The 72,089-nt window shown below is 34.9% G+C and overlaps 1 protein-coding gene across 1 annotated transcript; it reads left to right on the forward strand.

The window, feature by feature from the left end:
* The first annotated feature begins 25,695 nt into the window (after nucleotides 1-25,695).
* LOC131845173 (nucleolar protein 58) lies at nucleotides 25,696-34,313 on the forward strand. The gene is made up of 5 exons (XM_059194208.1): nucleotides 25,696-25,859; nucleotides 27,908-27,984; nucleotides 28,480-29,628; nucleotides 31,995-32,121; nucleotides 32,756-34,313. The coding sequence occupies exons 1-5, from the start codon at nucleotides 25,815-25,817 to the stop codon at nucleotides 33,002-33,004; spliced, it is 1,647 nt and encodes a 548-aa protein (XP_059050191.1). The 5' UTR covers nucleotides 25,696-25,814; the 3' UTR covers nucleotides 33,005-34,313.
* The last annotated feature ends 37,776 nt before the right edge of the window (nucleotides 34,314-72,089 follow it).

Genomic DNA, 72,089 nt, shown 5'->3' on the forward strand with positions numbered 1-72,089 from the left:
AATATATGTATTTATAATTCATAAAAAATGCTAGTGATCGCCCTGAGTGCAATATTCATTGATTAACACATTCTCTATTTACAAGTTGGATTACATTTTAACATAAATTGTAACAGGCAAGACAGACTATTACAATTTCCCTGCAAAGATAGAACAACAGAATTTAACTCGCAAACAGCACTTTATCCATTTAGCTCCCTAAACTGAGTTTGCTCGCTTTTAGTAATATTTTTGTGCGTCGATTTTCCAAAGTCGCGAGAGAGGGGGGGTGCCATAATTTAGTTAGCGGGAACAAGTTGGCACGTATGCTATAGCTTCGAAAGAATGCCGGCATCCTCCTGGCTGTTTTATTAAGGAAAAGTTTAATGACGCCCCCTCCCCTCCAACCCTGCGTCCTCGCCGCGTGCCGCGTGTCGCCCGCCCCCAAACTTGAGGAATTCCCGAATTAACTCGTGAATTTAATGAGACAGCGGTGGGTGCTCTGCCTCGACGCACCTTAATTCAAACGCTGTTCAAGTGATTATTCCCGATTGTTAATTCCATCATTGTACATTTACAATTTCGTTTAAGAATTCGCTTGACTCCGTCTGGACGGCGCGGAAGTCGTTTGCTTGTGACAATTTGTAGTTACGGACGCCTAGGTTTCCTGTATCATTATCCGAGTGGGGATCTACTATTTTTTATTTATTTATTTATTTATTTGAGCGACCAACAAGACATACACTATGAGGTTACAATTATTATAACTTGCAAAGAGTTCAGGTATATAGTGTTGACTTAATTACTGGTTGCCATGGCATGCGATATTGTTTACAGAAGTTTATATATATATATATACAATTTTTTTTTATTTTATTTTATTTTTTATTCTTTTTTTTTTCATTTTTATTCTTTACTTTTTGACCGCGGCTTCGCTCACGTTAATTTAACCCCTTAGGGGTGAAATTTATCAGAATCCTTTCTTGAGGATGCCTACGTCATAGTACCTTAATGCATGCAAAGTCTCAGCCCGATTGGTTTAAAATTGACAAAGTTTCATACAAACTTTCATCCCCTATTTTATCCCCTTGGGGATAGAATTAATCAAAATCCTTTCTTAGCGAATGTCTATCTACGTCATAACATCTACCTGCATGCCAAATTTCAGCACGATCCGTCCAGTGGTTTGGGCTGTGCGTTGATAGATCACTACGTCAGTCACCTTTGACTTATATATATTTAGATAGATTGCACCATAATAACAACATATATATATATATGTATATACAAAAGAAAATAATATTTATAATATGGATACAAAAGACAGTCTAATCGCTTATGCGATCTCTTCCAGACAACCCTTGGGTAGAAGAAAGGACAGAAAGGTGGATGGCGCATGATGGAGTAGAAAATACATTAATAATATTAATATATAAAATTCATATACATATTATATACTGTTTTAAATTTGACGCGGTCATTATTTATATGTATAATTAGTAAAAATCGAGATCTTACCACGTTTTATATTTATTTGCTGAGTTCCCGATATTTCGGCAGTGTTTCAACCACCATGATCACGGGTGAACTGAAGAGCAGCGGGTAGATGGAAAATGAAATCTTTTTATGGACAGACATATGCGTCTACCTTCACACGTCTTCGTTTGTTGCTACTACTGGAATATAAAACGTGGTAAGATCCCGTGATTTTTATTAATTATACGTATACATAATATATAAATAAATAACATACTATAATAATAATATATATCTTCTTTTATAAGTCAAAAATTCGTATATTTAAACATTGTTACTTTTTAATTACCTTTATATATCACTAGCTGTCCCGGCTCACGTTGTATTGCCTTAAAATAAAAAAAATTTAGGTGTGGATTACCCCTAACATTTAGGGGGATGTAAATAGATGTTGGCCGATTCTCAGACCTACTCAATACGCTCACAAAATTTCATGAGAATCGGTCAGGCCGTTTCGGAGGAGTATGGGAACGAAAACTGTGACACGAGAATTTTATATATAAGATTATCATTACATAGTATAAAACAAAGTCGCTATCTGTCCGTCCCTGTGTATGTATGCTTAAATCTTTAAAACTACGCAACGGATTTTGAAGCGGTTTTTTTTAATAGATAGAGTGATTCAAGAGGAAGGTTTATATATATAATACACACGTGCGAAGTCGGGGCGAGTAGCAAGTATTATAATATAAGAAATAGAGTTATTTCTTTTCATAAAAATGTACGTAAAATGAAAGAAGTAATAATATATTTAAATTGCAACTACAAATAATGTATAAGTCTATTGTAGGGTGTAATATAAAGTAGAAAAATAATATTAATTGTATTTATAACATCTCAAATAAATCTAGCGTGTCAAAGCCGAGTTCAAGTAAGAGAACTGGCGAGCAGCACCGTGTGTACGTGCACCGTTACACGAACCATTTGGAGCCACTTTTGACCCCCTCATAACTCAAAAACTCTTTCACATAAACCTGTCAAATTTGGTTCATATATTGAGACTTGCGAGATAAATACGTGTTCCAAATTTCATAAACATATCTCAAACGGTTATTTAGATATTATACATGTTTACAGGAAGATTTATATATATATAATACATGTACACCCATGCGAAGCCTGGGTGAGAAGCTAGTGAAATATAAACGTAAATTAAATCATCTTAAAATGCTAAAAGAAGCAGATTGTAACGTTATACTCAGCAATTATTCATCCATACTAAACCGCGTTCACTTAGGTTGTGGAATGAACTTCCTGCCGAGGTTTTCTCACGAGACTACAGCATGGGGTTTTTCAAGAAGGGTATATTAAGGTTTCTTAAGGGTCGGCAACGCGCACGTGACACCCCTGGTGTTTCAGGCGTCCATAGGCTACGGTAACTATTTACCATCAGATGGGCCGTATGCCAGTTTGCCACCTTAGTAGTATAAAAAAAATTAAAACAAAGTTGAGTGTGTATAATTAATAGATAGTTGTGTTGTATAATTGTAATTGATAGTGTAATTTGGGCGCGCGGCGGGAGCATGCGATAATCTACCGAACAGATGTTTTGTCCAATTTATGGCGTTGGAGGACCCCAGGGAGTCGCCGCGCCGTCTGCACCCGACCCTCGCAGAGTTATGTGTTTGTATTGAGGTCTTAAGAGGGTCCGGCCTATGCTTTTAATGCTAAGAAACTCGGCAGATACTCATAGACGGCTGACGGGTTTAATGACAGCTGAACAGACATTTCTCAAACATATCTCTATATTAATTGGTTGCCTCTTCATCATTGCGACAGATAAAGCCATCTCTATTTTTTAATCTATACTTGTATATAAAATTTGGAGTGTCTGTTTGTAATATTGAAATAACCGTTTTTTACTACATGCATATGAATATAAAAATACGGTATATACACCTAAATAACATTTTTGACGATTTTTGTCCGTCTCTGTCTGTTTGTTTCTGCTAATCTCTGAAATTCCTGGACCGATTTTGACGCGCCATTTTTTAGCAGGTAGCTGATGTAATAAGAAGTAACTTAAGCTACTGTTATCTTAGAAAATAAAATTTATTATAGGAAAATAAAGTTAAATCCCACCCTGACGAAGTCGTGGCAACAGCTAGATTTACTCTCAGAGTTTAGCAAGAACAAACAGACAGACAAAAATTTACAAACATATTTTATTAAGGTAACTGTATTTCCATATGCATTTAGTGAAAACCAGTTAATTTGAATTATAAACAGACACTTCAATTATATTTATTTGTATAGACATAAAATTTGTAACAGTAGGTAGTCAGAACAACACAGTGTTTTGTATAAAACAAAACATGCGACGCAATGTAGCCGCCCTCGACATCGACGTGCGAGTATTTACGAGTACAGTCTGTTCCAGATCGTGTACCTTTTAGCAGTACAGGATTATTCATCTGTTATTTTACCAAACGAGAGTAGGCAGGGACCGGTCAAAAAGTTTTCCACTGCCGTCATCTAGATGAACAGTAATGGAGAGTATAACTTACCTACTTGTTATAATGGAGTCGAATGGGAAAAGTGGCGCGTTTGCAGAGTTTCGAAGGATTTCAAAGTTGGCGATAGTGGTAATCTCGGCAGGGGTAGGGGGTGGGGGTGGCCACCGCCCCCGAGTTAACACGCGGCGATTATTAGTCTGCTCTCAACAAGTTTACAACATTTTTGTGAGAATTAAATGCGCAAATGAAGATTGCAGTTGTGTGAACAAGTTTAATTATATGTTTTTGAAGAGGGATGGATTTGAATTATAAATTTGTGAAAAGGGATGGATATATGTATGGATGTTTGTTGCTCTTTCACGCTAAAACTATTCAACGGATTCTGATGAAACTTTACAGTAATATAGCACATACATCAGAATAGAATAGAAAATCATTTATTCAAATAAACTTACATTGAAGCACTTTGGAATAGTCATCGCATTTTTTTAATCTACCGCTCGTTCGGAAAGCTGTCTCATCACAAGAAGAACGAGCAAGAAACTTGGGTGTTGCCTTTTTAAATAATTTTATTATTACTTTACATTTTTAAGTATAAGTGTGTGAATACAAACCACCAATTAGCACTAATTCAATTAAATACTCAAATAGAAAAAAATATTAACAGAATAACATCTTATATATAAAATTCTCGTGTCACAATGTTAGTTACCATACTCCGAAACAGCTTGACCGATTTTTATGAGATTGTATGCATTCAATAGATCTGAGAATCGGCTACTATCTATTCTTCATACCCCTAAGTGATAAGGACTGTCCACCCCTAACATTTTTTCACGGAGATTTTTTTTATTATATATTTATAATGTGGCATTTTGTAATGGAGGAATTTTGCAAATGGAGTAGAAAAATAACAGAGTGGTATCCTAGACGGAAAGAGAAAGAAGTGAAGGCAGATGATGAAATGGGAAGATGAGTTGAAGTCAACTGTGGGCACAAAATGGAGAAGAGTTGCACAGGATAGGAGTCAATGGAAGTCGCTGGAGGAGGCCTATGACAAAATGCACACTGAAATTAGAGATATATTATATAAAAAAAAAATAGTATATTATAGTTAAAAATATTTGTAAATTTCAGAATAAATGGCTTTATTATTATTATTATAATGTGGCATTAATAATACATACAATCCTAAATTATCACCCTTCTATCTCGAACCTCTACTATTTAGTAGTAATTTATATGGCAAAACGTTTGCCGGGTCAGCTAGATCCGGCAAACGTTGTTTAGCGATAAATATTGCGTTGTATAGACTACTAGCTTTTGCCCGTGGCTTCCCTAGCGTTAATTTAGGGATGAAATTTAGCAAAATCCTTTCTTATGAGATGCCTAGGTCATAGTAGCTTTATGCATGCAAAGTCTCAGCCCTGGATACCACAAAATTTACTTTGTCACTGTTGTGGCGTTTTTACTTTAACGTTTATTCCACAAATGTCAACAATTCTATTTCAGCTGTCGCTCGTAACAACGGGAGAAGCGTCCCCTAAGAATCTGCCATTTTGTACCCACATACGTTTTGCTCTACAAGATACTTTGTCGTGTATCTAAATATATATAACTCAAAGGTGACTGACATAGTGATCTATCAACACACAGCCCAAACCACTGGACGGATCGGGCTGAAATTTGCCATGCAGGTAGATGTTATGACGTAGGCATCCGCTAGGAAAGAATTTTGATTAATTCTACCCCCAAGGGGATAAAATAGGGGATGAAAGTTTGTATGAAACTTTGTCAATTTTAAACCGATCGGGCTGAGACTTTGCATGCATAAAGCTACTATGACGTAGGCATCCTCTAAGAAAGGATTTTGATAAATTCCACTCCTAACGGTATAAATTAACGCGAGCGAAGCCGCGTGCAAAAGCTAGTTGTAACATAACTCTCAATAAACGCTGCAGCAATCGCACGGGATCGCACGGGATCGCACGGGATCGCACGGGACTGCACGAAATCAGGATTGAATGGGCCACGGTATTACTGACGAGTGTGCACGCAACGTCACGAATGCGAGTCGTGTACGACGCGGGGACGTAATAAGGTTTAGTCCGCAAATTGCGGAAACTCGACTTTTGGTTTTATTTGACGGCCTCGGTGTCAAGCGGTTAGCACGCCGCCTTACTTCCGATGGTCGCGGGTTCGATTCCTCGCACGGCGCAAACATTTGTATTCATGAGTATGATTGTTTGTTTCGGTCGTGTTTTCTATGTATGTGTTTATGAAAAACATAAATTACTATGTATTTTCTATCAGTTGTCTAGTACCCATAACACAAGTTTTAACTAGCTTAACTTGGGTCTAGATGTCGCTGTGTGAATTGTCCTGAGATTATTATTATTATTACTAGCTGTCCCGGCAAACGTTGTGTTACCATATAAATTAATAACGCTATAAAAAATAAGGGTTGGAGATAGAAGGGTGAAAATTTAGGGTTGTATGTATTTTTAATGACACAAAATAAAAAATATAAAAAAAAATTTTGCCCATAAAATAAAAAGATAATATTAGGGGTGGACAATCCTTAACACTTAGGGGTACGAAAAATAGATAGTAACCGATTCTCAGACCTAATATGCATATAAAATTTCATAAACATCGATCAAGCCGTCTTACTGAAGTATGGTAACTAACATTTTGACACGAGAATTTTATATATAAGACCATCTGATACCGCGAACTGCGTATCGCCTTACAAATAATTAAAATGTCCAACGTTTTTGGAAGTTGGACGTATGAATAGTTTGTATCGCAAAAATTGTTATATTTATTATTATCTTTTCCAGGAAATTTCTTTATAACACTAACAATCGTCATATTATAGGTATACTAGCTGTACCCGCGACTTCGTCCGCGTGGAATTCAACTTGTATTTTTGTAAAATAAAAGTAGCCTATGTTACTCCTTATTACATGAGCTACCTGCCAAAAAAGTCCCAAAAGTCCAGCCAATTCAGAGATTAGTCGGAACAAGAGAGACAGAAAGGGAGACCAAAATTGGGGAAAAAATAATTTTGGTGTACGTACTGTATTTATATTTTATATGCATGTAGTTAAGAACGGTTATTTCAATATTACAAACAAACACTCCAATTTTATTTATATATATATATGTATATATATATAGGTTGTAGTAGTATTATATTACTATACATATTATTATATAACTAGTATTTACATAACCTAATTGTACAACTAAGAACTAAAATAAAAAGCTTAAAAAAAAAAAAATAGAATATGATAACTAAAATATATTATTAAAAGTGGTCCCTTTAGGCAACGTTCCGAAGATACTGGCAGCGTTCCCTCTTTGAATAGCTAGACTAATTCTTTGTCCAAGGTACAAATGTAACACAATAAATAATTATCACTTTTAAAAACATTTTAGTTTATTGCAGGCCAGTACTGAGTCCTGATTATTTATGGTTGTAGTTGTATAATTAAGTTATGTAAATGATATAATTAGTTAATTTATAAATTAAATTGACATTACAGTTATAAATATATGGATAATACGTATCGACTAGGGACTGATATATTGTGATTTGCTAAAATATTTATATATTTGTAATAATTTCACGTATAAAAATCTATTAGGTAAATCCAATAGAATTAATGGTAGTTTAATGGATACTAGATATATATAAACAATTTAATTTGTGCGATGTCTGGGTACCGATGCGTGTGACCTGCAGATAACAAACAAGAAATTCGCAACGAACAAAAAACCTTTTCTAAACTTCTCCCATTCCGTACATGCGCGGAACAAAGAAACGTACGTAATGAAACTACCAACTTTTAACGGCTATTTTAATTTAAGGGGAACTTTCCAACTTCCTCAAGCCATATTGAGAAACTAACGCATAATGATGTATACTAGTCTGGTACAACTTCCACTGTGGCGAGCGAATTTCAGTGTAGAATCAATATTTTTAATATTCTTTTGAAAAATGTATTTTATACGTTTTAAGTTTTCATTCTTCCTCTTTTAACTAAAAAAATTTACTGTTTTAAATTTGACGCGGTCATCTATTCATCTATAGATATATAAATAAAATTGGAGTGTCTGTTTGTAATATTGAAATAACCATTTTTTACTACATGCATATGAATAAAACGGTAGTATGTACCAAAATATATTTTTTTACAATTTTTGTCTGTCTGTCTGTCTGTTTGTTCCGGCTGATTAGCCGGAACAAACAGACAGACAGACATCTGAAATGGCTGGGTCGATTTTGACGCGACTTTTTTTTAGCAAGTAGCTAGTTTTAATCAAGTTTCAGTATCATTTATCAGTTTTACCTATCAGAATCTTTATAGTTTCAATACAACCCGAATAACCGCAATCACAGTTTACTCGTGATCATGGCGCTTGTAATAAATATAAAACATGGTAAGATCCCGTGATTTTACTAATAAAAAATACCCAAAAAAAGACTTCTTTGGGGTGGTCCACCCTTATCACTTAGGGGTATAAAAATAGAAAACATCCTATTCTTAGACCTAATGGAATACATATAAAATTTCATCAAATTCAGTTAGGTCGCTTCGGAGTAGCGCCAGACTTCTAACTAACTCTATGACATGAGAATTTGAGGTATATATATATATGGACTAACTACTCGCCCCGGCTTCGCACGGGTGTACATGTACTATACATATAAATTTTCTTGAATCACACATTCTATTAAAAACAGCTTATATAGGGATGGATGAGTTTATACTATGTAATGATGATACATTTAGATAACCAAAACAAAAATTACGATATACAGGAAACAATGACTTAATATGTGGTAAGAAAACCTTAAATCATATAAATTCATGGCCCCATTATTCTGCCCGAGGGTGGAAGTTTAAGTTGCTGGTGGACCAAACACAAGTCAGTTTATTAACTAAATAAAGGTATGCAAACATTAACTCGGGCTTTGAGCGGCGGTGGCCGTCCCTCCAAGTAATGGCGTGAACATCACCCCCGACATGAAGCGATTATAACGTCCTGAGACAACTTGGTCGAACTTACTTAAGGGGATGACTTAATTGACGATTATTTTCAACATAGTTGGCAATAATAATAACCCAGGACAATTTACAGCACCATCTAGTTAAGGTAAGCAGAGATTGTGTTATGGGTACTAGACAACTGATATACAATAAATACTTAAACATATTTTTTTTTTTGTAAATACATATCTATATATATAACTTACACTTTTAAGTCTTATTCTTTAAGTCTTTCAGAGGTATTTGGAGTGCTTTCTCCTTTTATTCGAAAAAAAAAACAAAATATTACTATCTAAATATATGCAAGTCAAAGGTGACTGACGTAGTGATCTATCAATGCACAGCCCAAACCACTAAACGGATCGGGCTGAAATTTGGCATGCAGGTAGATGCTATGACGTAGGCATCCGCTAAGAAAGGATTTTTAATTATTCTACCCCCAAGGGGATAAAATAGGGGATGAAAGTTTGTATGAAAGTTTGTCAATTTTAAACCAATCGGGCTGATAGCTTTATGCATGCAAAGTGCATGCAGCTACTATGACGTAGGCATCCCCTAAGTAAGGATTTTGATAAATTCCACCCTTAAGGGGATAAATTAACGCGAGCGAAGCCGCGGGCAAAAGCTAGTATAATATACATTGAACACACTCAGACAGTTAAAACAATCATACTAATGAATACAAATGTTTGTACCCTGCGGAGAATCAAACCTTCGACTATCGGAATAAAAGACGTGAGCCAAACCGCTATACCACCGAGGCCGTCAATAATGTGATAGATATAGCAGATTACTATTAATTAATTAAGGTAGATAACTTAATAAAACTTAATAGAACTGAATTTAAAGTCGACACGCAGTATTCCTCGCACGGGACAAACATTTATATTCGTGAGTATGACTGTTTGTATCTGTCTGGGTGTTTTCTATGTATAATACGTATGTATTTACCACAAAAAAATATATCTATCTACATATATCAGTTATCTAGCACCCATAACACAAGTTTTAACTAGCTTAACTAGATGGCGCTGTATGCATTGCCCTGAGATTATTATTATTATGATATATAAAATTCTCGTGTCACAATGTTAGTAGCCATACTCCTCTGAAACGGCTTGACCGATTTTTATGAAATATCTTTTCAAAACTTTATTTTTCATACCCCTAAGTGATAAGAGTTTTTTTATTTTTACATAATTTTTTTATTTATTGGGCAATTTTTTTCAAAAAAACCTAAAATTTTCACCCTTCTATCACCAACCCCTATTTTTTTATAGCGTTATTAATTTATATGGCAAAACAACGTTTGCCGGGACAGCCAGTAGATAGTTATAAATGTGACATTCTGTACAAATGAAAACCGGCAACGAGACTGAAACAAACGTGAAATATTGACAAAAGTGTCAGTTTGTTCATGAAATTGTTCTATTTAGTAAATTACCAGTTGGTGACGCGCTAGAATGTCCTGTACGTATTGTTGTTGTCATGTCACTATATTAAATTCAAAGGCATTTGTTACTGTAGCACTTGAGTTACTTATAAGAGTATTTTCTTTATATATTTTTCAATTTATCAACTTAAATTGGCAGCATCAGTACAGATGAACTAGTTAGAAACTATTATTATAGTTATGAACTTCATTTGTATGTAGTTACGAGTATGTCTGATGTTCTATTGAAATCCGTACATGAACCTATATCTGTATACTATAGCTGTTTCACTCAATGAAACACTAATATGTATATATAAATAAAATTGGATTGTCTGTTTGTAATATTGAAATAACCGTTTTATACATGCATATGAATATAAATACGGAACATACACTAAAATATATTTTTTTAAATTCTTGTCTTTCTGTCAGTCAGTCAGTCACTTTGTCATACTGGCTGCCATCTGTATGTCAGTCTAGCTGTCATTTTGTCAGTCAGTCTGTCTGTCTGTCACTCTGCTTGTCTGTATGTCAATCTATCAGTCTGGCAGTCTATCGGTCAGTGTGTCAGTCTGTCAGTCTGTCGGTCTATCTGTGAGCCTGTAAATCTGTCAGTATATCTATCTGTCAGTCTGTTAGGCTGTCAGTCTGTTAGGCTGTCAGTCTGTCAGTCGGTCTGGCTGTCAGTCTGTCTGTTCTGGTTAATCTCTGAAATGGCTGGGCCGATTTTGCAGGACTTTTTTTGGCAGGAAGCTGATGTAATAAACAGTAACTTAGGCTTCTTTTATTTTAGAAAAATAAAGTTAAATTCCGCGGGTACAGCTAGCCTAAAATAAGATTGTTATAGGTTCGGTCTTCAAACATTAGCATATGTGTATGTATAAATTTAATATTTAAACTCAAGATTATTTGACGTAAAAATTGAAAAGTAAATCCTAAAATATGTATAACTAGAAGCATCTCTTCGAAGCCGGTCTGCCCGTTAACAAACTGAAGGGTAAAAGTAAACAGAGGGTCGAGTCCCGGAGACCATGTAGTCGGGAGTACATGAACTCTCGGCGAGTTATGTATTTGTACCTCTGCTCGGGCCGCTTTATTGCTCGCCGGCCACCGCCACAGATGGATGTTCAGAACTCCTATTAAAATAGTTGCCATATTAAAATTACCGGGCCCTTACACTGTTATTACCCCACTCACGCCTCTCTCCAGTTAGTCCTGACTTATTATATTTATAACTAGCTGTACCCGCGACTTCGTCCGCGTGGAATTTAACAAAAAAAATTCTAAAATAAAACTAGCCTAAGTTACTCCTTATTACATCTGCTATCTGCCAATAAAAGTCTCATCAAAATCGGTCCAGCCATTTCGGAGATTAGCGGATTGATTTGGTGTATGTTCCGTATTTATATTCATATGCATGTAGTAAAAAACGGTTATTTCAATATTACAAACAGACATACCAATTTTATTTGTATGTATAGATTGATATGGTACCTGATAGTAATTGATTACCGCCGCCCATAAGCATCTGCAACACCATGCGTTGCCGGCCTTTTAAGAAAGAATAAGCTCGGGCGATGGCTTCTGAGCACCGACAAACTCACACTTTGTGATTTAGACTGTTAGGTCGTTACTCTGCTGGTTTAGCTATAAATTATAATATTTCAAAGTTCATAGTGTTCTGTTTGATTTCAATTGGTCGTTAATTATTTCAGTTTGTAATTAGTTTTCTTGGTTAATTTATTTTGCAATATAAAAGAAGCGTTGTAAGATGTTATCATTTTTTATTTTATTTATTTTTATTTAACTTTAATGCACACAATATAATATATAGTATAGTACATTTGGCGGACTTAACACCATGCGTGCATTTTCTACCAGTCAATTGCAGAGAATAATTGTTTGCAAAATTATAAACATAAACAAAATGCAACAAAATATAAATATATATATATATACTTAAGAGATACAATAATATATAACATAAATATATACAAATATGATACCTATATACACATAAATACATACATATATGTGCAATAAACTTAAATATATACCAAATAGACATTTTGATTCGTATTATTTAAATTTAGTTGTATTGTTAAACGGTTACAATTAAATTATTTATTTTTGAGTTTAATTTCCTTAGGTAGCTGTATTTATTTTTTAAATCACTTTCTTCTTACTTCTCTTTGTCCAACCCATGTTCCCAGTTTATCTGGTCTGTCCTGGGTTGTCTTTATAGTAATGTTGTCCTGGTCCATCTGCTTCTTAATATTGTACCACCAAGTGGCGCGTGGCCCCTACCTCTAGTCGAGTTTGATATCTTGAGCACTTTTTTAACCACGTAGTTATCTTCGCGTCTTTGAATATGGCCATACCAGCGTAAGCGACTTTCTCTTACTTTCTCCACGATAGGAACTACTCTGAAGGAACCTCTAATGATATATTTAAATCACTTTATGGTCTTATTTTCATGAATATATTTCTATTCACTCGATCAGGTGAACCGAGGCCTGTTTTGCACTGTCAGAAGCATAAACGAACATTGTGATGATAGTAATACGTGTTCAATATATGGAGAAACTTACACCAATAAAATAAGAGAAGTTACTTTATTACATTTCATCGAAAACTGTTTGTGTCCGCCGAAAGTTTCCGCGTTAGGAAATTCGCGACAGATAGGAAAATCTCATTACAGCATCCAGCACTTTGTGAACGTGCTTTATTCTGCTCTGTATGGATCGGAGGAAGACGTGAATGGTTTAATACATAGACTTATGTGAAATAGAAATAATCTTTATTCAAATAAACTTAATATAAGTAAATTTACATTTAATATAAATTTATTTAATTATTAACTAATTATATCATTTACATAACTTAATTGTACAACTACAACCTAAAATTAAAAAGCTTAAAAAATATAATATAATAACTAAAATATATTATTAAAAGGGGTCCCTTTAGGCAAAGTTCCGAAGATACTGGCAGCGTTCCCTCTTTGAATGGCTAGACTAATTCTTTGTCCCAAGTAGCTGTCAGCTCTTCGGTCTTCTGTGATGTCGACTAACCTTTTCGTTATTTCTTTGAAAAGTCTTATAGCGCTAGGACCCCACGGATCAAGGGTCTCGACACCGAATGGGACAAAATCATATTCGGAGCCTAGACCCCTGTATTTATATACTTTGACTTTTTCAGCCGCTTCACATGCCGCACCAGCTCTGTTGTTGGTTCCATGTAAATGGGATGGGGCCAGCGTGTCTGAACAGGTTGTATTGGTGCTTAATATAAGCACTTTTGAATAGTCACATTTTTTTCATTCTACCACTCATTCGGAACGCAGACTGATCTAAGAAGAATGAGCAAGAACCTTATGTGTTACTCTTCTAAATTAGTATTGTTTTTATTATATTTACATTAAAGTTTATGAGTATGGATGGATGTTTGTTACTATTTCACGCTAAAACTACTGAACGGATTTTGATGAAACCTTACAGTAATATAGCTTATGCATCAGAATAACATATAGGCTATGCCTACACTTGTAATATTTCTGTCGACACTTGAGACCCTTCCATTACGTTTGCTCTAACATAGATTTAAGTTAAGCGTAAAATCAGTCTACGTCCCGACTCCGCGTCGACTGGACGCTTTATTAACCATGTAGCAATTACCAATAAACTTAATAATGTCTAATAAATAGTACAATAATTTTACTAGTATACTCACTACCTACATACTACAATAAATAATATATTATGTAGTGACACTTCATCACAACATATGTAACGCTACAGTGATGAGGATACCACCGCGCTACAAGGATATTTATTTCACGCAGGTGAAACCGCGGCAACAGCTAGTATATAACAAAACTAGCTGAGCAAGCAAATATTGCTTTGTCATATACATTGAAGTTCTAATATCGCTATAAAAAACAGGGGTTAAAAATTGGAAGTTGTATATACTTTTCAATGCTAATAAATCATAAAATAATAAAAATTGACAAGTAATAAAAAAATATAGAATAGAATTATTCTATTCTATTCTAAATCATTTATTCAAATAAACTTAATTTAAGCACTTTTGAATAGTCAACATTTTTTTAAATCTACCGCTTATTCGGAAAGCTGTCTCATCACAAGAAGAATAAGCAAGAATCTTGTGTGTTGCTCTTTTAAACAATCCTTGTAAGTTCACATTTTACAAGTCGAAACGTGTGAATACAAACTACCAACCAGCACTAATTTATTTAGGCTCAAATATAAAAAAAAAATAAGATTAAATCAGTCATAGTGATAAGAACAGACCCTACAAGCAGCACTCGTTCACGAGTATGACGGATGAGCCAGCCATCACTACGCTCGACCATATTTTAGGGAGCCCAATGACCCGGCCCACCACGCCGCCACATGTCTGGACATTTTAGTGAGCATGATTACTCATTCCACTCGACCACGTCACAGCTACAAAAAATACTATATGGTAGTTACAGTAATCGCACTTTACATGAGGATGCATACGGCAATCAATACAAAAGCCACTACGCTATCATATATCAAGAAAGCAGTATGAAAAATAAATTATAACGTTGTCCGCAAATAAACTTATACTTACTATATATTGCTATCATCTATAAATTCATCTATCCTATCTATCTTTTTTACATAACATTTGTTTAATATAAAATTTGAATTGCCTCTCTGTCAGATTTAGCGTAGATTCTGGCAGTTTGTTATAGAATCTTATGAAATTACCATAAAATGAATTACTAACTTTGTGTAGACGGCATTTATGTAGGTAAAATTAACTTATTTTTATTGCGTAAGTTTCTGCTTGTACAGTCTTTAAGTTTCTTGAAACTATCTAAGTTTGTCCTTGTATACATAATATTTTCATAAATGTACTGTGAGGCAACGGTGAGGATATTTGATTGTTTAAAGCATTGACGTAATGACTCTCTAGAACCCATACCATAAATAGAACGTATGGCTCTCTTTTGTAAAATAAATATAGTATTTACATCGGCAGCTTTACCCCACAGCAGTATGCCATATGACATAATGCTATGGAAATAACTAAAATATACAAGTTTTGCCGTCGTCACGTCTGTTAAAAATACTGTATCATTAACAAAATTTACTCTTTCATCATTAAGCAATAGCTGCGTATTTACTTGTCTTACATTAGGAAGCGTGAATTTAATACACTTAGTTTTGTTGGAGTTTAATAATAGATTATTACATATGAACCAATTTAATATAGCAGAGATAGCATAATTTACATCGTGTAATTGATTACATTGGCGACCAATTTTAAACACTAACGAAGTATCATCCGCAAATAACACTATATCTGCAACTTTCTCTACCATGTAGGGAAGGTCATTTATATAAATTAAAAAGAGAAATGGCCCTAAGATTGTACCTTGAGGAATGCCCATTTTTATATTAGTTCCCTTAGACTTTACAACATCAATATCTACAGTTTGCACCCTATCCTCTAGATAAGTTTTCATTAGACTTAGGTCATTATCTCCAATACCATAATGTTCGAGCTTATACAAAAGTGTTTTATGATCTACGCAATCAAACGCTTTCGATAAGTCACAAAAAACGCCGAGAGCATCCTTATAAGTATTTTTTATAATTAAAGAGTATAAAAAAAATCATATATTTAATTCTTGTAACCATAAGACCTGTTTACTCTTGTTGTTAAAAGGAGCTATGTAAGATGTCCGACTATTAATAAACACTCACGTGTCTAGACTCAGAGTCTGGGATCTAAACAGTCCCGACTGGGATTTGAGTGCAACGGACGATTACTACACGAAAGTAAATCTGAAATCAAAGTCAAATACGTTAATGCATTCTGTTTTATAAGTGAACTAACTGCTCGCCCCGGCTTCGTCGGGTGTACATCTATACATATAAATAAAATTGGAGTGTCTGTTTGTAATATTGAAATAACCGTTTTTTACTACATGCATATGAATATAAATACGGTACATACACCAAAATATTTTTTTTTAATTTTAGTCTGTCTGTTTGTTCCGGCTAATCTACGAAATGTATTTTGACAGGACTTTTTTTTGGCAGGTAGCTAATGCAATAAGGAGTAACTTAGGCTACTTTTATTTTAGAAAAAAATCTTTTATTTAAGAAAAATAAAATAAAATTCCACGCGGACGATGTCACGAGCCTAGCAAGTATAAAATAAAATAAAAATTATGTTACTTGACAGATTACTCTTCCAAGCATTAGTTGCTGTGCTTCGTGCACGTGATAAAAAAACATGCAGTCACTTTGTGGCTTGGAAATGTGTTGTACGAGGCATCAGAAGCAACATATATACCTTTTTTAGCTATTGAACAATAGTCCGTTCAAGTATTACGTAAGCAAGATGTATTACAATTATTTACCCCCCATCCCCCTTGTCAGCAGAAGTAAGCAAAGCTCTTACCCCCTCCCCCCATGCTTACGTATACATTTTTTAATTATTGTATCGTTTTTTAGCAAAGTCAATGTGAGGGTTGCCATTCGTGTAATAATAATAATAATAATTTATCTGTGATTTTTGGTGGACATCACCATACCGCATGACGAGAACCTCGTGAAAGCCGAAACTGAGAAAAAGAGAAAATATCTCGACCTGGCTCACGAGGTGACCGAAATGTGGGGGGTGATGTCCACCGAAATCATTCCAATCGTTATATCGGTGAACGGTCTTATCCCAACCAGTCTGAAGCAACATCTCAGACGGTTGGGATTCCGAGGTGGCTCACTCCCGGGAAAGATGCAGAAAGTGGTGCTCTTAGATTCTGCCCGCATTGTACGCCGGTTTCTCTCCCTGGGGCCCTGAACCCCGGTCGACTGTGCTTCTGCCGGGGGTATTTTGCCATCTCCTCTCCTTAAGAGGGGAGATGAGAATTTTTGGATAAAAATAGTAATAATAATAATAATCTCAGGACAATTCACACAGCGCCATCTAGACCCAAGTTAAGCTAGCTAAAACTTGTGTTATGGGTACTAGATAACTGATACAAATACATACATTTTTTTTTTCGTAAATACATACATATTATACATATAAAACACCCAGACCGACAAACAATCATACTCATAAATACAAATGTTTGTGCGTGCGAGGAATCGAACCCGCGACCATCGGACGTAAAGCGGTGTGCTAGACCGCTAGACCACCGAGGTCGTCGCTGTAATAAAAGTAAATAACCGATGACGAAATCGTCATCTAGACCCCCCCCCCCCCCCTGTCATTCAATTCAATTGTAGGTAGCTTTGACGTGGTCTAGTGTTTTGAGTAGTCATGCTCACTAAAATGTCCAGACTTGTGGTGGCGTGGTGGGCCGGGTCATTGGGCTCCCTAAAATATGGTCGAGCGCAGTGATGGCTGGCTCATCCGTCATACTCGTGAACGGGTGCTGCTTGTAGGGACTGGTCTGCTCTAATCACTATGACTGATTTCCTCTTATTAATTGTTTAACCAGTTGGTTATATATTCAATATTTTTTCTATTTGAGTATTTAATTGAATTAGTGCTAATTGGTGGTTTGTATTCACACACTTAAACTTAAAAATGTAAAAATAATAAAATTATTTAAAACAGCAACACGCAAGTTTCTTGCTCGTTCTTCTTGTGATGAGACAGTTTTCCGAACGAGCGGTAGATTAAAAAAAATGTAATGACTATTCAAAAGTGCTTCAATGTAAGTTTATTTGAATAAATGATTTTCTATTCTATTCTATTCTATTCTATTCAAAATAAGCAAAGCAAAGATCAAGTGCTTACGTAATACTGGAACGGCCCTAAAGCTAAGTGGATAGGGTTTTTATTAGGCCCATTCACATTGAGAGCACATATAAATCCGAACGCGAAACTGCAACCTAACAAATTGTAGTGGTAACGGCATCATTATTTATAGACCAACCCCTGTCAGTAGACGGCCGTAAGGGTGGCTGCACACTCAGGTGCTCCGCCCTCGAGGCGCCGGTGATACACAGAGCAGGATCAGTTGTCGATGGCGGCTCTAATCTCTCCCCTGGGCGACCCCTGTCTGCCCACATTAGGGTTTCCAGGTTGTTCTAACAGAACTGTAAACTGCTTTATTGAGTTCCCACGCACGTGATGTTTTTAGGTGAATCTTTTGTAATATGTTTATGTGAATGTGTTGATGCCGGCTTTATGGAAAACGGTAGTTGTTCTTTATATGTATACTAGCTTTTGGCCGCGGCTTCGCTCGCTTTGAGAAGTGTTATTATTAGGTATAGTTTTTGCGGCTTTACAGTACTTTCATACAAACTTTTATCTCCCTAGGGGTGGAATTTATCAAAATCCTTTATTAGGGGATGCCTACGTCATAGTAGCTTTATGTATGCCAAATTTCAGACCGATCCGTCCAGTGGTTTGGGCTGTGCGTTGATAGATCACTACGTCAGTCACCTTTGAGTTATGTATATATATTTCGATAACCACATCTTGTACCACAATATCTTATATATAAAATTCTCGTGTCACAATGTTAGTTATCATACTCCTCTGAAACGGCTTGAACGATTCTTATGAAATTTTATATGCATATTCAGTACGTCTGAGAATCATTTTTCATACCCCTAAGTGATAACGGTTGTGTACCCCTAACATTATTTTTGGGCAATTTTTTTTTATTATTTGTTATTTAAAAATACATACAATCCTAAATTTGAAACTCTAAATAAAGGAGTAAATTAGACTACTTTTATTCTAGAAAAATTGAAGTTAAATTCCACGCGGACGAAGTCTATTAGTAACTTCGGCTATTAGTAAAACCCAAGGTCCCAAGAATACTACAAACCAAACAATAAACTCATGTATGTAAAGTTTATAGGTCTGTTTCATAATAATAGTAACAGGTATAAAAATTTTGTATTAAAAATAACATGAATAAATAAACAATAATAAATAATCTCAGGACAATTCACACAGTGCCATCTAGACCCAAATTAAGCTACCTAAAGCTTGTGTTATGGGTACTAGACAACTAATACAAATACGATACAAAATAAACAAACATAACATAACAAACTGATACAAATAGATATGTTTTTTTTTTCGTAAATACTATATTGTACATAGAAAATACCCCGACCGATACAAACAATCATACTCATGAATACAAATGATGCCGTGCGAGGAATCGAACCCGCGACCATCGGACGTAAAGCGGTGTGCTAAATCACTAGACCACCGAGGCCGTCAAATATAAGATTTCAATAAAACGAAACAACAGCGCCTTCTAATTTTATTACAGCGCCATCTATTGGCGTTGCATTCAAAACAATAATATTTTATCAATACACTATCTATTTAAAGTCTAATAATCAGTTATTCTAAAAAAAAAATACAGAATCATAAATAAATATATCTTTCCAAAAAAAATTGTAGAGATAAAAAATATTGGTTTATAATTGCAATAGTGGCCAGTAGCCTTAATCAAAACTTTACGTATAATTTCCTTTGTAAATATTCTTCATAAAAATTTAAAGTAAATGAAAAAATAACTAAAGAGAATGATTAATGTTGTGGGTGTTTTTTTGTATAATATGTATGTATTTACGAAAAAAACAATCTATGTATTTGTATCAGTTATCTAGTACCCATCACACAAACTATAGTTAGCTTAACTTGGGTCTAGATGGCGCTGTGTGAATTGTCCTGAGATTATTATTATTACAGAATATCCTTCGGTATTTTCTTCTAGTATTTAGTTCCATAAAATTTATAACTTTTGCTAAACAATATTTTATAATAGCAACATTGTATTTATAGGTAGCTAGTATGAATATTATGCACATAATAATAATATTGTTCTTCTCAGATGGTACACAATGTGGAGGCTATGTGCTGTGTGTATAATACTCTAAGATAATATTGACCGTTCTTGATTATGAGGCTGACTGTATTACGAGTTAATTGGAAACTATATTTTCTTTATAAGATGTACGATATCCCATCAAAGAAACAGTTTTCCCTACCGTATTACAGAGTATATATAGTTACTACCGTTGTGGTTAAAATTATATGCAACTAGCTGTTAAAATATAAGAATTTTTCTTAAGTAAAAGCAGCCTAAGTTACTACTTATTATATTAGCTACCTGCCAAAAAAAGTCCCGTCATAATCGGCCCAACCATTTCAGAGATTAGCCGGAACAAACAGACCGACAGACAGACGAACACAAATTAAAAAATATTAATTTGGAGTATGTTATTTTTACTATATGCATATGAATATAAATACGGTTATTTATATTCATATGCATATAGTATTTATAATTCATATGCACATGCATACAGTTATTTTAATATTACAAACAGACACTCCAATTTTATTTATATGTATAGATGTATAGATTATGTTCCTGCCTAGGTATTTATGGATGGAGAGTACACCATAAAAAACTTTAAGTATATTATTATTTAATTTAAAATAATAATTGAGTTTGAATATCGACAAGTATTAACTTGTCGATATTCAAACTCAATTTCGAAATATCTTCAATCATGTAGGTCTATTACAGACTCTTATGATATGTCAAATCTACCGTCTCGGAATGATTGCGAGATGAGAAGAACTGACAAGAAACTCAGCTCGTATTCTTTTCAAATATTTCAAATAAATGTTATATTCAAATTTATAATAATATACAGTCATTGATTTAAATTCAGATTAATTTAAATTCATATTTGGGAGAATAGAGTGACCACCAGCATATGCTATTAATAACAATCAATAAATCAATATTATGATAAATAATATATCTGTGTAATGATTGTTACCAAAAGCGCGTAATTGCGTGCCACTTACTCTACTTAATTATGTGATTTTTTACTATTCTATTCTAGCGTCACCTAACCTCTTGTCTTTTCTCCTCTTCTCATTACAAAAACGTGCCATTCGAGCGATCTTCTGTATGAAGAGTCGTGACTCATTAAGAGAGAAATTCAAAGAGGCAAATATTCTCACCGTTGCTTCTCAATTTATATATTCAAATATCCTATATCTTCATAAAAATCTTGACTTATTTCCAAAAAACAGCAATATTCATAATATTAATACTAGATTTAAAGACAAATTTGCTGTCCCCAAGTATCGTTTAGAAAAAGTCAATAGGTCTTTTATGGGAATAGGTATAAAAATTTACAATAAGATACTAAAGGATATATTGGAATTACCCTTAAATAAATTCAAACCATCTGTTACATCATATTTACTGAGCAATGCCTATTACTCACTAAACGAGTACTTGAATGACGAGCGTGCATGGGAATAGTTGTTCATGCACAGGATTTTCATTTAATGTTAGACATAGACACCTATATAACTTGCCAGTTCAACTCAATTGCATCTATATACCGAACTGGACGGTAGGGAAAAAAATAAAATTATAACTTAAAAAACTTGACGTTCATAAGCGGCTAAAATGTCCTACATTAATATAATGATATATGGACGAGATTCCAAAAGCGATAAGGCCGCCGTTTGTACCCTATTACTTTATTAATTTTGATTCGTGTAATATATCTATATAAATACTAGCTGTCCGGGCAAACGTTGTTTTGCTTTAAAATAAAAAAAAAATTAGGGGTGGACTACTACTGCTAACTAAATTAATTTAAAAAAAATAGGGGTTGATGATAGAGAAAAAATAGATGTTGCATGTTGATTCTCAGACTAACATTTAAGGGGATGAAAAATAGATGTTGGCTGATTCTCAGACCTACTCAATATGCTCACAAAATTTCATGAGAATCGGTCAAGCCGTTTCGGAGGAGTATGAGAACGAAAACTGTGACACGAGAATTTTATATATAACATATAACAACCTTTTAATGAATCGTTAAAATATTATGTATACCTTTTGTAAATAATGAGTGAATTCTTGTAAATTCATAAAAAAGTAAACATACGTCCTTTATAGAATATTACCTACCACATAATGTACTACTCATGTCGATTTCCGTTCCGAAAATCCTACATAAAGATGTCTAAAGCAATTCCTTACAAATATTTCGTATTTATAAACAAATGTAGACTCCTATACTGGTAATATTACGTGTAGAATCGCTGCAGGTGTTCACTCACCGTCCGCTTGATGGGTTCCATTCATTCGCTCAATCATTCACTCAGCCCGTGAGTGGATTCATGGCTTTATGCAGAATTATAGAATTTTCTGATTCAAATAACGTCTGCTCGAGGATTGGATGGAGTTGATAAAAATCCATTTGTATATATTGACTCGGGCTGTGTCGCGTTCAGATATACACGCCGCGCTCCTAACACGGTTATGTTTCTATTTAGATGTACTTCCTGCGACAAGCATTGAACGAGAGCTGAATCTAATTTGTTATATCAAACAATTTTTGTGTACCTGCTCTGTTTTGACAGAAACCATAAAACTGTACTCCGATAATACTATCAATAGAATAGAATAGAATAGAAAATCATTTATTCAAATAAACTTAATTTAAGCACTTTTGAATAGTCATAACAATTTGTTTTTTATCTACCACTCGTTCGGAAAGCTGTCTCATCACAAGAACGAGCAAGAAACTTGTGTGTTGCTCTTTTAAATATAAATGTTAAAATAAAAAAAAATCACGCTCTGATGACCTCGGTAGTGAACCTACCGGTTTAGTACACGGACTTATCTGTCGATGGTCGTGATACCTCTATAATGTAATCTATACATTTATACATATATATAAAATTGGAGTGTCTGTTTGTAATATTGAATTAACCGTTTTCTACTACATGCATATGAATATAAATACGGTACATACACCAAAATAACAGTTCTTACAATTTTTGTCTTCTTATCTGTTTGTTCCGGCTAATCTCTAAAATGGCTGGACCGATTTTGACGGGACTTTTTTTGTAGCTGATGTAATAAATAGTAACTTTGGCTAGTTTTATTTTAGAAAAATAAAGTTAAATGGCAGAAGTCGCGGGAACAGCTAGTTCACAATATTAGTAAGGATGTTGGTGTTCAAATTCCGCACGGAGAAGCGTGCGTTGCATTTTGCATGCAGATGGGTTGGAAGCCGCAGCATACCTAATTAGATTGCACCACCATCCAAATTGCTTTTTATTTCGTTTTAATCTCAATTTAGTTAAGCATCACTACTTACCTACATAGCTTGTATTCACGATTTGTATTCACACAGAAATAGCGAATAACATCGTCCGTATCTGCTTTTATGTTCTTAACAGAAGTGCAGCGCGTCCTGGCGGGGCCCCGTATAAGAAGTTGTTTGGGGGCCCTTACAAACGGTAAAGAAATCGTGAAAGTTTGATGCGAACGACTTTTTTTTTTCGCCTAACCGATTGCGAGGCTCTGGATGGCAGGTCTCGTAAGTGTGTGATGTGAGCGACGTTTTTTTGATTTTCACCACAGCATCATAAGTTAAATTATTTTGATTTACGCACGTTGGGGGCTTTTTTTTTTATTTTTTATGGATGATAATGGAATGATGCACCCGCCTGCGCTAACGGTTTACGCTGGCGGGGCACCAGTGGAGGATGATAAGATGAGCATGAGGTCAGGTCAGTTAGCCCATCGTGATAAATTCACCAGTAATTTATCACGATGGTTTCCAGGGGGAACCACGTGGAGGTCAACCTGACATTGTACATTGATAGCAATGGGATCAATACACTTTACTTTACAATCCCCTTTCCCCCCCACGTTGGGGGCTAGTGTTACCAGATTTTTTTCAGCCTATAAGGGGCAAACTCTTAAATAGGCAAAACAGTACGGGAATTTAGTTTTTTACCCGGGACAAATAAAAAACAAAATTATATAGTGAATTTTTTTTTTATATATATATTTTTCAGAGGATCGAGTCAGTTTTAACATATTTTTATTGGTTTTAACATATTTACAAAAATCAATACAATTATAATCGTAATTAAAAACGGCCATCAACTCGCTTTTTATTAAATTATTATTTCTGTCTAGCGTAGATAGATCAATTTAATAATAAAAAATGCAACACGATTCGAATACGGGACAGAGTCAGTCCCGGGACATTTTAAACTAAGCCTAAAATACGGAGAAGGACGGAGGGACGTCCCGGGAAATACAGGACGTCTGCAACGCTATTGGGGCCCCAATGGCCGGGGGCCCCGTAATTGATACTGCAGATACGGCGGCAGATACGCCCCTGGTTCTTAAGTAATGGTTTTATTCACTGAGCAAATGACCAGTTTGGTGTACTTACATTAGTAGCAAGCTACTTGGCGCTTTGAAAGAATGGTGAACCTAATGGCCATTGTCTAGACTAGGGGTAGATATCTGATGACGGTCCATCGTCCGAGCATCATTCAAGTACGGTGAATATAAAAAAGGTTTTCTTAATCTATCTATTTGCGATTATACACATAGATATTAACATAATTGCAATAAGTTATAACTTATTTAAATAACAATGGTTGCTCAACTCCAACATAATTGTACCCAGGGCCGGGGCTAGGGTCCTCAGCGCCCGCATGCAATTTTTATCCTAGGTTTATGTCTCCGTATTCATAGATTATTTATTATAATTTATTTAGTATTGTATAGATTCTATATTTTAATAAAATTATAGTATACTAGCTTTTCCCCGCGGATTCGCTCGCGTTAATTTATCCCCTTAGGGGTGGAATTTATCAAAATCCTTTCTTAGGGGATGGCTACATCATAGTAGCTTTATGCATGCAGTCTCAGCCCGATCGGTTTAAAATTTCCTACAAACTTTCATCCCCTTGGGGGTAGAATTAATCAAAATCCTTTCTTAGCCTACGTCATAACATCTACTTGCATGCCAAATTTCAGCTCGATCCGTCCAGTGGTTTGAGCTGTGCGTTGATAGATTACTGTCAGTCACCTTTGAGTTATATATATATAAAACCACAAAAAATAAAAATAACATAACCTTCGATAATACACATCTTTTTAGTTTTTTTTTATATTATTGTTAAAGTTTAGATTGCAATGTAAACTAAACATAAGATGCTATAAGTAACCATTAATGTAGTTAAGTATATTACTCACAACAATATTGATGTTTTTAGTAAATTTAGTGTAAGAATATTTTTTACGATCTTGTATCCAAAGCCGCAAAACAATACAGAAAGCGGTACTCTACTGTCAGCGGGCAACAAGTGTCAAGTGTCAGAGTGACGCTTGGATCGGAAGGTCTTACCGCGCCGCTATGAACAGCGTCTTATGTTTATTGTTAAATAAATTGTAAAATTAGTTAATATCGACAAAATTTTTGTGTAACAAGTGCGTGTACTGTCATAAACATGTTGATTTTATTCGAGACCCCGGGAGGTTACGCTATTTTCAAGGTAAGACAACACGTGTTGATCCTAACCTCCAACGCCGAATGGTTTATTTTATTTCTCTCAGTAAATGCTGTATTAAATGACAATACGAACATATAGATCATATATTTGATTCAGAAACTACGTTTGCACGATCTGAATATATCCATTTACATTTCTATAACGTTTATTTAACAGTATTATCACTGAACACAAACATATACCACGTTAATTTTATACATCAATTTGATAGAAAATGCATGTGTAAATATAAATATAAGTGCACTAGCACTTATAAAACATCTAGATTATTTGCAAAAAGGATATAATCCTCAAATATCTTAACACACAGTAGAATTTATTAAATTATTTTTTAATTGCTGTAAACTAAGCAAAAGTATTTTGTTAAAAATCTAAAACCTTTGTAAAGATTGCCCTCAGTGGGCAAGCATCATACGTAACTTATATTTACTAATATTATATATAGCCAGAACAGTAAATATAGTAAATGTTAGGACTTATAATAATAATTAATATACAAAATGTGTAGGAATGTCTACATAATAGCTAAACTTTGCAGTAGTCCGGCCATAGTGTTACTAGTATATTGTCTTTTTTATATCTCCAAAGAACATATCCCTACTACCAGTTAGGATAACTACCCAAATTTATATGCACCTAAGTAAATAGCATTCATTATCTATACATATAAATAAAATTGGAGTGTCTTGTCTGTTTGTAATATTGAAATAACCATTTTTTACTACATGCATATGAATATAAATACTGTACATACACCGAAATATCATTTTTTAGAATTTTTGTTTGTCTGTCTGTCTGTTTGTTCTGGCTAATCTCTGAAATGGCTGGACCAATTTTGACGGGTCTTTTTTTTGGCAGGTAGCTGATATAATAAGGAGTGACTTAGGCTACTTTTATTTTAGAAAATATAATTTTAAAAAAGGATTTTAACTTTATTTTAATAAAAATAAAGTTAAATTCCAAGTTGCGGGTACAGCTACGACTATATAAATATAGTTTTATAATTAACAAGCTGCTCCATACAACTGTTACCATATCATGCCTACTCGACATTTATTATTATATTTCGCCCAAGTAACATATCTTTTTAAATTATAGTCTATATGTTATTCTGATGCATAAGCTATATTACTGTAAAATTTGAAGAAAGACCCAGTGGAAGTCATGGATGGCTTTAATAATTAATTTTAACATATATACATACAGCATACTGTTGTCTGTGTGTTCGCTGTTAGTTGTAGTTAGTATAATTTTTGTCAGTTGTGTTCCGAGATATATCAACTTTACATATAAATATTATTAATCTCGTGTCACAATGGTAGTTACCATACTCCCAAATGGCTTGATTGATTTTTATGAAATTTATATGCATTCACTAGCTGTACATGCGACTTCGTCCGCATGCAATTTAAAAGTTACTCCTTATTACATCAGCTACCTGCCAAAAAAAGTCCCGTCAAAATGGGTCCAGTCGTTTCAGAGATTAGCTGGAACGAACAGACAGACAAACAAAAATTGTAGAAAATGTTACTTTGATTTATGTACTGTACCGTGTTTATATTCATATGCATGTAGTAAAAAACGGCTATTTAAATATTACAAACAGACACTCCAATTTTATTTATATATATAGATTATGCTAGTGTTAGTTGTCAAAGTGTGGGATATACAGTATATGGAAATGTCTTCAACATAAAATGTTATGTTCAATATTTAAGAACAGAATGTATTAGATGCCTAACAAGTGTGTCTCGCCTAATGTAGTTTACTCAACAATGGACTGTATTTATATATATAAAAAAATTTCTTGTTAGTTGTCAAAGGATGCCTACGTCATAACATCTACATAAAATGCATGTCAAATTTCAAGATCAGAGTGGTTTGGGCTGTGTGTTGATAGATAACTATGTCAGTCACCTTTGAGTTAATTTTTATATACATTTTACCAATGGACTGCTCAATAATATCCATAACAATAAATGCCCTTTATTAATGACTGATTTTCACATTAACTATTATAATTGTTTTAGTTACTGGATGAATCAAAATTATCACAAATTGATGATTTGTATCAAGAATTCAACACACCTGAAGGAGCATCTTCTGTGTAAGATATTTTTTCTTATTTTTATTAACAATTACAATGTAATACATAATTATAATTATAAACGAATATATTTTATGGAGTAGTATATCGTACATATAATGTTATAAAATAGAGCCCTTACAATTTGCAAAATTCAATTATTTAATTTAAATCAAAAATATTTAAAAGTAACTTAAATAAATTTTTATTTATTTAAGTTACTTTTAAATATTTTTCATAGGACACTAAAATTCAAGATGCTAAAGTGTTACCAGCTTCAAAAAGTCGTCAATTTAATAATATTATTATCATCATTGCCTTGCCTTTATCCCATTATTTGTGGTCGGCGCAGTATGTCATTCTCTTCCACTGCTCTCTATCGGTCGTCATATCTGAGCATACTCTTCTTTTATTCATATCATCTTTCACACAATCCATCCATCTTTTCTTAGGGCGTCCCCTCCCTTTACATCCATCCACATTCATATTATTATTATATTTAAAATATTATTTCAGTGTAAAGTTAAAGAACTTTGTCAAGTTTGAGGACACAACACAGGCTTTAGCAGCCACCACGGCAGCTATCGAGGGCAAAATATCCAAGCCATTGAAAAAAGCCCTCAAGAAGTATGTCAGCAAAGAGGTACAGGAGCAGCTACTGGTCGGGGATGCCAAACTCGGGAGTGCCATTAGGGAAAAGTTTGACTTACAGTGTGTATCCAATAGTAATGTTCAAGAATTGTTGAGATGCATCAGATCACAAATGGATAACCTGCTGGCCGGACTCCCAAAGAAGGAGATGACTGCCATGGCCCTCGGTCTAGCTCACTCCCTCTCCAGATACAAATTGAAGTTCTCTCCAGACAAAATAGACACAATGATAGTCCAAGCGCAGTGTCTTCTAGATGATTTAGATAAAGAATTAAATAATTACATAATGAGATGCCGGGAATGGTACGGCTGGCATTTCCCCGAGCTCGGCAAGATTATAACCGACAACACATTGTTTGTTAAGGTCGTCAAACTAATCGGCACTCGAGACCACGCTTCCAACACAGACTTGTCAGATATCCTTCCCGAAGATTTGGAAGAGAAAGTCAAAGAGGCTGCCGAGATTTCAATGGGAACAGAGATCTCTGATGATGATATAGTGAACATACAAAATCTGTGTGATGAGATAATCTCAATAAATGACTATAGAACACATTTGACGGACTACTTGAAGGCCAGGATGATGGCTATGGCTCCAAATTTAACTGTTCTAATAGGGGAGCATATCGGTGCTAGATTAATAGCTCATGCGGGGTCGTTAATGAATTTAGCAAAACATCCAGCCTCCACGGTTCAGATATTCGGTGCGGAGAAAGCATTGTTCCGTGCTTTGAAAACAAAGAAGGACACGCCTAAATACGGTTTGATATACCACGCTCAGCTGGTAGGACAGTGTAGTACTAAGAACAAAGGAAAGATGTCCCGTATGCTGGCAGCTAAAGCCGCCCTGGCCACTAGAGTGGACGCTTTTGGCGAAGATGTGTCATTTGATCTCGGAGCTAAACATAAAGTGAGGTTAGAGAACAGGCTCAGGTTGCTGGAGGAGGGGAACTTGAGGAGGATCAGTGGCACTGGCAAGGCCAAGGCTAAGTTCGAGAAATATCACAGTAAGAGGTGAGTGCATTAATTTTAAATATTTTTTTATGTAACCCACCTGGTGGTAAGTGGTCACCGTCGCATTTATACATGAACAGCACTATAGACTATACTATGTATGTAGTTGTTTTGTGTGGTAGGGACAGTGATAAAAAATAAGACGTGCAAAAGAAGCCGGATGGTCCTATGTGAATTAATGATTTTGAGTTTAATTTTATACATGTTTTGGTTAACACGTTGACTGTTAACTACGAAATAACTCGTAGATTGCGTTCTTTTATAGTAGTTAGCCTACTAGTGATATAGCCCTGTATTGAGTTGTCATTTTTATTTAGCTATGACTAAACTTTGGATAGATCAATATTAATATCGATAAACAAGTTCAGGCAAAAGGACAAAAAGCAATGTTGGCTTGCTTGAACAGAAATATTAATAAAAAACGAACAAAAAGTATAATATTAAAAAATTCTACTTCTAGACTAACTCAAGAAATATTTTTTTATAAACTGAATATTTTATTGTCCTGGAACTTTTTGAAAAACACATTTTTAATGCTATTTGATGATTACTATGAACTAGAATTAGAGTTTTTAATAATATTCTGAAAATTGTCGTGGTAGTCAACGAGTTAAGAATTATATTCTACACTAGTTAACTAACTACTAGGTTACCTACTAAGTTACTAGGAAGGCAGGCTAACAATGCCTTCCTAAACAAGTTTTTGCTTCACGTATTAATTTTGTGTCAGAAATATATATAGAAATAATCTTTATTCCAATAAACTTAATACAAACACTTTTGAATAGTCAAGTTTAGATTCTACCTCTCATTCGGAACGCAGACTAGAAGAATAAATAAATATATCTGTTCACAAGATAACCATTTTTAATAAGCACAATCATACATCATATTCCTACTGGAATATTTAGTGAGTTACAACGAATTTACTTTTGAAGTAGTATAACGCAGTTAAGTGTGTTGAGTACTCATACTCGGACACGTCGAGGGGGATTGTTAGTAATGTGGACTCATGACCCCATTACTAGCAATGTACCATGTCAGGTTGACCTCCACGCGGTTTCCCCTGGAAACCACCGTGATAAATTTCTGGTAAATATGTCACGATGGCCTAACTGACCTGACCTCTTGTTCGTCTTATCCTCCACTGGTGCCTCGCCAGTGTAAACCGTTAGCGCAGGCGGGTGCACCATACGATTATCATCCATAAAAAAAATTAAGTTACTAGGTTCTACACTAGTTAAAATTGTACTATTATAAATTACCCTTGAAGTTGTGTTGTCGCCAATATGTTATTTGTCTTGCTAATTATCGTCTCACACACAGCTTAATGGACGCATAACGACAGCAGTGTGTGCTAGAAACGATATATACTTCCTTCTCTTTTCCATATACTATACTGCATCTATCTAAATTCAAATTCAAAATATCTTTATTCATATAGGTTTATAACAGATTCTCATGATATATCAAATCTACTATCAGTTCGGAATGATTTCGAGATGAGAAGAACTGACTAGAAACTCAGCTCGTATTCTTTTTAAATAAATGTTGCACATGTTTACATAATACAGAGTATTTTTTCATTTATTTTTAAAATGAATCTGTATCTTATCTTTATATATACATCTATACATATAAATAAAATTATTGAAGTGTCTGTTTGTAATATTGAAATAACCGTTTTTTACTACATGTAAATGCGGTATATACACCAAAATAATATTTTTTACAATTTTGTCTTGTCTGTCTGTCTGTTTGTTCAGGCTAATCTCTGAAATGGCTGGACCAATTTTGACGGGACTTTTTTTTTGGCAGGTATCCGATGTAATAAGGAGTAACTTAGGCTACTTTTATTTTAGAAAAATCCTTTAATTTTAGAAAAATAAATTAAATTTCACGCGGACGAAGTCGCGGGAACAGCTATTACATAAATACTATAAGTATCTAATTGAAGTATTGCGCAAAGTCTATTGCTCACTAAGCGAATACTTAAGTAACAAACGTGCTGGCAATAGTTGTTCATGCACGAGATTTTCATTTAATTTTAGACATAGACACCTATATAAATATACATTGCAAATAAAGTGGATTTAAAAAAAAAGAATTTGAGTTTCTTGCCATTTCATTTCAATTGTATATGTATGTATACTGAACTGGATGTGAGGGAAAAATATTAATAGAATTTTAATTTCCATTTCATTTCATTTATTCATAACAATTTACATTGTGTTGAGTTTTATTACATATCATAATTTTAATTAATTAATTATATGTCTAAAATAAGTCTACAAAAAACTAGACGTTCGTAAACGCGATTAAAATGAATAAATTATATTTGATTTATTATGTATGTTTGTGAACAGTGACGTGTTCCACTACCCGGTGGACCAGGACAACACCATCGAGAAGAAGTCCTTCAAGAGGGAGCACTCACCAGAGGAGGAGCAGGGCGCCGCCAAGAAGATCAAGTTGGAGGATGGTGTTAATAATGTAATTATTAATATTTTTATGAGGTTTTTAGGACGATGTGGAGCGAGAGCAGATGGCACTCCAAACCAAAGGAAGGACTTATAGAATAGAATATCCTTTATTCAAATAAACTCAATTTAAGCAATTTTGAATAGTCATAACATTTTTTTTAATCTACCGCTCATTCGGAAAGCTGTCTTATCATAAAAAGAACGAGCAAGAAACTTGTGTGTTGCTCTTTTAAATAATTCTTGTAAGTTTACATTATTCAAGTCGAAACGTGTGAATAACCCAAAATATAAATGTATACATACATAAATAAAATTGGAGTGTCTGTTTGTAATATTGAAATTTTACTAATAATAATATAAATACGGTACATATACCAAAATAATATTTTTAACAATTTTTGACTGTCTGTCTGTTTGTTTGTTCCGGCTAATCTCTGAAATAGCTGGACCGATTTTGACGGGACTTTTATTGGCAGTTAGCTGATGTAATAAGGAGTAACTTAGGCTACTTGTAATTTAGAAAAAAAAAATCCACACGGAAGAAGGCATGGGAACAGCTAGTTTTAATATATCATTTTTATGTGTTGTTTCTACTAACATATTATTATTAAAATTGAATGTTTAACTATATTCCTTTAAAACAGGGCACCACACCCAAGAAAGAGAAAAAATCTGAAACAAACGTCGAAGAGGACGGCGCAGACGACGTAGATGGAGTTGCGCCGACTTCAGAGAAGAAGAAAAAGAAGAAGAAGAAACGCTCACAGTCCGGGGGGGAGGCTGCAGAAGCAGACCAGACTATAGCTGAGGTGGACACGTCCGCACACGTCGAGACACCCAAAAGTGAGAAGAAAAAGAAGAAAAAACGGCAGTCGCAAGTAGAAGAGGAATAAAGTTCTCATACCTCATGTGGGAGTTGTTATTTGTTAAGATTGTTCATAATGAAATCTGGTAACTTCACGGCAGGGATGTTATCGATATGAAATTTCGGATACGGATAGGTTTCGGATATAGGAATGATTATTATACCGGATACAGATATGAAATTATTTCGGATTATCCGTTAATTTCGGTTACGGATATTTATTTTTTAAGGAATTTCAAAAGCAAAATACTAATAACTAATAAAATTGTTACATAACGTGTCTTAATTAAGCTCCGCTCCTATCCGATATCCGAAACTTATTTCGGATTCGGTTACAGTTATGGAGCTCCCTAACATTCCTGCTTCACGAATATCTGTTGTTTTTCAAAAGACGTTTGATGGGTATTTCCGAATCGATACAATATTGGAACTTTCTAGAAAACGGTTTATTCCTTCTTAAAATTTCTGCAATGCTTTTGCAATTCCCCTGGCGTTGCCGGTGAGCCGCAAGCTCGTTTGTCCCCTGTGCTATAAAAAGAGAGTATCAATATCTGCATTATTGTGTAATATTGACAGTGCTTTGTAAGAGATCCAAAATATTAAATGCGAAAATTATCTGGAAAGTTCTATCTATACATATACATGAAATTGCAGTGTCTGTTTGTAACATTGAAATGACCGTTTTTTACTACATGCATATGTATATAAATACGGTACATAAACCAAAATAACAGTTTTGTCAGTCTGTCTATCTGTTTTGGGTAATCTCTGAAATGGCTGGATCGATTTTGACGGGGCTTTTTTTTGGCAGGTAGCTGATGTAATAAGGAGTAACTTGGCTACTGTTATTTTAGAAAAATAAAGTTAATTCCACGGCATCGCGGGTACAGCTAGTATAAATTAAAAATGGTATATAAACTTTAATGCATACACAATAGAGTACATTGTTCTATGACTAACTTCTGCCTGCGACTTTATTCGTGTTGTATTAAGATTGGATATTAGCAGATAATGAGGACGTTACGAGGCTTCAGTTTGAACTCTTTTAATCCCACCTGCCTGTCGCAACAGGTTCCTCGCAGATTATAAATAACTGATCGGAATCTCTTTCAGGGATAAATTCACTTGTATCAATTGGTACACTACATATTCATTTTGGTGCACACTATATGTATAGTGTATTTCAGTATTTGGAGAGGCGTGTAAATAACATTTGGGTTTCACTTCATATGTACCTAGCAATTAGGTACGCGGATGACTCATGGATATACCTACTAATTATACTCCTCAAAGGTTCTTCAATAGAACCAAAGGCCACTGAAAAACGTAATGCAAAACACCACTGATCTTGATCATGTCTCGGGGGCACTTCACACGCTGTACAGGTGCCGGGTCACGAGCCTCCAGCAACAATTGTTTGAGTTCAAATCACCAGAGCTTGACGTAATTATCCACAACTCCAGCTCACGCGGACACTAGGCTAAATACAGCTTTTTAGGGTCTATTTTCAGTATATCACGAAGGAATATTAATTTACAATGCAAATATGCGTCAGTTTCTTTTCTCTTGCACGCAAGGTGCAAGTTAATTTGCCATATTTTGAAGAGAGGCGGGAACCAGTCACAGCTCCGACAGTAACGCTTCATTAGTTCACGCATTGAACTATTCCCGCAAGGAAATTCAAAGTAGAAAGTGTTAACAATACGCCAGCACAGATGGCGCTAGTGGTATTTTGAATTGCCTCTGGGGCATCAAATTAGTAGTAATTTTTGTAATGAATCAAATCTTACGCGCACGACCAGTATTCATATACACTGGACCCCTTGTAATCCGACATTGTCTATTATTTATTTTTGAATATTTTTTTGAAAATCTTCGCTAATACATGACTTAAGAAATTTGAACCTGTGCATCATCATTGTTGTACTCGACGCGTAGGGTATTGTTTTGATGATTATGAATGATTAGTTTGAATTTCACTACTTATATGTGATGAAGATAGCCGTGCAGTATAGCATGTTCATTGTTTACTGTTTATTTATTGTATTACGTATCAGCTCTGAAGAGAAAGCACAAAACACTGACAGTTAAAGAACAATGTGATATTCTAGACCGTCTAAATCGTAACGACTCTTTTAGTAGTTCACATACATAATGTATCAGTATCAGTATGATTTGTACTTCAGAGTGCATATACATACATACATATATAAACATACATATATTATAACATAGGATCTTTGCAAAATGATTTGTCGGATTACAAGGATCTTTAATTTGTCGCATTACAAGGTACTCTTTTGTAAAAAATTATGGACCTTAGGGGACCCTTAGGTAGTACTCTATAATCCGACAAATTAGATCGTCCGACACTGCCCTGCAAAACGTAAGTCGGATAACCGGGGGTCCACTGTATTTTTATATATGACAGTAATACAATACATAGGTAAGGGAGAGTACATAAATTACGTGAGGTGTTTTTTTTTTAATTTTCTGTCCCTCGCTCCCCCCCTAGTGAGATGTCGTGACATTTTATTCAACCCCCGCCCATTCCCCAATCACACGTGAGATTTTTCAAAATGTCGATTTCTTACGTAAACGCGTTGGATTGTTGTTGTAAAAAGAAAAAAAATTGCTTCGTACTGTTATTTACGACTAGTTAAAACTAGCAATCAATATTGCTGAGAGTTATAAGTGTAATAAGCATGCACAATCTGGATTAAATGAACCAAACAGTATTTTTTTCGTTTCAATCAGAAAAAAAATTGCGTGATATTTGCCGGCCGACCGGGGGGTTGAGGGGGGGGGGGCTCACCCCCTTAAACATCTCACGTAATTTAAGGACGCCCCCTATAATAAGCCATTTTTTAAGATATTAAGTCTGTCGTTATGATTTTCGCCTAAGATATTATGTACAAGTATAAAATCTGTTTATGTACATGTGACATGTAGAAAATATTGTTTACTTGCGTCAAAATAAAGATGCAAAATTAAAAACAAATATACTAGTATAAGCGTATTGTGAAAGTTACTTGGGCGCGTGTCGTTTTATATGTAACTATAGGTTATAAATCGTTATGAATGTTCATATAAGAGGAATATTAAAAAAATATTTTAAGTAATGCATCTTTTTTTTTATTTTAATTTATTATGTCACCAGCAAGGTTTATAATAGCGGTGCCCGCGGTTATTATATAATCTTATATGTAAAACTAACTTTTGCCAGCGGCTTCGCTCGCATTAATTTATCCCCTTAGGGGTGGAATTTATAATAATCCTTTCTTATGATTCCGACGTCATAGTAGCTTTACGCATGCAGTCTCAGCCCGATCGGTTTAAAATTGACAAAGTTTCGTACAAACTTTCATCCCCTTGGGGGTAGAATTAATCAAAATCCTTTCTTAGCGGATGCCTACGTCATAACATCTACCTGCATGCCAAATTTCAGCTCGATCCGTCCAGTGGTTTGGGCTGTGCGTTGATAGATCACTATGTCAGTCATCTTTGAGTTATATATATTTAGATTCTCGTGTCACAATGTTACTTACCATACTCCTCTGAAACGGCTTGACCGATTTTTATGAAATTTTATATGCATATTCAGTAGGACTGAGAATCGGCTACTATCTATTTTTCATACCCCTAAGTGATAAGGGTTGTCCACCCCTAACATTTATTTTTTATTTATATTCTTTTATTATGTCATTAAAAAATAAATTTTCACCCTTCTAGCATCAACCCCTATTTTTTAATAGCGATTTTATTTTATATGGCAAAACAACATTTGCTCAGCTAGTTTTAATATATAAATTTCAATAAAAATATAAATAAAGTGATATTCTGATGCAAGTTATAGATATTACAGTAAAGTCAGTCCTCATCACTGTAGCGTTATATATGTTGTGATGAGGTGTCGCTACATAATATATTATTTATTTTGACAGCCTCGGTGGTCTAGTGGTTTAGCACACCGCTTTACTATCCGATGGTCGTGGGTTCGATTCCTCGCACGGTGCAAACATTTGTATTCATGAGTATGATTGTTTGTATCGATCTGGGTGTGTTCTATGTATAATATGTATTTATTTACAAAAAAAATGTATGTCAGTTGATATAAATACTTGGATAAATTTTTTTTGATGATGATACAAGATGAATCACTAAAAAATGAATTATTATATAAAAAAATTCTGTCTATTAAAAAAGTAAATTATTACTTTCCCCCTCACACGAAGGTTTTTTTATATGGATGGTAATGGAATGGTGCACCCGCCTGCGCTAACGGTTTACGCTGGCGGGGCACCAGTGGAGGATGATAAGATGAGCATGAGGTCAGGTCAGTTATCACGATGGTTTCCAGGGGGAACCGCGTGGAGGTCAACCTGACATGGTACCTATATTGTTAGCAATGAGATATCGTCAGTCCACATTACTAACAATCCCCTTTGCCTAGGGGGCACGAAGGTAAGAAAAGTAAATTATTACTTACAGGTCTAAAGTGGAGGTAGAAATCACTAGAATACAATGCTTACAACCGACGTACGTTGAGGGCAAGGGGATTGTAAGTAATGTGTATTGATAACCCCATTGCTAGCAATGTACCATGTCAGGTCGACCTCCACACGGTTCCCCACCCCCTGGAAACCGTCTTGATAAATCTTGGTGAAATCATTTTGATAAATTTGTGGACTGACGAATTTGCTAACAATATCGATGGGCTGACTGACATCTGATAAATTCTTCTTATACCTCATGTTCATCCTATCCTCCACTGGTGCCCCGGCAGCGTATACCGTTAGCGCAGGCGGGTGCACCGTTCCGTAATCACCTAAAAAAATCCTCTTTCTTCATAATCTTCTTTAATATAATTTTATTCTTACTTACAATTTAAGTTTAAGTGTGTGAATACAAACTACCGATTAGCACTAATTCAATTAATTAATCAAATAGAAAAAATATTTAATACACAACTGGTCAAACTGGCGCAATGATGGCTGGCTCATCCGTCATACTCGTGAACGGGTGCTGCTTGTAGGGACTGGTCTGCTCTAATCACTATGACTGATTTCCTCTTATTAATTCTTTTACCAGTTGGTTATATATTCAATATTTTTTCTATTTGAGTATTTAATTGAATTAGTGCTAATTGGTGGTTTGTATTCACACACTTAAACTTAAAAATGTAAAGTAAGAATAAAATTATTTAAAAGAGCAACACGCAAGTTTCTTACTCGTTCTTCTTGTGATGAGACAGCTTTCCGATTAAAAAAATGTAATGACTATTCAAAAGTTTAATTGAATAAATGATTTTCTATTCTATTCTTCAATAAACATTTCAATCAAACATCTAACTACATAAGAACTTCGCAACACAAACAAGATGGTTACTGTAAAACATTACTAGGACATAAGTAGGTACTTATAAAATATTGAAGTTTGAACGTAACTTACACGGCAGTTCACTACAACCGCGATACCATCCACGTCACAACTAATAAAAGTTGTCCCGTGGCGGGGGGTGTAGGGGGGTGGGGGTGGGGGTCGACAATCGTACACACGGATCACTATTCCTCCTGGCATTGTCTCATTACACGTGATTGAGTTTGAACACACAGTGTAGCTACACACAGTATGTCAATTAAATTAAATAAAAGCCGAAATCTAATTATATATAACTCAAAGGTGACTGACATAGTGATCTATCAACGCACAGCCCAAACCACTGGACGGATCGAGCTGAAATTTGGCATGCAGGTAGATGTTATGACGTAGGCATCCGCTAAGAAAGGATTTTGATTAATTCTACCCCCAAGGGGATAAAATAGGGGATGCAAGTTTATATGAAACTTTGTCAATTTTAAACCGACCGGGCTGAGACTTTGCATGCTACTATGACTTCCCCTAAGAAAGGATTTTGATAAATTCCACCCCTAAGGGGATAAAGCGAGCGAAGCAGCGGGCAAAAGCTAGTAATAATAATAAAATTTATTTATTCCATTCCATTATAAGTATTCACAAAATTGTTTTAACAATGAACATTCTGTAAATGTAACAATATAAGAGAATGGAACGGAACCTGTGCTACAGAATTCCGCCGCCGCACTCGGCTCATGGGTAATCAGACAGTCTACAACTTTTGAGTAGAATTAGAAAAAATCAGACTAGACAACAAAGTACTATATACGATTATCATTGTGTAAATACAGCGTATGATTGCTGTTGAATGAATTATATTTTAACACTCGTATATATTTTTATGTTTATTGTTCTGTTTTCAGAAGACTTTCAGTCTCTTCATATGATTTTTTTGTAAATATTTAATAACGTTTGCAGTTGTACCGAGATTCATCGTATATATTAGTAAATTTTGCATTATTACTAAAATTTGCATCACTATATCACAATAGTATACCGAAATAGCGAAGAAATATAACTATTGTTGTCACCAAAATATTTTGATCTACTGTTCAATGAACAGCCTGTGGCATGTTCGCCGTGTCGCTTCCTTCCAACGACAGATGTTTCTCGACTTCACTGAGTACACGACCCGATACTTAACAAACATGTTGCGACTTTGTCGGACGACAACTGTTAGTCGCAATATTTGGCCTCGTTCAAAACTAGTCGCAACAACTTTAAGATTTGATCGATAAGGGACAGTGTTCGTGTCGTAAGGGATTTTGAGTAAGCGTATTAGTTTGTAATCTGAAACGTTGGACAATATTGTTATTGTGACGGGAGTGAGGACTCGAGGTCCACGGGGTATATACGGCTGACTGAAGTTATCAATTCATTCCCCGTAATAATCGACACTTAGTTTTTTTTATGGATGATAATGGAATGGTGCATCCGCCTGCGCTAACGGTTTACGCTGGCGGGGCACCAATGGAGGATGATAAGATGAGCATGAGGTCAGGTCAGTTAGCCCATCGTGACAAGTTCACCAAGAATTTATCACGATGGTTTCCAGGGGGAACCGCGTGGAGGTCAACCTGACATGGTAAATTGCTAGCAATAAGATCATCAGTCCACATCAGGACACCTAGTTGAGGAAAGTTACTTAAAATAAGGCAAATTGTATCAGTTATCTAGTACCCATAACACGAGCTTTAGCTAGCTTAACTTGTGTCTAGGTCTAGATGGTGCAGTGTGAATTGTCCTGAGATTATTATTATTATTTTATTATGTGCTAATCCGTACTACCATAAATAACGGCTTCGGTGATCTAGTGGTTTAGCACACCGTCTTATTCCGATGGTCCCAGGTTCGATTCCTTATACGGTACAAACATTTGTCTTCGTGAGTATGGTTGTTTGTATCGGTCTGGTCTGTCTGTATGTATATTATGTATTTGTATTAATCGTCTAGTACCCAAATTACAGGGCCTACTTAAATTATATAGACAGTAGTAAATATAGGTCTTACAGTGGTGGTATTCTTAAAGTCAAGCCCTAAATACCAAATATGGAGCTCGACCTCGAAGTCTATGACCGTTGACCACGATATGGGGTCCTGGTGGCGGCGCTCGTTGGGGCCCATGGAAACAGAGGACCTCCGACTTCTCGAGCGCTACTTGGACCCTAACCTCCTAATTCTGCCGACAACAAGTGCTAAAACATGAGTTCTAGGTTGTATCGTGTTTACTTGTAAACCGTATTAAGTCGCGAGGCGGCCATCAGCGAGGAGCTCCCAACAAAGACTTCAGGATTAAACCGTTTAGTTTGTAAGCCCTCCCCACTGCACGGCCACTGAAACAAAGGAGATCTCGTTTTATGATAGTTTTACTTACAACAGCTAACAAAGAAAAGAAGTATTTATTGGTTTTAGTGTGTAGTTACTTGTGGTAGATAAAGAAACTAACTATTATCTATATATATAAATGAAATTGGAGTGTCTGTTTGTAATATTGAAATAACCGTTTTTACTGCATGCATATGAATATAAACATGGTACGGTACGGTACATACAAAATAACACTTTTTTTTAATTTTTATGGTTGTATGTTTGTTCCGGCTAATCTCTGAAATGACTAGACAGATTTCGACGAGACTTTTTTTTAAATTTAGAAAAATAAAGTTAAATTCCACGCGGACGAATTGTGTGTACAGCTAGTATTTACTAATAAATGAACTTTTAGTAAAATTTTCTTTGGAAGAGCATACATGTAAACGTAGGAAGGTAGCTGTAAATGACTCTTAAGTTGTAAAATATGTGTACAAAACGAAATATCAACAATCCGTACAAACAAGTCCGACCGCAGATTGGACCAACTCGATGATGAATTACATAAAAACTTTCATCCCCTATTTTATTTTATCTCCTTAAGGGTAAAAAATTTACACTCTGAATGTCATATTTATTTATATTTAATCAACAGCCTCAAAAATAAGTTTCAAGCTTCTAGCTTCATAAATGACGAATTTACGTAAATACTTTCATCCTCTATTTTATTTTACACTCTTAAGGATATTTTTTGACAAACTTTGAATGTCATATTTATTTATATTTAATCAACAGCCTCATAAACAAGTTTCAAGCTTCTAGCTTCAAAAATGACGACTCTTCCATACAACCTTTAGTCCCCCCTTTCAACTCTTTTTACACATTAAAAAGTAGCCTATGTCCTTTCTCAGAGTCTAGATAATCTGTGTATCAAATTTCATTTAAATCGGTTCAGTAGTTTTGACGCGAAAGCGAGACAGACAGCGTTACTATCGCTTTTATAATATTAAGTAAGGATTATATTATATTTTTAATGTTTTTAGTTTCAATTTTATATTAAGTTTATATTAATATAAGTTAGTATTTTTAATGGATTACTTTCATATATAAATATCATAATATGTAGCAATATATAATTTGTGTAACCCCTACGCAGACATTAACTTAATGCAGTGGGGGTGTCACAAATATTTTATGTTACAACTCGGCTCTCGCAAATACGGCTAACATATACCATGCCATTTATAATTTCAAGAATATCTCAGTTCACATATATATATATATATATACTAGCTGTCCCGGCAAACGTTGTTTTGCCATATAAATTAATAACGCTAGAAAAAAATAGGGGTTAATGATAGAAGGGTGAAAATTTAGGATTGTATATATTTTTGTATGTTGTATCATAAAAAAATAGAAACTAAAAATTTTGTCTAAATTATAAAAAAATAAAATTTAGGGGTGGACTACCCCTAACATTTAGGGGGAAGAAAAATAGATGCCGATTTCCAGATCTACTCAATACGCTCACAAATTTTCATGAGAATCGGTCAAGCCGTTTCGGAGGAGTATGGGAACGAAAATTGTGACACGAGAATTTTATATATAAGAAGATATGGTATACTCCCTGCAGCGGCCATGCCCCACACACATATTACGATCAATTTAACTGTACGTTATTTAGAACAAAAATAAGTTTGATCATAAATATTTTACCACACCAATCGATATCATTATCATTACATAGTATAAAACAAAGTTGCAGTCGCTGTCTGTCCCTATGTATGCTTAAATCTTTAAACTACGTAACGGATTTTGAAGCGGTTTTTTTTAATAGATAGAACGATTAGACGACGAAGAAGAATTTTTATATGTATTGTACATGTACACCCGTGCGAAGCCGGGGCGAGTAGCTAGTGCTGTATATAATGGGATTTAACGCACCATGGCCACGTTGTGTAACTAAATTGATTTATTGTCAGGCGCAGGGCGGAAATAAAAGAAATGGCTTCCACTACGCGATGAACTGACGGAAATTACATATATACACACATCTATACATATAAATAAAATTGGAGTGTCTGTTTGTAATATTGAAATAACCGTTTTTACTACATGCATATGAATATAAGTACGGCACATACACAAAAATAATATTTTTTACTATTTTTGTCTGTTTGTTCCGGCTAATCTCTGAAATGGCTGAACCGATTTTGACGGGACTTTTATTGGCAGGTAGCTGATGTAATAAGGAGTAACTTAGTAACTTAGATAACACAAGTCTGTTTATTTTGGAACTGGCTCTTGGGACAGTATGGAGCGCCTGACTACACTGATGTTTGAAGCTACGATTATCATTTACTATCAAATGGGCTGTATGTTTATTTGTCACAGTTGTATAAAAAAAGAATCATTTATAATAAGTCGAAAACACTAAATACACTTCTTTAGACTCCCGTCAATGTAATTAAACTAAAAAAAATTAAAGTACCTAACATGGTAATTTTTTTTTACATTTCATCGTGATTTTCCTATAATGATGTAATGAGATAATTGATAAATAGGATGTAACGAATGGCTCGCGCTGTCATCGGGCTGCTTTTAATCAACGTCTAATTTGTACTCGATTAATAACGAAATCTTTACTCGTAATGAAATTATATCAGACGCGTAATGAGGGGTCTGCTCCCGTTCCGGCAATAAACCTTAAGTGAGTCCCTTTGATTAATTAAAATGAATAGAGCACAAACGTTGCGTTGTTAAGTGACGCACTGACAGCGACGCGCACATCCACAGCCAGTTAGTTAACACACCGACTACAATAATATTACCATTTCACATTTAGAGTCTACTAGTTTTTCCCCTTATGAGTGGAATTTATCAAAATCCTTTCTTAGGGGATGCCTACGTTATAGTAGCTTTATACATGCAAAGTCTCAGCCCGGTCGGTTTAAAATTGACAAAGTTTCATACAAACTTTCATCCCCTATTTTATCCCCTTGGTACCCCCAAGGGGATGAAAGTTTAAATTAATGAAAATCCTTTCTTAGCGGATGGCCAAGTCATAACATCTACCTGCATGCCAAATTTCAGCCCGATCCGTCCAGTGGTATAGGCTGTGCATTGATAAATCACTATGGCAGTAAGTCACCTTTGAGTTATATATAAATAGATAGACTAGCAGTTACCCGCGGCTTCGCTCGCATTGAATCCATTAAATAATTTTCGAATATCATTATAATAGAAAACTTCATTACTGACTGCTTGATGGCGTTGAAGTAGCATCAACATAATGCTTTTATTATTTTTGTTTTTTATAAAAAAAAATGGCTATTATTTAATCAAAAATGTCCTATGTTCATTGTGATACCTCCAAGAACATGTGTACAAAATTTCATGATGATCGGTTTAGTAGTTTTTGCGTGAAAGCGTAACAGACATGCCTACTTTCACATTTATAATATTACTGGCTGTCCCGGCAAACGTTGTTTTGCCTTAAAATAAAAAAAAATAGGTGTGGACTACCCCTAACATTTAGGGGGATGAAAAATAGATGTTGGCCGATTCTCAGACCTACTCAATACGCTCACAAAATTTCATGAGAATCGGTCAAGTCGTTTCTGAGGAGTATGGGAACGAAAACTGTGACACGAGAATTTTATATATAACATAGTAAGGGTACTGGACCTCATCCTTGGGTCGCAAAAATACACATATTCGCACTGAGTGGTCCGCGTCGTCATTTTTAATGTTACTTCCATTTTTCTGCCAAAGAATTTAACTGACTTCCTGCTTTTGTGTTCCTAGAGGAATACAACCCTGGACTTTCGCAGTCAATGATGAATGACAATAGCAAAGAGTGGAACAGACTGTTCTTGGAGAAATACAACCCTGGTGATTTCAAGTCAAAGGTAAATAAGAATAGTCCTTCATACTGGATTCCGCCGTAATTTTTAATCAACAATTTTTAGTTACAATTCATGTATATAAATTACTTTGATCTCCAAATACTAAATATCAAATATTAATTCGCAAATTTATATCAGCATTACATAAATTTGACGGCCCCGGTGGTCTAGCGGTTTAGCACACCGCTTTACGTCCGATGGTCGCGGGTTCGATTCCTCGCACGATACAAACATTTGTATTTATGAGTATGATTGTTTATGTCGATCGGGGTGTTTAATTCTGTATATGTATGTATTTACAAAAAAAAATATATGTATCAGTTATCTAGTATACATAATACAAGCTTTAGCTAGCTTAACTTGGGTCTAGATGGCGCTGTGTGAATTGACCTGAGATTATTATTGTAAATCGGAGAGAATAAAACAAACTCGCGGATCCTGTAAATTAAACGACACGACATGTTCACTGAATTACTCGGCTGTTGTCGAACAACAGATTATAATGGACGTAGTGGCAACACAATAAATAATTCACAACTACATCGAAGTTTGAACATCTTCATAATCCCGACGTGAATTGGCAAAATGCGAAGCGAAAGTTGGACGCGGCCCCGCGCTTTTATCTACCTACCTTATAATTATTTATATATTTTTTTTAATGGATGATAATTGTACAGGACTCCTTACATTTGGGCCGCTGGCTGGTACGACTATTCCTTATTTTTAAATATTTGTAATTTATATCGGTTGCTATGGTTTTGTTATATATTCCTTTTTACGATTCCTTGTATTGCTCTTGCTTTCATATAGTTTGTTACGACATATATTTTTATAATATACTATCCTTTTACATATTGCATCTTTAATTACCACCATCGTTGGCTGCACCGACCCCAGCGCCCTATACACAGTCCCACACAATAATGGAATGGTGCACCCGCCTGCGCTAACGTAACGTATACCTGTATGTGTGGCTCATAGTGTGGAGAATCACAAAAGGCAAACACTGATTTTCAGCTACGTCCGCGCGGGTGAATGCACTATTTTAAAAAAATAACAAACGAACTTGATGTTGGAGTTACATATTGGAGTAGCGGAATATTATATATATGTACGTAGTTTATAATATATAAGTGTATCTAGTCTTTACATATAAATAAAATTGGGGTGTCTGTTTGTATATTGAAATAACCGTTTTTTACTACGTGCATATGAATATAAATACGGTACATACACCAAAATAACATTTTTTACAATTTTTGTCCGTCTGTCTGTTTGTTCCGGCTAATCTCTGAAATGGCTGGATTTTGACGGGACTTTTTTTGGCAGGTAGCTGATGTAATAAGGAGTAACTTAGGCTTAACAAATTTATAAAAACAAATGAGCACATAATATTTTTATTTGTTAACTTGTTTTCGAAAATATTATATGTTTAATATTAACAATTGCCACGAAATGCCGAGTCCTTCAGTAGGATTTGGAACTTGTCTACTGGAATACTATATGCAACTACTAAAGTTAAATTCCTGCAGAAAAAAAACAGATTCCCTTGAGAGTATCTGTTAAAACATTAATCTAATCATTTAATCTGTACCTTAAAGTAAAAGTAGTAACCTACTCTGTACAACTTTTATATGTTCTCTGTTTTTATATTAACTGTGATTTTTCACCTCGACCTTTCCTTCTTCCGGTTTGTTTGTCAATTACAGATGTCGTCTTGTGTTCTGATAAGTTTTTAAATAAATAAATAGTAAAGTATCAAGTAAATTATTTCACAAATGTCATCAGGATCGATCAATAGAGTAGGAAGTGGCGGATAGTTTTTTTTTTTTTGGGTGATTATGGAATGGTGTACCCGCCTGCGCAAACGGTTTACGCTGGCGGGGCACCAGTGGAAGATGATAAGATGAGCATGAGGTCAGGTCAGTTAGCCCATCGTGACAAATTCGCCAAGAATTTATCACGATGGTTTCCAGGGGGAACCGCGTGGAGGTCAACCTGACATGGTACATTGCTAGCAATGGAGTTATCAATCCACATTACTAACAGTTCCCCTCCCCCCAGTGCCGGATGGTAGACATGTCCACTATTGTCGGCACACAGTCCCGGGCAAACAAACATGTTTGTGATCAGCCGCTAATTATGATGGATGCGGGCCCAATTAGCTAAACAAAGTCCGCCCGGCAGCCCCTCTTATAACGACATTATATATCCATATAATTGAATTATAAAGGATGCCGTAATTTCTTGAGAGGACACATGACAAATAAAACTTCAAGCTCTGTTCTCAGTTATGTGAAGTTTAATGTTATGTATTGCTAACAGGCCGGAGCTGGTTCAAATCTGGAACACAAGACTGACGCCTCGGTGGTCTAGCGGTAGCACACCGCCTTAGTTCGATGGTCGCGGGTTCGATTCCTCGCACGGTACAAGAATTTTTATTCATGATTCTAGAGGAAGGTTTATAAGTATAATACATGTACACCCGAAGCCGGGGCGGGGGTAGCTAGTATACAATAAATAAAATATACAATAATCGCTAAACTTACCACAAAATATTAGAAATTCTGATGTGGGTAACAATTTCAAATCAGAGTGCGGACGGCGTGTTCGATCTGGTGATATTCATTTCTCACAGAGAAGTAGGGCGTCGTGTATACTACAGCATACCACGAGGCAAGAGAGGGACATATGTACAGAGATACAAAAAATATATTGGGATATATTTATAAGAATAAAATTAATTATATGTATTTAAAAAAAATAACAAAGGAAATTGAAGTTGGAGTTACATATTGGAGTAACAGAATATTATATATATGTATGTAGTTCATGTAAGTGTATCTAGTTTAATATATGATTATTGTTATTTACATAAATTTTAATTCCTTCATCATTATTATATATTCGTAAAATTCCTTCTGTATGCATTAACCTTTCATTTGTTACATTCCTTTTGAATATATAATAATAATAATAATAATAATATATTTATTTTTTTCCACAAAATCATACATAATATAAAGTGCTGCAGAGCTTTTGAGGCATGTAAAATTCCATGCAAAAATACAGATTTGTGGAGAACTGGTGCCTGTACTGGGTATCCGAAGAACCTGAGACCATATTGCCTACCTGTTCATTTTTCAATCTGTTTCCATAAGGTTGTCTTGAAAAGATTGCTTTCAACAATAAGGCCGCCATTTCGTAACGATACATGTGTCCTTTAATATATTGTTTATGCCTTTTCTGTACTGTGTTTTATAAATAAAGTATTTAGTGGATTCACACTCGCGGACATGGCTGAAAATCAGGGTTTTGCTCCTTTTGTGATTCTCCACACTATGAGCCATTTTGTATTGCTGTTGCACAAACATACAGATTTACCTATATCTGAAATATATATAACTCAAAGATGACTGACATAGTGATCTATCAACTCACAGCCCAAACCACTGGACGGATCAGGCTGAAATTTGGCATGCAGGTAGATGTTATGACGTAGACATCCGCTAAGATAGGATTTTGATTAATTCCACCCCTAAGTGGATAAAATAGGGGATGAAAGTTTGTATGAAACTTTGTCAATTTTAAACCGATCGGGCTGAGACTTTGCATGAATAAAGCTACTATGATATAGGCATCCCTTATGAAAGGTTTTCGATAAATTCCACCCCTAAGGGAATAAGTTAACGCGAGCGGAGCCACGGGCAAAAGCTAGTCCTATTATATATCTAAACATACTATAATGTACACTACTTGTAATTAAACCTACACGTGTGCACTAGGATACAAATAATAATTAGGGACACTGTATTTTGATGTATATATTCCAAAACCATATTTAAGAACATACATCTATCAAACATGGACTGACTGTAATATTGTTGAGGCCGTCGCGGCGTCGGTCCATCTCTTGCAGCTGTTTGCTTCTATACCAACTCATAAATATAAAGAACTGTAAATTAAACACCTGTTAAAACAGTAGTAGCAAATCTGCTGTGAGTAGTATAATGCTCAAAGTCACAGGCGCCATCCTCAACCACCACTGGTCGACGTCAAACCTAGCGTCGATGACGGCATCAGTCAATCGACCAGTGAGAAGCACCGCTCATCACGCGACACATATGAGCACCAATAAAAAGGGTGGATACTCCACCCCTAGGTGGATACTCCCTCCAGTTGTTGCAATAAACGCTTCATGAGAAGAGGTCACAGTTTCATTTAAAAACACTCTTCCTTTACAAAAAACAAATTAACACACCAATAGCTGTTTTAGATACTATAAAATGCAGTCTGTAATTATTTTTAATACGGAATGACTAATTGGCTTCACTTTCTCTGTAAATGATAAAGAAAAGCAGAACAAATTTGGAGTTAGGTTTCTACCCACGTTTGCTCTTCTTACAAATTATATATTTAGAGATATTTAAGTGGGCGGAGGTTAGGGTAAATATAAACTGTGAATTTAATTATGAGGCAGGAAAGAAAGGAAGAAAAACATTTATTGACAACCATTTTGATACACATATATATATACACACTCAATGTACATATCTACACATATAAATAAAATTGGAGTGTCTGTTTGTAATAATGAAGTAACCGTTTTTTACTACATGCATATAAATACGGTACATACGTCGAAATAACATATTTTACAATTTTTGTCTATCTGGTTGCTCCAGTTAATCTCTGAAATTGATGGACCGATTTTGACGGAACTTTTTTTGGCAGGTAGTTGATGTAATAAGAAGTAACTTAGGCTACACTGCTTGTAGGGACTGGTCTGTTTGGGTTGCGAACACTGATTAGCCTATTTGCTTTTGCAATAGCATATGCTGGTGGTCACTCTATTCTCCCAAGTTTGAATTTAAAAATGAATCTGTATTATTGTAAACATGTACAACATTTATTTGAAAAGAATACGAGCTGAGTTTCTTGTCAGTTCTTCTCATCTCGAAATCATTCCGAACTGACGGTAGATTTAACATATCATAAGTCTCTTATAGACCTACACGAATAAAGATATTTTGAATTTGAATTTGAATTATGCCGCTAGTGGATATAAGACGAATCTTCTACGTTCTCTGGACAAATTTATTTGGCCACGTTTCTCGTTAGCGGCCTGCAAACATTCGATAATTGTAAAACACATCACGGACGGGTCTAAATCGTGGTAATTGGGCGGGCCGGCCCGTCGGGCCATCTGTCAGCGCACTTTAATTAAACGCTCAAACACTGACTTGAGGAAGTTTTTTATCGGATCATTCGGATTCATCGCCTTTGGAAACTGAAACTAAATAGGAAATATTTTTATCGGCAACCGTTGTATTGTAACAAATTTATTCACACAAACAATAAATATGAATATATATACATACATATAATACATACAACAACAATTACAATTGCAATAAAATTCATAACAGGTGTAGCAAATACTTTCTACACGTGCTAGAGATGTGCCAACTCGAGTTGGAAGAATTCAACTGGTAAATGAACGAATCAAGTGAAAGAGCGAGAGCATGAGTCTGTCATTGAACCGACAATGACATGAAATTTTCCGATCATTTCATATCATACAATTTTCACTCGTCACAAATATTTCAGTATTGATTTGAGGTTGGTATCTTTTTTTTTAGCATATTGGTCCGATTATGTTATCATTAAAATGATTATGCGTTCCATAAGTCCTTCGGCTGCCATTTCTACTCGCCTCCTATAGTTCGGTGAAGCTTTCAAGGCTAGCTGCGCCCAAAAACATTAGAATTGTTCGAAATAATAAAAAAAACTTTTTATTCCAGGTAACTCGAGTCAACTCGAGTTAACTCGACTCATGTTTATTACGAGTTAGCACATCTCTAACACGTGCCACATTTAGTCCTCGCAGCTAGAACTCTTATCGCACGGCACGTGTAAACGCAGCTGCAGGTAACCACAGCTCGAAGGTGCTTCCTTCGAGCCGTCAGCCGTCGAAGAATACTAGGAAACTGCAAGGACTAAAAGTTGCACGTGTAGAAATTATACTGCTACACCTGTTATGAATTTTATTGCTATTGTAATTTCAAATTTCAAATTCAAAATATCTTTGTTCATGTTCATTCAATAGACCTATATTACAGACTCTTATGATATGTCAAATCTACCATCAGTTCGGAATGATATCGAGATCAATCGAGACAACTGACAAGAAACTCAGCACGTATTTTTTTCAAATAACAGTGGAACATGTTTTTAATAATAAACAGTCATTAAAATTCAAAATTGAGAGAATAGAGTGACCAACAGCATATGCTATCGCAAAGAACAAAAAATTTAATCAGTGTTTACAACCTGAACAGATCAGTCCTCACAAGCAGCACCCGTTCACGAGTATGACGTATGAGACGTGACGTACGCCGCCACAAGTTTGAACTTTATAGCGAGCATAACTGTTTCAGGTTACTCCACTACGTCAATTATATTATTTACAGCATAGGCTGTACCAATCACAGTTTTCACCCATTACAATATTAAATTTACAATATTTAATTTACAATATGCCATTACAAAATTTATAATAAGTTTCTTTAATGTTTATTACATTATCCATGTCAATGGGATATTATATGCCTCATAACAAAAGTTAAAATTGTAATTAAGTCCACACATTGTAGTCAAGCTTATTATAAAATAAACGACTACTTTCGTTTATTTTATAATAAGCTTTAGAGCAAAGTGTATCTTAAATTTGCCTTCACATAAATTTAAAACACTATCTGGCAATTTATTATAAAAACGTATACAATGTCCCATGAAAGATGTACTTAATTTTTTGAGACGAAAACTAGGCATATTTAATTTATTTTTATTCCTTGTAATAAAAGCGTTGTTGTATGTATTATATGTATATATATATTCTCATTTCTTGTTTATGTGAAAAAATTTGTTTGTTGATGGTATTATACAGAATGCTAACGCTTCCTACTGCCTACTGCACCCCACTACGACAGTGCGTTTGAAATCGTCACACCGACCAGTCATTTCTTTTGTATATTTTTATTAGCTCAATAGCGAAATATTTTTAAGACATATAGCAGTTTTATTTAAAATACGAGCAAAGGTTCAAAGCAAAGCATCTAACTGCCCACAGAACACATACAGTATGACAAACTACTTGAGTTCTAAATATTTATGCAGTTTTTATATGTAGCTATAACTGCGTAAATATTGTTATATAATTATATTTGTTCAAAACTCATATTTTAAACAAGGAAAAGAGGTTTTTAATGAAATCTGGAAATTGTAGAGAAAACTAATGAAGCAGATCACATTACGTTAATTAACCAACTTCAAACAGGTCCACCCAACAAGATAACAACACGATTGTTAAATTGTAAGCTCAAATAACATAAATAATAATTATTAAGAATCTAGAACCCTATACCTTGTAATGAGGCCCTTCATGATAGTCGTAGGTACGATTCTCATGATAGAAAATGTTTGGAAATTTAACTCAAGTATTGTAGTTGGAATTATGAACTAAAATAAGTTAATTGCTTTGATTCTAGTTGATCTACCTACAACGAAATATATTTAAATCATTAAGTACTACTTTCTCTATCTGATATTATTAACAGCTTCAGTAGTCTAGCAGTTTAGCAAACAGATTTACTTTCCGAAATTCGCGGGTTCGATTCTTTGCATGGCATTTATACCATATCGTATACTTCGAGTATAATTGTTTGTTCCAGTGTTTTCTATACATATTATGTAACTATGTAGTATATTTTAAAAAATATATCTAATTAGGCGTAATTTATAACTAGGTGGCTCTGTGTGAATTGTCAATGGTTAAATATTATTAATGATTTTATTAAAAAAAAATCATTTAAAATAACAGAATGAGAAATCATTTAATGGAACGACAGAAATATTTTTACACTAGCTGTATGCGCGACTTCGTCCGCGTGGAATTTTGCAACATTGCTTTATTTTTCTAAAATAAAAGTAGTCTAAGTCGCTCCTTATTACATCAGATACCTGCCAATAAAAGTCCCGTCAAAATCGGTCCAGCCATTTCATAGATTAGCCGGAACAAACAGACAGACAAATTGTAAAAATAAATTTGTTAAGTAAATAAGTTTGGTGCATGTGGTAAAAAACGGTTATTTCAATATTACAAACAGACACTCCAATTTTATTTATATGTATAGATAGATAGGTGCCACAAGTACAGATGCACGTTTTCCCTAGTGCTGGTGTCCGTTAGCGTGCAGATGTCTAACAGATATTACAACAGTGGTCAATGATTCATCTCCTGACCCCGTTCCTGCATACAGTTTGTGCAACATTCCGGCATATCACCGTCTTTGATGTTAGCCACGGTCAACTGAACTTATTGATTGAACATATTGAAGCTCCACCGATCCTGTTCACTTCATACTCTTGTAATTATGCATTGGTGCCTTGATAATATATGTCTTTGATATAAATAACAATCGTGATAAATATATTTCTAACGGTCTTTGATGGTTTATCGGTTTAGCACACACCGCCTTACCACCGTCTCGCACAATACTAATATTGTATTTATGAGTATGATTCTTTGTATGGGTCTGACCCGTTTTTTATGTATATTATTTGTTTATTTATTGACATCAAACTAAACGAACCTTACAGCTTCCCAATATGGTCACTTAGGAAAAAATGTACAAAATGTAAAATATTAATAATTACAATATATATATATATATATTAAAACAATAATAACCTACAATTTTAGGTAATATTTATGAAATCCATTGCCATTCTCCTAAAATTCATCAAGTCACATGTAAACATGTCCAGCTCAGGAAATCGATAAACGACACAGTTGAGTAGACTCAGTGCAAGAGTAATGGGAGTCTGCTTGGCCAGCTCTGTTTTTCTCCATTTATGTATGTATTACAACAAATACTAGTATTACAAGAGCGTTTTTGTACAAAGATGGTGACAATAAAACATGCCATGGTAAACTGCTAACGTAGCCTATGGACGCCTAAATCAAAGGGGTCACGTGCACTGACCCTTTTAATTTTATTTTTTTTTAACGTCAGGAAAATCTTCATATATAGCCCACCGGCATAGGGGCCAAATGGGGACTGCCGGATTCATACCGGCTAAAAACCTGACGACTATTCCACCTCGGACATATCGCTGTAGCCATGGTATCGCATATGCATTCTCCAAGACCACCGGCACGGTTCCCATCGAAGGGAGCTTTCATCTAGGCGTGCAGGGAACAGCCTCTGCGCGCTACCGCCAGACCCTAATGCCTCCCTCCCACCCCTCCTTCGGATCGACGTGCACCGACCCTAAGTACACAGAATTGATTAACAAACGATAATCGTATAAGCATACATGTGATTCTTTTTTTTTAATAATTAAAATAATTGGCTTTTTTCCTAATTTTGAGCGCGTTTAACCGCAATCTCACCTGATGTTAAGTGATGATGTAGTCTAAGCTGTTACACGCAAGCTCAAATAGTGCCTTCAAACTTGACTTGAAAGACACAATGTTGTAAGAGGTAGGAAACACTGACGCTAAGAGAGCTCCACTCTTTACCTGCTCGTATAAAGACGATGCAAATCGGTTGGTACGAGCAGCAGGGATGGTAACTGTGTCTGGGACAAGCAGCTCTCTACAATTTGAACGGTTCTGGAGAAATGAGGTTATGGAGTTTCTGCATAATTGTAGCCCACCCAGTGAAAACGTTGAAGAAACTAAAGCATTAATATTTATTTAATAATTTATAACTAAAGTTTCATTTATTACAACTAGGAGTAGAATAGTAGTTAAATCATATTCACTGAGCAAAGCCTATTACTCACTAAACGATTACTTGAATGACGAGCGTGCATGGCAATAGTTGTTCATTTAATGTTAGACATAGACACCTACATAAATACCTATACATTGTAAATAAACAGGCTTTTAAAATAAATAAGTAATTCAATTGATTTTCTTCTTCATTTCTTCTCAATTGGGTCTATATACCGAACTGGACGGTAGGGAAAAAAACAAAATTATAATGTAAAAAATTTGACGTTCATAAGCAGCTAAAATGTCCTACATGAATAAATGATTTTTTAATTTTAATTTCAAGCGTTGAACTGTGTATATTTTGATTTTTTACATGCTCTATGTTCTCTAAAATGTTTACAAAATCTGTGTGAACGTGATATAAATGTAACCGAGTTCAGATATTCGCTTGTCCTTGTTTATAGCAGCGTGCAGTATACAAAGCAGCATCTCCCAGAGCGCGTCTAAGAGGAGATACAAACATCTTTTAGCTCCGCGCTTCGTCTCCAGCATCCAGTGAAGTTACGTCGTTCCCTATTATTTACAATGTCGCAACTTTGTATCGCGTCTGTTAAAGAAAATGTGTTGCGCTGAAAAAAGTAACGAGTCCTCGTAGTTTACTATTACTTTCAAAATAAATATTACTCTTTCAGTTTTATATGTCACTAGCTTTTGCCCGCGGATTCGCTCGCGTTAGGAAGTATTATTATTAGGTATAGTTTTTGCGGCTTTACAGTACTTTCATCCCCTATTTTATCCCCTTAGGGGTGGAATTTATCAAAATCCTTTCTTAGGAGATGCCTACGTCATAGTAGCTTTATGTATGCAAAGTCTCAGCCCGGGCGATTTAAAATTGACAAAGTTTTATCCCCTATTTTATCCCCTAGGGGGTTGAATTAATCAAAATCGTTTCTTAGCGGATGCCTACGTCATAACATCTACCTGCATGCTAAATTTCAGCCCGATCCGTCCAGTGGTTTGGGCTGTGTGTTGATAGATCACTACGTCAGTCACCTTTGAGTTACATATATATATAGATAAAGTATATTTGAATTAAATACAATACAAATAAAATTTAAGTTTATAATTTTAAATTAACAGCTTTTCACTAAATTAATATGAAAGTACATATCAAATAATTGATTTTATAAATTTTTGTCCGTCTCTCTACTTGTTCTTGCTAATCTCAGAAACGGCTGGTCCGATTTTGACGGGACTTTCACTCGCAGATTAATCTGTTAAATTAAAGAAATCAGTTGTCATCCAAACGTTGTTTGATACGATACACCTACAACACTAATGTTATGAGAAATACTTTTAATATACTTTTTTTTTTTATTTTATTCATTTTAAGAAAAAGTAAACTTCAAGAGAATGAAGGCGCAGATAAAAACTACATAGTTCTATATTTTTAAAAATATAGTATATAGCGATATTTATTACGTATTGTTGTTAAACAGAATTTCACCATTATTATAGACTTGAAAAGAGATAGACTTTACTGATTGTTTATAAGTAATTATGAAAACCAATAGAAGGGTAATTTTCAACAATTGATACACACAGACAAAACCGCGAACACAATCAGCACTACAATGCGAAGTATAAAATGATTTCGAGTTGTGTCCGCCCGTAATTACGACTTTAAATTACCAGATCAGAATTATCGAAATGATTAAACTGAGTTAACTGGATGGATTATAATTATGTAAGTTGAGAATATAATGTACCAACAAACTGGGAAGCATTTAGGGTAGTTTGACTGTATTTGTTATATATTTTTTCATGGTAATGATGTTTTCGTCTGCGATAACGGTTCGACGGGGCACCAGTGGAGGATGACAAGATGAACATGAGGCCAGGTGAGTTAGCACATCGTGACAAATTGATTAGGAATATACCTATCATAGTTTCCTGAGAAACGAGTGGAAGTCAAACTGACATGGTACATTGTTATTAATGAGGTCAAAAAAATCCTCTACCCCCCTTAGCATGCCGTATTATGCGTAGTTTATATACATTTTATTTTAGTAATATACTAGCTGGACCCGCGACATCGTCCGCGTGGAATTTAACTTTATTTTTCTAAAATAAAAGTAGTCTAAGTTACTCCTTAATACATCAGCTACCTGCCAAAAAACGTTCCGTTAAAATGGGTACAGTCATTTTAGAGATTAGCCGGAACATACAGACAGACAGACAGACAAAAATTGTAAAAAATCTTATTTTGGTGTATGTACCGTATTTATATTCATATGCATGCAGTAAAAACGGCTATTTCAATATTACAAACAGACACTCCAATTTTATTTACATGTATAGATCATATTTTTTTATAAAATAAAATAATGTTTTGTAAACAGACGTGACCAAACGAATGGTACGTAATGGTGAGATACGTAAATTATGGTAGTGCCGCTCATAATTACAAAAATTATTTAACTTACAAGCGGTCGAAGTAGGGACGAGAGGTATACCAGCGAGATCTTCTAAAATATCTTAGCCCGTCTAGAATTGCAGTAAGATCTATGAATGAATGAATGAATGAATGAATTAATTAATTAATTAATTAATATTTTTATTGCATAAAATGTGGTCTTTAGAATTAGTTTCACACTTTGTGTCATTTTTGACATGCAACAGACAAAACAGATGACAATTTTGGTTATTATTCGTTAGTCAATATTAAGTACGTACATTATTTATAATATGAGTATGTCAATTTCGTATTAATGAAATATTTATAAATTGTACATGTCAATGTTTTTAATTAAGTAAGTACTCCTGAACAATGTAGTAAGATCTATACTAGAACGTGTATCTAAAGGTGCACTAGCAGCATCCTACCAGATTTGTCTGGGCAGGAAGAGAAACATGATAAGGTTGAGTGTTGACGTAGTTCGCTGAACCCCGTCGTACATCGCTGGGACTCGATCTGATTTCAATTATTAAATTTAAACCAATGCACCTTGGTATGTCACAAATGAACAGCTGCATCAAGTAAGATATATCAACTCTATATACTAGTAAGTATGTATTATAATAAAATAACAACTATATAACACTAATTTAGTAGACCAAGGAATAGCTACATCAAACAAATTGAGGACAAAATGGGAGTCGTGTCGTATCAAGAATTAAAGAGCATGATGGAAGATCGCGGAAAGTGGCAAGAGCTCCACCGACAAGAGCGTAGCTCTTAAATTATGAATGAATGAATGAAACACTAATTTAACTATATCTCTAACACAATTCACTTTTGAAATTAAAATACAACCAGCACATCCTGTGCTCAAATACCGAATGCCGCGGCTTACGAAAACCCTCCCTTTTATACAGAGAAGATATGAGTGGGGGTTATATGCAACTAGTTTAACGATACCGAGTAATATTGAAACTACCTTCTTTTAATATAAAATATCAGATTTTTCGACAATATCGATGTGTACCCTAACAATCATAATCTGGAGATAGACACTATCAAACAAGTGATTTTGAAACAAATCAAATCATACGATGAAACAATGAATCCGCCTTAATAAGTACACAAAATGTACAAAAAGAAAATTAATATCCCACGCTCTTATGGCAACCAAACCGTCACAAGCTGACGTAATACTTATACTGAATGTGACAGAATCTTTAATAATGGTGTATTACAAGTATACTTTTATGCAATTGTCATAATTTCAACAATCTATTATCCATTTGGAACAACAAAGTAAGCGGGAGCGAGCCGACCGTACGCATGGCAACACTCCAATTTTTATGACTTATATTCATTCGAGAGACGTTGGGAAACATTAAATGTTATGTTTTTTTAATTTGTTTGAGTGCGTTGTATATTTCATTGCGAAAAATTTAGATTACACAAGTTGGAAACTCGTAATGAGATGCCGGAACAATTACTGCGTTGTTGGACGCTCGTATTGTGTGGCTCGCTTACGTCAATTAAATTGATCATTTCTAATACATCGAGATCTCATTCATTTGCTAAATTGCTGAATCATTAAGTTTATGAGAAGTCCTAAATAATCATCATTTACTGCTTCCTTATCCCATTTATTTGTGGTCGGCGTAACATGTTTTTCTTTTCCATTCATCTCTGTTCGCAGTCATCTCGTTATTTACTCCCTTTCTTATCATATCATCTTTTCATCGTTCAAAGTCATGAAAAGTTTTAAATATAGACTTAAATGCTAGCCAATAATAACTGGAACGAACTAGACTCAGCTGGATCCGTGCACTATTTGATCCATCGGAAATTAACACCCTTTGTACGGCGCCTTCGTAATTTTTCAGTTGAATGGGGCGGTGAAATTCCACGTCCATTTTATGAATATTTTGAAGGCAATAAAAACATGTATGCGGATACGGGCTTTTGGGCTGTATTGCTTTATTTTTATTGTTACCTAACTTGAAGAAATGAGATATTTCAAATTCATACAGTACCAATTTCATTTATAAAGATTATGAAAACAAAAAGATTCTGATAGGTCAATCTGATAAATGATAACAATAGAAACTTGATTGAAACTTAAAATATAACTTATTAATGATTGAAATGAGTACGCGCGGTGTTGTTGATGACTGCGAACTGATTTTGAATAAAATATGAAATGTAAAGTAAAATGTTACCGCTGCAAAACAATGTACGATGCTAGCTCGTATACCAGTAATATGCAATATGCAAATAAAATTATAATATGCGTAGCGCATACAACGAGATGGTAAAAGAACAGAATCTGTATGGTGTCTCTCTGTAACAATGTAAGATTAAGAACAAAACAGTATGTAGAAATAGAAATAAAAATAATCTTTATTCAAATTAAACTCATTACAAGCACTTTTGAATAGTCATATATTGATTCTACCACTCATTCGGAATGAAGATTCATCACAAGAAGAATGAGCAAGAAACTTGTGTGTTGCTCTTTTTAATAGATGTTTTCTTATATAATAATTACAGTATAACGAGTAAGAGGCATGCGAAATTTAACATAGAAATCGCTACGCACTCAGCGATTTCTATGTTGATTATCACATGCCTATTACACGTCAATAATGTTTTTATAGAAAAACTTAAAATCCATATTTTAAGTTTTTCTATAAAAACATTATTGTAGTCAACGAAATTAAGTATTTCCTGTACCACTTCTAAACCAATTACAGAACTCCACGCGGCCATTCACACAGAAAGACTTCTGTGTGAATGGCCCCCCCATAAAATTGTTAGGGCTGGTGAGGGAATCAATCACTATACGCACGGAGCCGGCCGTCAATCCAAATCAAGCTAACCCAATAAACCACAATAGACCGTTTGTGAGTTTAAAACTTTTCCAATAAAAGCGGAGTGAACGTAACGATGTCATTAGGTGGGAATGAACCCAGAAAATCACTATACCCACACGCCACTATGAAGTTTTATACCCCGTTTTACGACTATACCTCTCATATGAGTAAGCCAGCCAGCGGCCAGCCGCCGCCGGCCCGGCCGGCCGGTCGTGGATTCTAATCCGGTTAATACTATATAATAATCATTACGTATAATGTAGCGCTGTGTTAGTAATAGATGCAACGGGCGAAATGAAAACTTAAACTATATTCTGAGACAATCCAATGATATTATATATTAACACTAGCTGACCCGCGCAACTCCGTCTGCGTTTCATTTCCCTACTTTTAGCAATATTTTTCATTGCAGCTCGGCTCCTATTGGTCGTAGCGTAATGTTATATAACTTAAAACCTTTCTAGATAAATAGATTATCCAATACAAAATTAATTTTCCAATTGGAACCAGTAGTTCCTGAGATTAGCGCAATCAAATCTTTATTCAAATAATCTTTATTCAAATAATAAACTTAAGGTTAGGTTAGGTTAGCATTTTTCCAATATAATTTTCTAATCTAATCTATTTTTTTTTTCACTTTTGTTAATTTTACTATTCATAAACTATATAAAACAAAACAAATATTTTTGAGGGTATACAGTTAAAAATCATTACCTCCCGTGCTAGTTAGATAACTGTGTTACGGCAAGGTAAGAATCTCGCACTATATGAATAGGGCTCATTTTTAAATCAAACATACAAACAAACAAATCAATTCCTAACTTCCCAATTAGTTTTTGCTGCGTACTTCAAAAAAGACCTCTAGCGTACCCCTTATTGTAGCAATTGCACTATAATTATAAATGTAAACGTTTGTGAGTGTATGTGTATGTTTGTTTTACTGATAGCCGCACGTACCCCTTGTATCCCCAACTTCATGTACCCCTGGGGGTACGCGTACCACTAATTGAGAAACACCGGTATAGATATCTATTCATCATTAATTCAGACTCATTTTACTATTTACATTCTTTTAGCGAATTAAAATATCTTAGTACTAGCCAGTTACCCAATATGTATATGTTTTAATATCATTATTATTATTATATTCTTCATTACATATTATAAAACATAGTCGCTGTCGCTATCTGTTCATCCCTATGTGTGCTTAAATCTTTAAAACTACGCAACGGATTTTGAATCGATTTTTTTAATATATAGAGTGATTCAAGAGGAAGGTTTATATATATAATACATGTACATCCATAGTAGCTAGTAATTGAATAAAAACATGTTTCTACTAATCAGTTACGCAACATAACTTTGAATATTTCAAAAGACATATCTCAAATAGGTTGAGGTATTTTGTTGTAAGTTTTGGTACACATTATGCGACATTTTTATGTAGTTTTCTTTGGACATTCTGTTAAGTTAAGATTATTTCTATGTCTATTTTATTATCAACTCCAATTTTTTTAAATATTTATATATAGGATGTTTCTTCATAATCAGTTACAGTCAAAATCATTTATTCATATACATATGCCTTGTATATGACTAAATGGTATACGCAGCGCTACAAACCTCAGTCTAATACATCCTACCCATACATCCTCGTTCCATACTGGATCCTTTCCTGTACTGGCCGTTCGTTTGTGGAACTCACTTCCCTCCTCTATTCGTAGCGCACCATCACTGTCCTTTTTCAAGAACTCTGTTAAATGTCACTATCTCTCCAACTAAACTTTTCATATTCGGTCATCCTTCATCCACTCGACTTTCTCTAAATTGCGTGTAACATAATTAGTTGGTACTTGACACTCTTATGTATTGTGTATTTATATATAACTAGATTTTGCCCGCGGCTTTGCTCGCGGTAATTTATCCCCTAAGGGGTGGAAATTATCAAAATTCTTAGGAGATGCCTACGTCATAGTAGCTTTATTCATGCAAAGTCTCAGCCCGATCGGTTTAAAATTGACAAAGTTTCATACAAACTTTCATCCCCTATTTTATCCCCTTGGGGGTAGAATTAATCAAAATCTTAGCGGATGCCTACGTCATAACATCTACCTGCATGCCAAATTTCAGCCCGAACCGTCCAGTGGTTTGGGCTGTGCGTTGATAGATCACTATGTCAGTCACCTTTAAGTTATATATATCTAGATATATATGTATATATAAGTAGTATATGTAAATTATTTCTATCTATTTCTATTTCTATTGTGTAGTTTTTAGTATTGCTATGCCTTTTTTAATTTTCTAGACCATTCCTTCGCCATTAACCGTTTTCTCTCTGGAAGAGCTTGCTTACGCGATAAGATCGTCTTTTGTGCCTTATTAGTTATTATGTACCTATGTTCTTTGTAACATACTTCTGGTGCAATAAGGAGTAAATAAATAAATAAATGGTGTTAATTTTGTGTTCAATTGTTTTGAGTTATTAAATATTACGCATACAAATATATCAGTAATATATTTGTATGTCTCGTTCTCAGTATGTCACACGGGCGATGTTCAATGAAGATGTAGCTTGTGTTGGCCTATGGCAGTTGTAGAGTGTAGGCGGCGGCCACTGGTTATGGTAACCATTGGATCGTTTTACAGAACGTTTTATTATCGAAATGAACGTCACTTCTTTATAATTATGGATCCAGACTGAGCGAGTTGAAAATTGGGGAAAAGTAATAACAAATTGAATAAGTCCTCACAACCGGCACCGTTTACGACTACTTCCATGTTTAAGTGCCCAGTACTTATACGTAGGCCGTATGCCGACGCAATAAGGTTCTAATTCATCATACACTTTTGGTTTCAGAGAAATTTTATATTACATAACTCGTAAGGAGCACCCTTCTATACTTTTAAGAGCACATAAAATGAGTATAAATTACTATCGACCTCGGTGGTCTAGTGGTTTAGCACACCGCCTTACTTCCGATGGTCGCAGGTTCGATTCCTCGCACGGCACAAACATTTGTATTCCTGAGTATGATTGTTTGTATCGGGCTGGGTATTTTCTATGTATAATATGTATATATTTACGAAAAATCTATGTATTTGTATCAGTTGTCTAGTACCCGTAACACAAGTTTTGGCTAGCTTAACTTGGGTCTAGATGGCGCTGTGTGAATTATCTGGAGATTATTATTATTATTATTACTATCGACTACATATTTCACCCGATCTGTAATGTACGCAATAATATTTAACTCGTTCTTATAAAATCTCCACACTCCATACAAATTTGCATACTCCAGCATGTGAAATTCAGTGAATATTTGATGCAAAAAGCATATAATATGTAAATTGCTAAATTTCAACAACTTTTATATTTTAATGACTAGTTGTGCTCACGACTTCGTCCGCGTGTTACAGTGAGCTTGACCCAATAAAGAATAATTTTCAATACACTAACCCAAGGAAAAAAAAAAGATTTTCCATACAAACTTTTACTTTACGTTTAATAGGGAGTAATATAAAATAGAACACACTCAATGTTTGTAGAATTTTACCCCTAAGGGAGTAAAATAAAATAGGGGATAATTTATTTTACTCCCTCAGGGGTAAAATTCTTACAAACTTGGAGTGTCATATTTATTTATATTTAATCAACAGCCTAAAATATAAGTTTCAAGCTTCTAGCTTTTAAAATGATGACATTTCTATAGACACTTTCATCTACCCTATCAACCCTTCTTTTGCATTAAAAAGTAGTCTATGTCCTTTCTCAGAGTCTAGACTACGTATACGTACGTATGTACCAAATTTCATTTAAATCTGTTCAGTAGTTTTGGTGTGAAAGCTAGACAGACAGACCGAGTTACTTTCGCATTTATATTAGTAGGGGTTAGATTTCTTTTAATTGCACGAGCATTAACTTTTTGAGTTATGCTACATTACATGAACCTTCAGTATACATTAACTTGATTATTTACTGATGTATGACATGTGTAAACCGTTAACTAAAGGTCAATGAACACTACATGGAAATTTGCCAAGAGCAAAACTGTGGACTAGATAAACAAATGTTTGTATGAATTATAAGCAAAGGGTTATTATAAATGTGCTAGATAATTTATCTCGACACACTAAGATCTTGGGTATATAAGAAAAAAAGTCTAAAAATATCGTTGTTCGGTCTATGGCAGGGGTGGCCAACAGGTCGATCGGGGGGGAGGGGAATGTGTGGACTCATAATGACATTACTAGTAATGTACCATGTCAGGTTGACCTCCACGCGGTTCCCCCTGGAAACAATCGCGATAAATTCCTGGTAAATTTGTCAGGATTGGCCTGACCTGACCTCATGTTCATCTTATCATCCTTCACTGGTGCCCCGCCAGCGTAGGCAGGTATACCATTTCATTATCATTCATAAAAAAAAACAGGTCGATTGGTCCAGTAGATAGTGGCAAAAAATATATATATATGTAGAAGAGACTGCGCAACGTAATCGTAAAAAAGATTGGCAATTTCCAACTACAAACCTGCAATGCTAAACTAATGGAAGATAATTCAACCCCTATTTTACCCTTTGGAGGTAGAATTAATCAAAATCATTCTTAGGGGATGCCTACGTCATAACATCTACCTGCATGCCAAATTTCAGCCCGATCCGTCCAGTGGTTTGGGCTGTGCGTTGATAGATCACTATGTAAGTCACCTTTGATTTATATATATTTGGATTTCAATAAGTATATATGTAATTGGTAGATCGCACAGGGTTTCAATAGTAAACAGGAGATTTTGGGTCTAATCAAGTCGACCACCCCTGATCTATGGAGTCGATTCAGTGCCATAGTTCGTAACATTATTTAAAAAGAATTTAAGTAGATAACGAATGATATAGTACCATACACTGAAGTTAAACATAATGACAACGATTTTTCAGAATTTAATATAATTCAAGTTCAAATTCAAAAATCATTTATTCATGTAGGACATTTTAGCCGCTTATGAACGTCAAGTTTTTACATTATAATTTTTTTTTCCCTACCGTCCAGTTCGGTATATAGATCCAATTGAGAATAACTGGCAAGAAACTCAATTGAATTACTTATTCATTTTAAAAGCCAGTTTATTTACAATGTATAGGTATTTATATAGGTGTCTATGTCTAACATTAAATGAAAATCCCGTGCATGAACAACTATTGCCATGCACGCTCGTCATTCAAGTAATCGTTTAGTGAGTAAAGGCTTTGCTCAGTAAATATGATTTAACAGATGTTTTGACTTTATTTAAGGGTAATTTCAGTATATCCTTTGGTATGTTATTTTAAATTTTATACATATTTCTTTTAGAAGCTCGTCATGTTTTGTGTGCCTTTGTGTGTCAAATATCCTTCCATCTTAACGACAATATTAGTGATTTTTATTTCTCTTTGTTATTTTTCCATTTCTTTCCATATCAGATCATGAGAGTCGTAGAAAGAACTCAAAATGAAATATGCGGTTATATTGGGATCGCTGTAATCTTTTCTACTCGTATATGTGAAGCCTTACTTGCCTGCGATAAGGGAACAAGTGGAGGAAAATTGAAATAAATGTTGTTTCAAATCCACTCTCGCGTCCCTGCCAAGTAAATCAAGCGCTTAGTCGAATTACAAGGCCATTTCTATCAACTGTTTAATATTTCTTTGCTCGCGGCTCAAAATAATAAAGAAATACGGCATCAACAATTTTAAAGGAAAATATATTTCAAGATAAGTCGCGCCGTCGACACCCAATTCAATTGCTTTATTGAGTTTGCAAATAGTGAGATAAATAATAATTTATCTGGAAGCGGGAGCGTTTAAGGAACGTCCTTCCTTTATTATCGAGGCATTCCAAGTAATTTATGCGGTAATAAAAAATTTAATGTGAGAAAGAAGCACGGTCACGCCTCGCGCCGCCCGCCCTACCGCCGCCCTACCGCCGCCCTAGCACCCGCACTAACTACTGCACCACACGACGCAGTACCACTTATAACAATTAATTTATATAGATAATTATAGGACAAAGTTTCATACAAACTTTCAACCCCTATTTTATCCCCTTGGGGGTAGAATTAATCAAAATCTTAGCGGATGCCTACGTCATAACATCTACCTGCATGCCAAATTTCAGCACGATCTGTCCAGTGGGTTGGGCTGTGCGTTGATAGATCACTATGTCAGTCACCTTTAAGTTATATATATTTAGATATATATGTATATATAAGTAGTATATGTAAATTATTATTGTGTAGTTTTTAGTATTGCTATGCCTTTTTTAATTTTCTAGACCATTCCTTCGCCATTAACCGTTTTCTCTCTGGAAGAGCTTGCTTACGCGATAAGATCGTCTTTTGTGCCTTATTAGTTATTATGTACCTATGTTCTTTGTAACATACTTCTGGTGCAATAAGGAGTAAATAAATAAATAAATGGTGTTAATTTTGTGTTCAATTGTTTTGAGTTATTAAATATTACGCATACAAATATATCAGTAATATATTTGTATGTCTCGTTCTCAGTATGTCACACGGGCGATGTTCAATGAAGATGTAGCTTGTGTTGGCCTATGGCAGTTGTAGAGTGTAGGCGGCGGCCACTGGTTATGGTAACCATTGGATCGTTTTACAGAACGTTTTATTATCGAAATGAACGTCACTTCTTTATAATTATGGATCCAGACTGAGCGAGTTGAAAATTGGGGAAAAGTAATAACAAATTGAATAAGTCCTCACAACCGGCACCGTTTACGACTACTTCCATGTTTAAGTGCCCAGTACTTATACGTAGGCCGTATGCCGACGCAATAAGGTTCTAATTCATCATACACTTTTGGTTTCAGAGAAATTTTATATTACATAACTCGTAAGGAGCACCCTTCTATACTTTTAAGAGCACATAAAATGAGTATAAATTACTATCGACCTCGGTGGTCTAGTGGTTTAGCACACCGCCTTACTTCCGATGGTCGCAGGTTCGATTCCTCGCACGGCACAAACATTTGTATTCCTGAGTATGATTGTTTGTATCGGGCTGGGTATTTTCTATGTATAATATGTATATATTTACGAAAAATCTATGTATTTGTATCAGTTGTCTAGTACCCGTAACACAAGTTTTGGCTAGCTTAACTTGGGTCTAGATGGCGCTGTGTGAATTATCTGGAGATTATTATTATTATTATTACTATCGACTACATATTTCACCCGATCTGTAATGTACGCAATAATATTTAACTCGTTCTTATAAAATCTCCACACTCCATACAAATTTGCATACTCCAGCATGTGAAATTCAGTGAATATTTGATGCAAAAAGCATATAATATGTAAATTGCAAAATTTCAACAGCTTTTATATTTTAATTACAAGTTGTGCTCGCGACATCGTCCGCGTGTTACAGTGAGCTTGAACCAATAAAGAATAATTTTCAATACACTAACCCAAGGAAAAAAAAAAAGATTATCCATACAAACTTTTACTTTACCTTTAATATGGAGTAAAATAAAATAGAACACACTCAATGTGTGTAAGAATTTTACCCCTGAGGGAGTAAAATAAAATAGGGGATAATTTATTTTACTCCCCCAGGGGTAAAATTCTTACAAACTTGGAGTGTTATATTTATTTATATTTAATCAACAGCCTAAAATATAAGTTTCAAGCTTCTAGCTTTTAAAATGATGACATTTCTATAGACACTTTCATCTACCCTTCAACCCTTCTTTTGCATTAAAAAGTAGTCTATGTCCTTTCTCAGAGTCTAGACTACGTATACGTACGTATGTACCAAATTTCATTTAAATCTGTTCAGTAGTTTTGGCGTGAAAGCTAGACAGACAGACCGAGTTACTTTCGCATTTATATTAGTAGGGGTTAGATTTTATTTAATTGCACGAGCATTAACTTTTGAGTTATGCTACATTACATGAACCTTCAGTATACATTAACTTGATTATTTACTGATGTATGACATGTGTAAACCGTTAACTAAAGGTCAATGAACACTACATGGAAATTTGCCAAGAGCAAAACTGTGGACTAGATAAACAAATGTTTGTATGAATTATACGCAAAGGGTTATTATAAATGTGCTAGATAATTTATCTCGACACACTAAGATCTTTGGTATATAAGAAAAAAAGTCTAAAAATATCGTTGTTCGGTCTATGGCAGGGGTGGCCAACAGGTCGATCGGGGGGGAGGGGAATGTTAGTAATGTGGACTCATAATGACATTACTAGTAATGTACCATGTCAGGTTGACCTCCACGCGGTTCCCCCTGGAAACAATCGCGATAAATTCCTGGTAAATTTGTCAGGATTGGCCTGACCTGACCTCATGTTCATCTTATCATCCTTCACTGGTGCCCCGCCAGCGTAGGCAGGTATACCATTCCATTATCATTCATAAAAAAAACAGGTCGATTGCGACTGTTAGTCCAGTAGATCGTGGCAAAAAATATATATATGTAGAAGAGACTGCGCAACGTAATCGTAAAAAAGATTGGCAATTTCCAACTACAAACCTGATTAATGCTAAACTAATGGAAGATAATTCAACCCCTATTTTACCCTTTGGAGGTAGAATTAATCAAAATCATTCTTAGGGGATGCCTACGTCATAACATCTACCTGCATGCCAAATTTCAGCCCGATCCGTCCCGTGGTTTGGGCTGTGCGTTGATAGATCACTATGTCAGTCACCTTTGATTTATATATATTTGGATTTCAATAAGTATATATGTAATTGGTAGATCGCACAGGGTTTCAATAGTAAACAGGAGATTTTGGGTCTAATCAAGTCGACCACCCCTGATCTATGGGGTCGATTCAGTGCCATAGTTCGTAACATTATTTAAAAAGAATTTAAGTAGATAACGAATGATATAGTACCATACACTGAAGTTAAACATAATGACAACGATTTTTCAGAATTTAATATAATTCAAGTTCAAATTCAAAAATCATTTATTCATGTAGGACATTTTAGCCGCTTATGAACGTCAAGTTTTTACATTATAATTTTTTTCCCTACCGTACAGTTCGGTATATAGACCCAATTGAGAAGAACAGGCAAGTAACTCAATTGAATTACTTATTCATTTTAAAAGCCAGTTTATTTACAATGTATAGGTATTTATATAGGTGTCTATGTCTAACATTAAATGAAAATTCAGTGCATGAACAACTATTGCCATGCACACTCGTCATTCAAGTAATCGTTTAGTGAGTAGTAGGCTTTGCTCAGTAAATATGATTTAACAGATGTTTTGAATTTATTGAAGGGTAATTTCAGTATATCCTTTGGTATGTTATTGTAAATTCATACCTATTTCTTTTAGAAGCTCGTCATGTTTTATGTGGCTGTGTGTGTCAAATAACCTCCCATCTTAACGACAATATTAGTGGTTTTTATTTCTCTTTGTTATTTTTCCGTTTCTTTCCATATCAGATCATGAAAGTCGTAGAAAGAACTCAAAATGAAATATGTGGTTATATTGGGATCGCTGTAATCTTTTCTACTCGTATATGTGAAGCCTTACTTGCCTGCGATAAGGGAACAAGTGGAGGAAAATTGAAATAAATGTTGTTTCAAATCCACTCTCGCGTCCCTGCCAAGTAAATCAAGCGCTTAGTCGAATTACAAAGCCATTTCTATCAACTGTTTAATATTTCTTTGCTCTCGGCTCAAAATAATAAAGAAATACGGCATCAACAATTTTAAAGGAAAATATATTTCAAGATAAGTCGCGCCGTCGACACCCAATTCAATTGCTTTATTGAGTTTGCAAATAGTGAGATAAATAATAATTTATCTGGAAGCGGGAGCGTTTAAGGAACGTCCTTCCTTTATTATCGAGGCATTCCAAGTAATTTATGCGGTAATAAAAAATTTAATGTGAGAAAGAAGCACGGTCACGCCTCGCGCCGCCCGCCCTACCGCCGCCCTACCGCCGCCCTAGCACCCGCACTAACTACTGCACCACACGACGCAGTACCACTTATAACAATTAATTTATATAGATAATTATAGGACAAAGTTTCATACAAACTTTCAACCCCTATTTTATCCCCTTGGGGGTAGAATTAATCAAAATCTTAGCGGATGCCTACGTCATAACATCTACCTGCATGCCAAATTTCAGCACGATCTGTCCAGTGGGTTGGGCTGTGCGTTGATAGATCACTATGTCAGTCACCTTTAAGTTATATATATTTAGATATATATGTATATATAAGTAGTATATGTAAATTATTATTGTGTAGTTTTTAGTATTGCTATGCCTTTTTTAATTTTCTAGACCATTCCTGCGCCATCAACCACTTTCTATCTGGAGGACCTTGCTTACGCGATAAGATCGTCTTTTGTGCCTTATTAGTTATTATGTACTTATGTTCTTTGTAACATACTTCTGGTGCAATAAGGAGTAAATAAATAAATAAATGGTGTTAATTTTGTGTTCAATTGTTTTGAGTTATTAAATATTACGCATACAAATATATCAGTAATATATTTGTATGTCTCGTTCTCAGTATGTCACACGGGCGATGTTCAATGAAGATGTAGCTTGTGTTGGCCTATGGCAGTTGTAGAGTGTAGGCGGCGGCCACTGGTTATGGTAACCATTGGATCGTTTTACAGAACGTTTTATTATCGAAATGAACGTCACTTCTTTATAATTATGGATCCAGACTGAGCGAGTTGAAAATTGGGGAAAAGTAATAACAAATTGAATAAGTCCTCACAACCGGCACCGTTTACGACTACTTCCATGTTTAAGTGCCCAGTACTTATACGTAGGCCGTATGCCGACGCAATAAGGTTCTAATTCATCATACACTTTTGGTTTCAGAGAAATTTTATATTACATAACTCGTAAGGAGCACCCTTCTATACTTTTAAGAGCACATAAAATGAGTATAAATTACTATCGACCTCGGTGGTCTAGTGGTTTAGCACACCGCCTTACTTCCGATGGTCGCAGGTTCGATTCCTCGCACGGCACAAACATTTGTATTCCTGAGTATGATTGTTTGTATCGGGCTGGGTATTTTCTATGTATAATATGTATATATTTACGAAAAATCTGTGTATTTGTATCAGTTGTCTAGTACCCGTAACACAAGTTTTGGCTAGCTTAACTTGGGTCTAGATGGCGCTGTGTGAATTATCTGGAGATTATTATTATTATTATTACTATCGACTACATATTTCACCCGATCTGTAATGTACGCAATAATATTTAACTCGTTCTTATAAAATCTCCACACTCCATACAAATTTGCATACTCCAGCATGTGAAATTCAGTGAATATTTGATGCAAAAAGCATATAATATGTAAATTGCAAAATTTCAACAGCTTTTATATTTTAATTACAAGTTGTGCTCGCGACATCGTCCGCGTGTTACAGTGAGCTTGAACCAATAAAGAATAATTTTCAATACACTAACCCAAGGAAAAAAAAAAGATTATCCATACAAACTTTTACTTTACCTTTAATATGGAGTAAAATAAAATAGAACACACTCAATGTGTGTAAGAATTTTACCCCTGAGGGAGTAAAATAAAATAGGGGATAATTTATTTTACTCCCCCAGGGGTAAAATTCTTACAAACTTGGAGTGTTATATTTATTTATATTTAATCAACAGCCTAAAATATAAGTTTCAAGCTTCTAGCTTTTAAAATGATGACATTTCTATAGACACTTTCATCTACCCTTCAACCCTTCTTTTGCATTAAAAAGTAGTCTATGTCCTTTCTCAGAGTCTAGACTACGTATACGTACGTATGTACCAAATTTCATTTAAATCTGTTCAGTAGTTTTGGCGTGAAAGCTAGACAGACAGACCGAGTTACTTTCGCATTTATATTAGTAGGGGTTAGATTTTATTTAATTGCACGAGCATTAACTTTTGAGTTATGCTACATTACATGAACCTTCAGTATACATTAACTTGATTATTTACTGATGTATGACATGTGTAAACCGTTAACTAAAGGTCAATGAACACTACATGGAAATTTGCCAAGAGAAAAACTGTGGACTAGATAAACAAATGTTTGTATGAATTATACGCAAAGGGTTATTATAAATGTGCTAGATAATTTATCTCGACACACTAAGATCTTTGGTATATAAGAAAAAAAGTCTAAAAATATCGTTGTTCGGTCTATGGCAGGGGTGGCCAACAGGTCGATCGGGGGGGAGGGGAATGTTAGTAATGTGGACTCATAATGACATTACTAGTAATGTACCATGTCAGGTTGACCTCCACGCGGTTCCCCCTGGAAACAATCGCGATAAATTCCTGGTAAATTTGTCAGGATTGGCCTGACCTGACCTCA

Source organism: Achroia grisella, unplaced genomic scaffold, assembly GCF_030625045.1.
Source record: "Achroia grisella isolate CSIRO2021 unplaced genomic scaffold, CSIRO_AGI_Agris_v1 utg4577, whole genome shotgun sequence".
Taxonomy (NCBI): Eukaryota; Metazoa; Arthropoda; class Insecta; order Lepidoptera; family Pyralidae; genus Achroia; species Achroia grisella.

Coding starts and splice junctions, on each gene's coding strand:
- LOC131845173 (XM_059194208.1), top strand. CDS start 25,815: ATGTTGATTTTATTCGAGACCCCGGGAGGTTACGCTATTTTCAAG. Junction 27,985..28,479: donor CCTGAAGGAGCATCTTCTGT/GTAAGATATTTT, acceptor ATATTATTTCAG/TGTAAAGTTAAAGAACTTTG. Junction 29,629..31,994: donor GAGAAATATCACAGTAAGAG/GTGAGTGCATTA, acceptor GTTTGTGAACAG/TGACGTGTTCCACTACCCGG.